Source organism: Hibiscus syriacus, unplaced genomic scaffold, assembly GCF_006381635.1.
Source record: "Hibiscus syriacus cultivar Baekdansim isolate YM2019G1 unplaced genomic scaffold, ASM638163v2 tig00110540_pilon, whole genome shotgun sequence".
Lineage (NCBI taxonomy): Eukaryota > Viridiplantae > Streptophyta > Magnoliopsida > Malvales > Malvaceae > Hibiscus > Hibiscus syriacus.
Genome location: NW_024062772.1, coordinates 448,304 through 519,759, shown reverse-complemented (window position 1 = coordinate 519,759; position 71,456 = coordinate 448,304). Strand labels below are relative to the sequence as shown.

Here is a 71,456-nt window from a genome sequence, read left to right as displayed (position 1 = left end):
AAATAACTATAATTTATTGAAGGATTAACATTGTAATTAATTCTTTGATATCCGATGAACTCTAGTTTTATGATTCGTCTCAATTGTAAAACCGTGATAGGGGCAATATTTTTAAAACTTGAGATTAAACATTTTTTGAAACTCTTTTAATTGATATTTTCATGACTTTGAAAATAAAAGAGAAAGAAAAACATTTTTTTTTCAAACAAGACAGTCTCTCTAGAGTGGATCTTGGTAAATGACATGTGACTCTCAAACACAAAGCTCATGCTTAGAATCAATGATGAAGCAAGAAATGAGGAACATTTGGGGTATCTTTGAAGATTCAACATCAAATATTGGGGTATTTTTTTGATATTGAGGCATCTTTGGGGATTCAACATCCTAATGCGAATTATCAGACCTTTTTCAGGAGATAAAATATAACCAATTCATGTTACATGCATCTTATGCATACATTTTAGAGCGTCATATCTATCATTTTCTTTCCACGTACATAATTTTTACAGCTTTAGAGTCAAGTTCGACTTCAAGACGAAGGATACTCGATTCAAAAGCACCTTTACAGATTGATGTCGGTTGCTTAGCTCAGCAGCAAGAAACTACACTTCAACCAACTCGACAGACAGAAAGATCGACATTCATTTTCAGATTCGACATTTCCAATATAAATTCTGTCTCGCTTGAGACAGTCTCATTTAATGCAGATGATTATCTCACTTGAGATTGCTTTTTTAAAACAGACTTTGTCTCACTTGGGACTGTTTTACTCGAAAGAAGATTTATTTCACTCATGATTGTTTTTCTTAAAACAAGATTTGTCTCGCTTGAGACCGTTTTCACTAGAAGAGTTTTGTCTCTCTTGAGACAATTTCCCTTGAAACAAATTTTGTCTCTCTTGAGACAGTTTCTCTTGAAACAAATTTCGTCTATCTTGAGACAGTTTCCCTTGAAATAAATTTTGTCTCTCTTGAGACAGTTTCCCTTGAAACAAAATATTTGAATATGTTTTCTTTGAAACAAATTCCGTCTCCCTTGAGACAGTTTCTTTTGGAACTAAGTTTTGTCTCTCTTGAGACAGTTTCTCTTGAAACAATTTTCGTCTATCTTGAGACAGTTTCCCTTGAAACAAAACCTTTGAATTTATTTCCCCTAAAACAAATTTTGTCTCACTTGAGACAGTTACTCTTGAAACACAAAATCTTCAAATTTATTTCCCTTAAAACATAATTTTGTTTCCCTTGAGACCGTTTCTCATGAAACAACAGATATCTTTGAGATTGTTTCCCTTGAAACGAATTCTATCTCTTTCAAGACAAATTCTTTTGAAGCATCATCTGTACCGTTACACTCAGCTCAGGCACATACTTGAGATGGTCGAGAAGCATTTCTCAAATCAAAAATAGAATGTGCACATCAGATTTGAACATTTGAAGAATTCAAGATCAGGGATCAAAATTTGAAGATTCAAGAATCAAGATTCCAGACAGACAACTGGAGATCGAGATTTCTCTCCAGAGCCCCAAGATAACATATGTTGCATATGCATTTTAGGCACACCTAAGAGCATTGCATCCATAGCATCACATATATGCATAACTTTTTCAGGTTTTAGCTAGAGTCAATTTCAACTTCGCGGAGAAGGATATTGAACTCAAAGCGACACGATTTGCTCGAGAGTGGATTTCAACTTCACGACGAAGGATATCTAGCTCGAAGCCAAACTTCACAATAAAGGGGTCTCCATGGTTTCAACTTCACGGCGAAGGGAATTGTGTCCACCCGCAACATACAATACTTGGATTTCAACTTCACGACGAAGGATATTCAAGTCAAGGCTCAACTTCACAACGAAGGGGCCATCTGCGATTTCAACTCCACGAAGGAGGATATCGTGGCACTCGAGGCAACACAAGTTCAACTTCACAACGAAGGGACGGCTGGTTGTCAACAAACAACTTCTCAATTTCAGAGCCAATTTCAACTTCACAACGAAGGATATTGGACTCCAGACAACGCAATTTTAACTTCACGACGAAGGGACTGCTACCTGTCAACAATAACTTCTCAATTTCAGAGCCAATTTCAACTTCACAATGAAGGATATTGGACTTCAGACAACGCAAGTTCAACTTCACGACGAAGGGACCGCTGCCTGTCAACAACAACTTCTCAATTTCAGAGCCAATTTCAACTTCACAATGAAGGATATTGGACTTCAGACAACGCAAGTTCAACTTCACGACGAAGGGACCGCTGCTTGTCAACAACAACTTCTCAATTTCAGAGCCAATTTCAACTTCACAACGAAGGATATTGGACTCCAGACAACGCAAGTTCAACTTCACAACGAAGGGACCGCTGCTTGTCAACAACAACTTCTCAATTTCAGAGCCAATTTCAACTTCACAACGAAGGATATTGGACTTCAGACAACGCAAGTTCAAATTCACGACGAAGGGACCGCTGCTTGTCAACAACAACTTCCCAATCTCAGAGCCAATTTCAACTTCACAACGAATGATATTGGACTCCAGACAATGCAAGTTCAACTTCACGACGAAGGGACCGCTGCTTGTCAACAACAACTTCCCAATCTCAGAGCCAATTTCAACTTCACAACGAAGGATATTGGACTCCAGACAACGCAAGTTCAACTTCACGACGAAGGGACCGCTGCTTGTCAACAAAATTTCATTCAGATTCAATTTCAACTTCACAACGAAGGATATTGGACTCGAGACAACACAAGTTCAACTTCACAACGAAGGGACGGCTGGTTGTCAACAAACAATTTCCCGGTTCCAGAGCCAATTTCAACTTCACGACGGAGGATATTGGACTTGGAACAATGCTACTTACTTGGATTTCAACTTCACGACGAAGGATATCCAACTCAAAGAAGGATTATCTGCCATCAAAATTGTCGAGTTCGACTCCATTCAGCTCGATGACACATCAATCGCACTACTTTCCGGTTGCAGTCGAGGTTTTCAAGTCGAGAAGAGGACCTGGGTTAGCCGTGCCTTAGTGACAAGCAACCATTTTCAAACAACATAGCTTAAGTCAAGAAAAAGCTATCTGTCAATGAAGATTTCTGAGTTCAATTCCGATCCAAGGTCTTTAAACCGAGAAGAAGACCGAAGGGTAACGGGAAGCCACGTGCCGATTCAAATTCCGAACTACGGCTTTAATTTCATATCATTTCAAGATGAACTCGACTTCACGATGGAGGAGTCATCCGTAACTCAATTCGACAGGGAGTTATTGAAACATCAGAGTTAATTTTCAACTCCACTGAACGAAAAGTGTGTCTTTTAATCTTTGCCCTATCCCCGTTACACGACTATGGGCAAAGAGGGGCAGCTGTCAACACACATTTTTCGTCCTACTAGGATTCAAACTCCTAAAAATATGATAGAATTTTAGGATTCAAACTCTTAAAAATAGGATAAAATTTTGCTAGGATTCAAACTCCTAAAAATAGGATAGAGTTCTACTATTATTTAAATTCCTAAAGATAGGATCCACAAGCACTATAAATAGCAATTGTAACTCACCATTTAAAGACATGATTTACACACAAAACACAGAGGAAAACACGAAAAATACAAAGGCAAAGTTGTTGTAAACGATTCGAAAAGGAAATAAAAGGTAGCATCTTTTTTTACATTGGTTCGTTCATTTCTCGCATGTGCACGTTATTTTTCTTGAGATTTGGTTCGAATAACCCAAAAAGTGGGTTGCGCCGATGACTAAAAAAGGGTGGAATTTCGAAGTTTCGAACCTAGATCTACCCTCGAGGCGTGTTCATTTTTTTAAAATATTTAATTCTCCCCCCTAAATCATTTTTTTCCTACTTTATTATTCTTGTTATATATGCATATTACTTTCTATTAATTTTATTATATATGTATATATGTTTTTTTATTAGTGTTATATATATATATATATATTTATATATTTCCTATTTTGCATGTATATATACGTATATTACTTTTGATTTTCTTTTTTTTTATTATTATTATTATTTTACTTATATATATATATGCTTTTACTTTTTTATATATTTTACTCATTTATTTATCTATTTTTATATTTATCCTATATTTTATGTTTTTATATTCTTTTACTTGTTTTATTTATTTATTTGCATTATCATTTTATTTTTATTTAGTTGTTTGCTGTGCATATTAGTGTTATTGTTTTTATTTTATATATTCTATTCATTTTATATTTATTTTATTTCTTACTTAATCTCCTTATTTTATTTGTTTTACTTTATTTATCATTTATTCATATCTTCTAACCCATATTTTGACTTTTAAAGGGTATATTTGTAAATCCGTCAAAGGTAAGTAATTTTGGATCATTATTTTATCTTTTAATTTAACTTGTTATTTTTCTTAATTAAGACAACTGGAAATTACGTAGTACCGAAAGGGCGGTTCAAGGGTGCTAATCCTTCCTTGACCGTAACCGACTCCCGAGCCCGACACATTTCTGGTAAGACGCAGATCAGGTAAGAAATAGGGTATCCGATCAACCCATTTATCTTTAAATAAATGATCGGTGGCGACTCCAATCCACATTTTTCAAGTCGAAGCCCAATTCCGAGACCCAACCGAAAGACGGTTGCGACAATGTTATATGACGAAATCGTTGGTCATTAAACCAAAACGAAATTGTTGGCGGTACATATAGAAATCTGAAAACCCTATAATCTTTTTGGAAAATCTTGCTCGAAACCAAGAGTTTTGGAACAATTTACGCATTCTAACTAACCTTAAGCTTGAAGAAAAACAAGAACACGAAACCCAATTCCCTCCTTCCGATAATCAGACGGTTACCCGGCCGGAGAAGAAGAGAAAGTACAGGTAGTCTAGTACAGTGCTTCTCTTACTCTTTTGCCTTGGCTTGCACTCAACATTCTTCCTTTCAGGAAAAAATACAAAGGAAGAATATGTTCAACTCAGGATTCGGATTTTGCGATGGAAGTGAAGCTAAATCCAGCTTTTCGACGATGTATGCAACAATTACGGCGATGCCCTAGCGGTTCTTCCCAGAAAACCGGAACCGAGCTGGGTGGCGGCGGGGAAACGAGGGAAGAACCGGCAAAAAAACCGCCGATCTTGGATTCCTTTAGCTTGATTTGTTTTTGCATCTTTTCCGGATCTGGACCCAACTGATTCGTCGAACCTAAGGCCAAATCGAACTCCTCATCAACCCTCGATCTATTGATCCTTCCGAGATCGGTCTTCTTCTCCGCCTAGGTGGTCAAGGTCTCCCCGCTTTACAAGATCTTGACCTGGCCCATCACTAGATTCTTACCCGGCGATTTCGCCACCATGGATTCGGATCGCCTTCTGTTATTCGACTGAAACCCTAGACGGGGACTCCCCTTTCGGTTTTTCGCCTTAATCATCCTAAGGTTAAGGTATCTAATTGGACGGTCCAAGTCGAGGGTTTCACGGCGAAACCGATGGCGGAGACAGCCTTCGGTGCGGAGAACGGCGGTTGACATTGGATACACTAGGGTGTAAACGAGCCGAGTCGAATTCGACTATTGCTGAGTTCGACTCGACTCGAAAACTCTGAAATGGAGCTCGACTCGACTCGAAAACTCGCGAGCTTAAAATTTTTAAACTCGACTCGAACTCGAAATCCTGAACTGAAGCTCGTGAGCAGCTCGAAAATGCTCGAAATGAAAAAAAAAATATTAAACTTAACTAGATTGAAGTCTCAAACTCGAACATGAACTTTAAATACATGAAAATCTTACTGTATTTTTTAAAAATAATCAACGCAAATGTTAATAATTATTAATAATTTATTTTTTTTAAAAAATAAAATCTTAATATATTATAGTTTCGAGCTGCTCACGAATTTTTTGAGTCGAGTATCAAGTAGTTCGTTTCAACTCGTTAAGAATTCGAGTCGAGCTCGACTCGAGTCCATTCAATCCGAGTATTTATCGAGCCTTGATCGAGTCAATCTCGAGTAATTTACGATCTGTTTCGTCTCATTTACAGCGGATACACGAAGGAAACGAAGAAATCAAGAGGGTAAAGATGAAGGATACGAAAGGGGTATTTATAGGAAGTTTCGATTAGGATTTCCTTGGAAAAATATCGCACGTGAATTTTATTGTTAAAGAATCTCGAGTTTTTTAATTATATTTACGATAAATTTATAAAAAGAAAAAACATGAAATATGATATATTTAAGCATTAAAATTTTTGTATATGATAATTCAAATAATAAAATATTAAATAGGATAATTTAAGAGTTTTTTTAACAGGTTAGAGTGATTAATATAGGGGTACTTATTGAGTTAGTCGATCTTGAGTTGAGAAATATTTCACTCATGCTCGTTAAAAAAATTTAGGATAAGTTACGCATTTAGTAGCTAAATTATTAGTTTTAATCTGTTTTAGTACCTAAACTTTTAATTTCTGTTCAAAACCATACCTAAAATTTAGTTTTAACGTTAACTTTTGAAAAACATTGAAAGTTTATGTACTAAAACTGATCGAAACTGATAGTTTAAGTATTAAAAATATTTTGTTTTTAACAGCAATACACTAAAATGAAATAAAAATTGAATTTTAGGTATAATTTTGAAAAATTGAAAGTTTAGGTATTAAAACATATCAAAACCGATAGTTTAGATACTATATGTGTAGTTTACCCACAATTTTATTGCTCGACTCGTTACTCGTTTAGCTCGTTGAATTTTCACTTGACTCGTGCTCGTTAGAAAAACTTTTTGTTTGACTCGACTCGTTAAACTCGTTGTTCATTAAGCTCGTTAAGCTCATTGAAATTTTTATCTCATCTTTTTAAGTATAGGAAAAATCTATTAGTACTGTATAGAGCTTAATATAAACGTAAATCAATAAATTTAACAAAAAATTATCAAAACGGTGCTTGAAACAATTTTAAAGTCTAAACTTCAAAATAATAATCCAAAAATACATTAAAATAATCTATAAGATTTGATTTTTGAATGTCTTAAAATATTAATTAATAATGTAATATTTTATTTTTGTTTATTAGAAAATTAATAGATTAATAATTTGTCATCTTTTTTATTATTTATCAGCAACTTAATATTTTTTAATGAAATCATTTTTTAAGATAACTACTAAAATACTATAAAAAAATTAAAGAACTGCTCGCGAACTTATCGAGTCAAATTAGGCTTTGCTTGATTCAACTCGTTAAAGTCTCGAGTCAAATCAACCCAAATCAGGTTTTTACTGAATTTTGACAAAGTCAAATTCGAACTGCTCACGAGCAGTTCAACTCATTAAGCACCCCTATTGATTACAAGATAATATTTGCTCATAATTAATATATGACAACGAACACATACCTTACAGACGCATCTATTCAAATTTAATACCTTAAAAGACAATAATACTCTTTTTAACCACTAAAGTGAATCAACATATTCAAGTATCATTATAATAAGTTGTCATGTTATCTTGATTAATGTAATGTATAATTATTTTTAAGACAATATGGACATATCAAGCATGTTTAATAATAGAGTAAACTATATTTTGTACCTAAACTATCAATTTGATTCATTTAAATACCTAAAATTTTAAAAAATTTAAAATCATATCTAAAGTTTAATTTTTATTTCATTTTAGTACCCGAAATTAAAAACTTAATGCTTTAAAACCTAAACTATTTATCGGGTAATTTAAAAGTTTTGAACCTAAAATGAAATAAAAACTAAACTTTTGGTATGGTTTTGAAAAAATTAAAAGTTTAAGTACTAAAACGGATTAAAATTAATAGTTTAGGTACTAAACACATAATTTACCCTTAATAGTATGATTAATAATTTCTTGGATAAATGCAATCTTGTATGTCAATGGATATTAATAGGTATAGATAGTTATATACTGTTCAGCCTTTAGAACTAAACCGACTATCCGAATTTAGAGAGCCCACCACCGCATGTGGTGGTTAACAGTTTACCGATGTTGCTCCCGGCCACATTTACAACTCAGCTCCTAAACAACTACCATTTATGGATGACTTTCATGACGTGCTTTATATGGATGACTTTCATGAGACGTGCTTTATTTTGATAGGTCGGAGTCTTTTCAAGTCTTGGGAAAGTTCTTGGCTACGCTTAGCGGCAGCCACTACCGCGTTCATCAATGTTCCCCGGAAGCCGTTCTTCTCTAACTCGTGGATGCCGGCGATTGTCGTCCCACCGGGAGATGTAACATCGTCTTTCAGCTGACCGGGGTGCTTCCCGGACTGAACAGCCATGGAAGCTGCTCCAAGAACCTGCAAAAGAAAACAAAAAACGGAAAGGGTAATTAGCGGCGTTTGTATCAAAAAAACGTTGCTATAGATCTGACCTTTTGCGGCGTTTGTTCCAAAAAGGCCGCTATAAATAGTGACCTTTTGCGGTGTCTGATCAGAAACGCCGCTATAGATATCGACATTTTGCGGCGTTTGTTCCAAAAACGCTGCTATAGATTTTTACCTATTGCGGCGTTTTTTTTGAACAAACGCCGCTAACTTTAGCGGTGCAAGTATGGCTAGTGCTTCTTGCGACGTTTTTTGTATCGCAACAAGTGCTTTTAGCGACGCTTAAAAATGCCGCTATAGGACTCAAAAAACACCGCTAAAACTCTGTTTTTGTTGTAGTATAGGTGTAACACCCCCAACCCGCACTCGACCCGAATACGAGTTTGAGGTGTCACATTGACTTTTCAAACTTTGATTCTTGACAAAATTCAAAGAAAATTTAAAACTTTCATTAAAATAAAAGCGGTTTATTTACATAATTGACGAAATTACCCAAAATCGATCAGAGCATATTCAACTCAATCAATTAGTACATGCCAACTATATTCAAATTAACCAAACACATTTAAATCATCAATTTTCTGATCTGAAATTTTGTAAGGGAGATGCTGACCTGTCTTGCTCTTCTTCACTTCTCTTCTCGCTTCTGTAACCTACGTGTGAAACAATTACACGCTAAGTGTATGAATTAGTGAGGCAATAAACATATAATGTAAACTATAACTTGTAATCATGCATGAACAATTACTGCTATCACATCATACCCAAACATATATCCATTCATATATATATATCAAATACACACATACATATAATTATCTTCTTTCCTATCATTATCATATTATCACTATTCATATTTATATTCTCTTGTTTATATGATCCATTATGTTCATATCCTATATCTTATAACATATACAATAATCACTAACACACACATATCATATCATATAATTCATATCACAAAATACATATGTGAGTCTATGTACACCTGTGAGAACTGTAGATATGTGAGTCTATAGAGGTTGTGCACTATGCTGTCACCACAGCTCGTATGAGGTCCCACTAAGGGCTATGAAATTTTGTCTCGAATGACCTATCCAGAGGTCATAAAGAACCTCGACAACTGTCCATATGTTCCTTAGAACATAGATATACTGTCCATATGTCTCGAAAGACATAGGTAATTCTGTCCATATGTTCCGTAGAACATAGGTAAACCCTCGAATCTTGGCATGCCAACTATACCTATCGCTCTCGTATCATATACCAAGGGCATTTATCTTTATATCATTTCATATATACACTTTCATATCACATTTCATATAATCTCATAGCTTCTTTCACATATACATGTAGTCACATATAATCGTACATACATACAATTCATGTCATCCATATACGTATAATCATATGATTCACTTTCACGTATCACCTATACTTTCTCTTTCATATATCTCATGACTCTTTATCTCATTCTCATATGATCACATAATCGTGTAGTTCACTTCTCATATCACTTTGCATGGTTTTACATAAACATATATCATATCTTATTCATATATATATATATATATATATATATATATCCGCAAAAACATGTAAGCACATATTTTCTTATCTTATAATTTATGTTACATATGCCTGTAATCTTATAACTCATTGTTAAGTAACTCAAATAACATTGTATTATTATATACTTTATTCCATAACCATATATTCACATAGCATATATATATACACTCATACAATCAAGTATGTATACATTTCATATTAATCACATACTTCATGCACTATACTATCGGAAATAGACTTATCACAAGTCAATTTCCATATAATTCGATGTAATAAGATGCACTCACCTTGGCCTCACTTGCTATCAATTACTCCTATGGCTTTCTTTCTCTTCTTGATCAATTCTAACCTTTCAATCATTACGGAACTTGCTCTCAATCGATATCTACACAATCACACATTGATACATATCAATATCCAATTGATATACTCTAATCTATCATTTCTTATACCAAAAGAAAGGTCTATTTCTGTTTCCCCTTTGAAGTGCATCGATACATTCTACAGTGCATCGATGCATTCTTTAACATGTGCATCGATGCACTACCCATGCATCGATACACCAATCACCTTCGATGTTTTCATTTTAAGGGGGTGCATCGATGCACTCCTTATGCATCGATGCACTACTTGCATTCGATGTTCATTTATTTGAGAGTACATCGATACACATTGAAGATGCATCGATGCACACAACCCAGAAATTACATTTTGAGCCCGAAAATTCTTACTTTGTCCTCAAATTCTACTTATTAACCCCTCCTTATACCTTAAACTTATCTATACATATGTAAACCTTCTTATAACACTATAACACTTCACCATCTCTCATAATTCACCATAATTCTTGAATAAAAGAATTTCATCAAAATTTCCATGTGTTCTAAATTCAATTCTATCACTTCTAACTTCTTAATTAACCATTTGACAAGTCAAATCCATCTTTAAAACTTCAAAAACCTTTCTATAACAAAAGTTCATTTCTACACCCTTATATATTTCCTTTTAATTCTCTATTCTTGATGTTTAAAGCTTATATAAGCTTTCCTTAAGCTTATATAAGCTTTTCTTAAGCTTATATAATACTCAAAGAATCAAAATCAACTTATAAATCCAAGAATTAAACAACTGAAATTAAATTCACCTTTAACTGAGGCTTATGGGGAGAAGAAGAAACTGAAGAAGAAAACTCTAGATACATTTCCTCATTTCTCACGTTTTTATATCCCTTAAAAGAGAGAATAAAAATCTTCTCTTAGAAAAGACCACAATATCGTTGTTACTTTCCAACTTTACTATTAAATCCAACATCAAATTTCTTCAATTAAATCTATGAACTTTTAACTTATTTTGAAATCAAGCACATAGTTTTCAAAAATTGCAATTTAGTCACCGACCCTGATTTGGGATGTTACAATAGGCATCACCCAGATAGATCGACCATGGCCAACCCATTCCTGAACAAAATAAAAATAGCATTTCATTGAAATGAAGTCTAGTATCTAACACTACAATTGCACATGAAGACAACAAGAGTCTCAAGGAGTATACAATGTGGTCTAGTATGGCCATTTGGTTAAATCTTATCTAGACAAATAAGAACAAGGAGAAAAAGGAATTTTTATAGTCAATTCGACGATTCTGTCACTGTCAAGCAAGTAGCAAAGAGTATTTTGCACCGGATGCAAGCTAGAGTAGAGGAAAGGAACGAAGGTAGCTCAAGCATTATCGTTATATAAGATTACATTCACCTTCTAAGCATGATAAGTTTATCACCACCAAATGCACTGATCCATCTAAGAATGGGTTCATGTTCAGTCCGATCGAGAGGGTATGAAATAGAGCTAGACCAATGGGAGAGGAACGATGGTCTCGAGCGAAAGCGAGATGATATGAAACGCTTGGGTCTTTTGGTTTGAGAAAAGAAAAGATTGGTTTAAAAGTAATCACTTGATGAAAGATTCAATCGGTTTCGGGTTTAGGATGATATGATGGAAGATTCATCTTTTGGGACTCTCTACAAATTTCAAATAAAATGTAAGTATAAAATACAACTCTAATAATTCAAAAAAAATTAGTCACTAGTGGAATGATTTTGAAATTCGAGCCAATCTCTTAACTTGAAGAACTTGATTCGACTCAATATTTTTTATAATTACGAGATAAACATAAGGTGATATTTATTCAAAAACTCTCAATCATTTCACAATGAACATTCATACCCATACATTCGCGGTGCTCGAATCCAATACCTCAAGGGATAACAACAATCTCAAGAGTATAAACATAATTTAACTTATAAAATAAGACTCATAAACTCAACTAATTCAAAAATTTTAAACTAGACTCGATCAAATATTCATATCTAATGAAAAGCAAACTCAAATAAGCTAATTAGTACCATATAAACATGGTTAAAAACTGAGCTATTAAATAAAAAAATATTAAATTTTAATAATCAAAATAGGAATAAAAGATAATTAAATGATTTATAACATTATCTTTCAATAGAATAGAACTTGTCTACCTCTTCTTTCTCTTTGGTATCTCTTTTGGTGCCCCGTTAATCTTCCAAATTATTTAGAGTTTAGATAAGAATATAAGAGGGAGTAAAATTCGACTCACTCAAAAACTGTTTTTTTTTTATTTTGAGTTATTCGAGTTAATTTGAATTATAAATTTGGTTTTCAAGTTTAAGTCGAGTTGAAATTTTGAATTTTTGAGTTACTTGAAAAACCAAAAATTTGACACAGTATTTTGATAGTTTTACGATTTAGTCTCTAATTTCATTATTTCTTCAATTTCTCCTTCATTTTAAGTCTATTTTTACAAAATTTGAACTACATGCTCCTAAACCATAATAGAATACACGTGTACTTTTAATTCATCTTTTTGATAATAATTTTTAATTTTTTAATTTATTCCTTTAATTTTTCATAATCTTCTTATTTCTTAAATTCGACATTTATTTTAAGTTTTTTTTATCAAATTTGAGCCATATGCTCCTAAGCCATAGTAGAATACATGTGTACTTTCAATTCCTTTTTTGATAACAATTTTTTTTTATTTTTCAATTTAGTCCTTCAATTTTTCATAATCTCCTTATTCATTTAATTTGTGATTTATTTTAAGTCACTTTTTATTAGAATCCGCTGGGAATTATTTTTTAACTAAAGATACAATATATTTTTATTTAGTCCCTAAACTTTGCATTTTACTCAACTTGGTCTTTCAACTACAATTGTTTGCAAATTCTTTCTTCTCATCAATTCCTTGACTCGTTTATACTCTCTTCAATATTTTACCCTCAAAATACTTTCTTTAAAATATAATATTATGAATATATATCATAATTTTAAATTGTATTTGATATATTAAATAAAATTATAATATGAAAGAATAATATATATATATATATATAATGCTTTAGATAAAGTCAAAAAAATTGGAACAAATCATTGCCAATACTGTAAATAATTATAATAAAATTAGTATAGAAACTCGAATATCTCGACTCAAATTTTTTAAACTCGACCCGATTCGAAAAAATTTCAAGTTAAGTTCGAGTTGTAAAATAAGACTCGTCAACTTGAATAACTCGAAATTTTTTGACTCGACTCGATCGAATGCTCACCCTTAAGGACGGAGTCAAGATTCTAATCCAAGAGATGTAAGGTAAGTAACAATAAAAATTGAGAGGATATAATTAAAATAAACCAAAATTTAAAAATTTAAATACATGCTTATCTTTATATACTTTTTAATAATAAAAATTAGGGGGGGCAATAGCGCCCCAACCTTACACATAATTTCGTCCAAGGTTATGAACTTGAAGAGAAATTATTATATGGTCTCGGTTTTCCGTCGTCTCAACCAATAATAATTGTACATATCATTTATTTTTCAAGGTAAATCTTCACATATTTCCTATATGTAAATAATAACTGAGTAATTATTTTAAAATTTGTGGGTGTCATTCATTGGGGACCACGGATGACGTGCACTGAACCAAGTTCATCAAATAATTTTTCGAACTTGAGACCTATTTAAATGATATAAACTTGTTTGATATCCTGCAAGTGAATATCTATGTAAGTATATAACTAAGAGATCTTATTATCTTCCCTTTCTCTATTTCTTCTTCACTGCAAAAACATCCTCATCAAAATCTTACCGAACACACAGTCCTCCACCTACAACAGAAGGAATTACAACCGATGTATCAATTCATCACCGTTATCATCCCAGTAAACAACTTTAAACCATCGTATTACCCGTTGCACGTCATCACTTTTCATATTAATTCAAGATATCATATAGAATGCAGCAGGTTCAACGTTTAAAACTAAAAGAACGATGACGAAAAGTAGTGTTTGTTCACCGGTTGACGAAAAGTGGGCATCTGAGTATACCTATACGTCCAAAAGACATCTTTCTTCGTCAAATACATAAACGGATTTCATCTTAACGTGATCCTCAACACAACACCTTCAAAGATCAGTCTTCAACGCTTTGTGAGACATGGAGAACCAAGGGGGGCATGGCAGGGAGATCAGTTTCGCGAGCCGGTTGACCCGAAGCGAAGTGCAGCGACGCATGATGATGTTACCGGTTCTCGCCGTGGCGGCCTTCTTCGAGTACGAAGAAGGTCGGCTGTTTTTCATGGACGTTAAGGACAGTTTAGGGCAGGCGTGGATATTTCTCTGCAGATTCCATGCAAACGAAGAGATGGGGAACTACTTCTGTATCAGTTGGCCGCAGTTTTCGATGGAGAAAGGGCTTAAAGAGAATGATGAAGTCATTTTCACGGAAAGGCCTCGACTCGAAGGTGAAAGCCCTGAGAGGAAGTTCAAGGTTGAGATCAAGAGGAAGATCAGGCTGTTCGGGGTGGACATGTGGGGAGAACTCAACGTGTAAATCCCCATGTGCTTTGCTCTTCAATAAAGGGGAATAAGGCTATAGTCAATATGAGCGATATGTCATTTGAACTATATATATCTTTCATGTTTAATAAAGTACGAGGTTTCAAATATATTTTACGCTCAAAGCCATGCGAACGGACAGGTGGGAATCGAAACCTCCGCCACCGATATAGTAAAGGGTTCGACAGCGGGTTCTTTTGACGGAGGGTGGTGGTAAAATTCGACAACTGCCGAACTTTATCTATGACTGCTGGAGGGAAATTTGTCTCCCATGGTGACCAATAAGCCGCTTTAACATGTGGTGGCGACGCCATTGCATGGTGTCGAGATGTTTTTCAAATGACAAATGGTGACCGATTTCTAAATAATCTATTAGTTCGGGGACCAAAACAAAATTATACTATTAAAAATCTTACCACTTGCACCACTTATCTTTGAATATAATTCACATATCCGTGTAAGTCACCGCCCCAGAGTCCGATATCGTCGGCCCGGTCACCGGACGGGATTCAATGGCCATGCAAGGGCAACCCCAAAACCAACTTCCGGTAATCCTTCATTAACCCACGATTATATACCAAATTCTCCATTGAAATTACTCGATTTCTAATTTGATTAAATTTTTATTTATTCTATGATTAATTTTTTTCTTTTACTTTCTTCAATGATTAAAAAAACTCGACTCGAAATGACTTTGAGTTGTAATTTCATAAACTCGACTTGACTAAAAAAATTTCAAGCTCGAGTTGTAAAATACAACTCGAATAACTCAATTTTTTTAGTAATAAGTATATGAATTTTCAAGTTTGAGTCGAATAAATCAAATAAATTTTTTAATCTAATACAAATGGAATATTGCTTGTGGTTATTGGTAGAGACGGAAATAATCAGATTTCAATTGTATGAACAATTGTTGAAGGGGAAGGGGAAGGGGAAAAATCAAGGAGATGATTTTTGCATAAACTTATGGTTGGCTTAAAGCATCCTAACGATGAAAGACTATTGTTGGTCAATAACGAATAAATTGGTCAAATGACCACACTGAAATCTTTTTTGATCTAGAAGGTAACAATGAAAAAAAATTATACAAAAAGGTCACAATGTTTTTTTTTTCTTTTAAAAGTATAGAGACTTCTTTTACCTTTTTACCTTTAATAAATGAAACGTAACGAAACACGACGATAATTTTAATTTAAATCTTTAGTAAGTACCATACATAAAAGAATTTAAAAAGTAAATGATTTTAGTACGTGTTTATTCTAAAATTTGATTTTTTTGTTATTATTTATTTTATTGACGTGTACGTTTTAATATTTTATTTGTGTTCACCTATTATAAAAATGAGTAAATTATTCAAATGATCATTTAATTACGGGTTGATGTGAATATGACCGATATTTTAATTTTGGCAATATGACCATATGACTATTTAAATGGTTTCAATGCATTCCCTTATCATTAAAAGCAAATGTTGCAGATGATGTGAACCTCTGACTTGTCGTTAATCAATAATTGTCGAATCAATTACGTAGTTTGTTTTCAAAAATAAGTGTTTACATTTAAATTACTTAAATAGTTATGCGGTCATATTGTCAAAATTGAAATAGTGTAAAAATAAGAGTAAATTAACCATCGACCATTTAATTATTTAGCCCTTTTACTTTTACCATCGATCTTTCAATTTTGTCAATCACACCATTAAACTGTTTAATTATTCTCAATCAAACCACTTGCCAGTAAAAGTTAATAGAATAGGTGAGGTGACAATGAAAAATTATGGTATAATCACTCATTTGGTCTATATTATCTATATATTCTCTCAATCTAGTCATACTTTTAATAAATTAAAATAAAGTTAGTCCTCCAACAAAATGGTGACATGTGGCACAACACATGACATCATTCGATTGGAGGATTAAATTTATTTTATTTTATTAAAAACTGGAATAAATTGAGAAAATATGTAAATTACATGGACCAACTGCAGTGCCATGTGTTAACTTTTACCGGCAAGTGGCTTGATTGAGAATAATTAAATAATTTAGTGGGCTGATTGATAAATTGAAAGATCAGTGATAAAAGTAAAAGGGCTAAATAGTTAAATGATCAATGGTATAATTTACCCGAAAAATAATTGCAATTGTTTCAAAACTATTAATGACTTAAAGATAATTAGACCATCAAAGTTTGGAGTGACCATTGCCCTCCCACCTGTAACATGGGTCCCTCCCTATATACGATATTGTTAAAAAAAATAATTGAATGACCAAAACATAAATATATTTATAGATCAAATACCGAATAGGTGGTTTACCCTATAGTTTGAATTAAAACCAAACTTTTAGATGATAATCTCAAGTCAATGACATTAGCACAGTTGGAGGGACACCCGTTTATATCGGATCCCAATTCTCTTCCATTCCTTAATTTTTCTTCTCACCGTCGTCCCCATTGGAAAAACAAGAACCCTCATCTTCATTGCATGTCTTGTCCAATTCCAAATCTTGAACAAAACAGAAACAAACAACTTTGGTTTCTTCTTCTTCTTCTGGTCGGTCTGGTTTTACATGGGGAATGTGAAGTCGAACGTGGCGGCAAGATTTGCATTCTTCCCACCAGACCCACCAACGTACGAGTTTATCAAGAATGAAGATGGGCGGCTGGTTCTTCAAGGCGTGCCGGCCGACAAGAACATGGATGTTCACTTGCTCGATACCAAAGGTGGTAATAAGATCGTCGCCACCTTTCGGAAACACCTCGCCGCTCGTTTAACGTTGTTGTATTCACATGGAAATGCTGCTGATTTAGGGCAGATGCATGAACTCTTCAACGAGCTCAGGTCCCACCTTCGGGTTAATATCATGAGGTTCGATAGGGATTTAAATTTCAATTACGACTACATTTTTAGTTAAGTTGTATTTATTGTTATCGCGGACATAATATATATTATCGTAGACGACACATTTATCGTTATATAACGATTTATTCTAATAATTTACAATTATTTAAATTCGTGATTGTGATGATGAGAGAATTATAATTGTTATCGCATATAATGACTTATTTTTTTTTTTAAATTTGGATAAAGAGTTGCTATCGATGATCAATGAACCGAAGAACATGATAAATAATAGAGAAGACTCTCTCGCTTTTTCTCTTAGGATTAAGATCGTTTCATTGTTTATCATCTTTTTTAATTCATTGAAATCATCGATCATGACTCTACGCTTAAATAAGAAGGAATTGACCGTAAAATATCGTCATAATCATAATTCTTCTACCCATATGTTATTTTTTATATTATCATTTTTACTTTTGATTTTGTAGTTATGATTATTCAGGATACGGATTGTCCACAAGCGAAGTAGAGCGACTCTTTCAAGATTGTTCAAATTTGTATTTATATAATTTAATTAAAAAAATAAGCGCCTAAATTATATCTCTTTTTTATTTTTTTTTATCGAAGTAAGTATCTAATGTTTCTTTCGTTACCATTTAAAATACCTAAAATTTCATTTCGTGAGCATTTTAAGGTTATCCTACTTACAGTGATTAGAAAAAATCCGTTAACCAATAGTTGTTTGACACGTGACATTATTACGCTATCATTTTAAGATAATCTCATCAACCATCATTAAAAAATGTCAATTAATAGAGAGCAGGCGGTCAAAGATTTGTATCAGGGATGGAGCTCCTTAGGGCCCAAGAGGCCCAGCTCATGTTAAAATTTGTATATTCGATATAATTTTGATTTAATAGTATTTTGGTTCATGTAAAAATAAATATTTAAATTTAAAAAATATAAAAAATATTAAATATTTAATCAAGTAAGGGTCGAACTAAAGAATGATAAATCTATGTTCTCAAATTTTTGGTCTAATTACAATTTAAGTCATTGTAAGTTTAAATATTAGACAAATTAGAAGTTATTTTTTAAGTTTTGAGTTTTTTTTTAATTTAGGGTGAATACAAGATAATATTTGTACAAAAACTTTAAATTATTTGACAATGAACGCTCATATCCCTACATACGTGCTTGAACTCGGAATTTCAAGGAACAACAACCCTTAATCACTAAAGTCGCTTGATTCATGTTAAATTTCGAGTTTAAATACCTAATAAATCTTTACATTTTTCTTAAATAATCTAATATTTCGACCATTGCCAGTGATGTCTGATCGGACAATGATATATGAGATTTATGGATTAGTAATTTAGAACACTTATTTTTTTTATTTTTTTATATTGTGAATTGCTTGAAAATGTTTGTTAATTCTCGTGCAACTTCAATATAGCCATCTGAAGTAAACACATATCATGACGTAGAAGCAGTGTACAATTATTTGAAGAACGAATATGGAGAGGAAGATTTGATTGTGTATGGCCAATCCGTCGGAAGCGGAACCGACTCTCCATTTAGCTTATCGTTTAAAGAAACTCGGTGGCGGCGTTCTTCACAGCGCCATCCTTTCCGGCCTTCGGGTCTTATATCCGGTCAAGATGACGTTCTGCTTCGATATCTTCAAGGTAAGTTTCACCGTAACACGTCCTTATGTCATTTCGTATTCGATTGGAACTTGAAAGGTCTTTCCGATCGGTATTTGCAGAACATCGACAAAATCCGGCACGTCAACTGTCCGGTTCTGGTTATTCATGTAAGTGATGTTCATGTCTCTGTCCCCCATCTTTGTCGAATGATATCAATGGTTCACCTTCGCAGGGAACGGAAGACGACATTGTCGATTTCTCTCACGGAAAGAGATTGAGGGAACTCGCTAACGAGAAATATGATCCTTTATGGGTGGAAGGTGGTGGCCATTGCAACCTCGAAATGTTTCCGGAGTACATTAGGCATCTACGCAAATTCATAAAAGCGATGGAGGAGCTTTCGATCACGAAGCCGGCTAAAGAGCTTACGTCTACCCCCAAGCATTGCAGAGACTAACCATTGTAAATGCTTGAGATTGAAGACGAAGTGAAGTGCTTCGAAGAAGGAATCATGAATCCGAACACGTATAGTTTCATCCTCTTGCCCCCATTGAGAGGCCGCCGGGGCTTCATCTGTTTCTCTGAGATTTATAAATTCATAGGGATCATAGATATGCAGTCTCCGATTCAGATTCGTATTTTGAACTATCGATATTCATAGGGTTTCATGTATAATATTACAAAGTTGAACTCAAAACATTCAGCAAGAAAGAGACGAGAAATAGAACAGAGCATACCAAAAATGAATCGGCGGCGGACTTTGACTCGTTCCATTGCCATTCCTACGGTCCACCACGTTTTCCGACATTCGGTCTATGGCCGGGAATCTATGTAACTATTGTAATCTCATCTTCTCATGGATGCAAGGCAGAAAATCTGAAAAAGAGAAGATCTTATAGTAATATGTCCACACAGTAGTATGACAGTTTATTCCCCTTCCCAACCCATTTGTCGAGCTCTTTGCTCCCACGATGTTGTAACTTTCCTCTCACGGATTAGCAAGGCCTCGGCTCGCTCTCTTGCTTCCTCGCAGGTTTCGGTGGCCGAGATACATTTTTCAGCCTCCTTTTGGTACTGGGAAGCCACCCTTTTCGCCTCACCAAAGGTGATGTTCACATGACGGGAATGCTCGTCGGCAACAGCCTCCTGCAACTTCAACTCCTCCATCAAAATGTCCACGAATTGCTTCTCCATCTCTTGTTTGAGATCAGGGTCATTGCTTCCACAATCTGTGACATCATAGTTCATATCAGGCATACATGATTCTGGTTCATCAGATGAAACGGCAACGACTCGATATAGGTTAAAAAGTCGAATTCGAAGAAATAAGTCATAAGTAAAACCGACTTGAGTTGATAAAATAAACTCTAACCTGTGACTGAGAGATTGCTCAATCCTACAGAAAAAGAACAAAAGCACAAAAAAGATGAGTAATTCACTCAGACAACTACAGTTTCGAGTAGCAGACACATGCACACTTGACACAAACTTTTACAACCAGTGCCATCGAAACTAGCAGAAACACAAAAGGAGGAAATCAATGGCGAAAATGCATAAGCTGCGGATTCGACATGATAGATCATCATCACAAGGTAATATAGTCCAAACACAAGAGAAGAGGTAATGTCAGGCGTGAAAGAAACCCGAAAATGTAAAGACCAGTTCATCGTCCTAGATGTAAAACCCGGAGAGTGTGTAGTTTATATCTCCCTACATACCGAAAAGTAGCAAAATAACAGGACAAAGGGAACCATAACTCTTTTCTACGACATGTTATTGTATGGTTAGTAAGCCCTACAATCTCGAAATGTCGATCACCATTGATAATGCAAAGTGAGAAATCATCGATCGAGTATCGGTTATTGTGAGTGTTTAAATATAGTAATCATATTTTCTCTCATTAAGTGATCAGCGGCTCTTTTCAACACGTAACCGCCGTGCTATCTCCGGACACCATCACTCTTTTTTCCATGTTTCAGATACCACCATCTATTTGGTTGCCTATGCTCTCTCCTTACCCATTCTAGCCATTTTCATTCTGTAAAGATCAACCTTCTTCGGATAGAAAGAACAATACCGACTGAGTTCCATCTTCTTCGTTTGGGTGCACGAATGTAATACTAATATTAACAGAGTCATCATCAGTGATGGACCGAGGAGACACCCAGCAGTTGCCCATAAAAATTTCAAATTATCGTATGTTATAGATATTTTCTTTGTATTTTCTATTGATAATTTATTTTCGACCTCTAAAGTTTTATAAATTCGCCACTAAAAATAAGCTTCACAAATAAGTACCTAAAGTTTTCATTTAAGTATCTAAAATATTTTTTTTGATCAAAATAAACATCTAAAGTTGAAACGTAATATTAATTAAAGAATACTTAAGCCCAAAAATATTATAAGTTGTCACTCTAACATAAAATCTTACTCCTAATCATCGTTCACTTTAACTCGAAACTCCTTACAATTTTGTCCCACAAGAGATCCCAGATGTGGGATTGAGTTCATTACTCAACATATGATTAAGCAAAGCAAGCACAAATCCGAATTCAAATTAGGGTTTACTCGCAAATCAACACCCAAGCAGCAGCAACAAATCAAAACCCCAAATCGAAGAAACAGGAACTTCACAAAGAATTAACAAACAAACTCAAACCCAAATCTCAGAATTCAAAGTTAGCAACAAAACAGCAGATCAAAACTTCAAATTCCTCAAATGGGCAATCCATAAGTAAATAAAAAAATCTGACAGTAAATCCAGAATCACAAAAAAGGGAAGCGATACCAGGCGCAACGTTGAGGAGGGAAAGAGGAGGAGGACAATCACAGTTGCAAGGAGGACAAGAAGATTTGGAATCAGTGAGCTTGAGAGTAGTTTTGTTGAATCTCCAGTAAAGAGCTGGTCCACAAACTGCAATAGCTGAAACTACAGCAAATTTTACGAGGCATAGCCTCAAGCAAGTCCCTGGTGATGATCGCCTTGACATGGTTTACTATCTTCTCTATCTCTTTACTTCGATTCTCTCACTCTTTCTCTTATAGTGCTGATGGAACACTGAGATCTAAACAGGGGTGCATTGATTGGTGACTATAAAAATGAAAACTACTGCTTCAACTGCTTTTTTAATGTTTTCATTCTCATGTCATTTTTCCATTAACCTTTAGAAATTAGCTTCTTTCACCCAAAAAAATAAAATAAAATAGTGTAAATTACGTGTTTAATATCTAAACTATCAGTTTTAATTTGTTTTAGTATTTAAACTTTTAATTTTTTAAATTCATACCTAAAGCTTAGTTTTTATTTTATTTTAGTACCTATCATTAAAAACTTTAGTTTTGTTTCATTTTAGTACTCCATCCAAAATTTATCATTAAGTTTTGAAAAAATTAAAAGTTTATGTACTAAAACGTACCAAAAAGGATAGTTTAGGCACTAAACACGTTACGTTTTTAATGGTGGGTATTAAAATGAAATAAAAATTAAACTTTAAATATGGTTTAGAAAAAATAACATTTTAAGTATTAAAATATATCAAAACTAATAGTTCAGATAGTAAAAGTAGGTACTAGACCTTTAGCTTCAAAATCGGGTTTCACCAAAAACAATCAAGATTAAATTATAAATTTTATCACTCAAATTTAATTTTACTCCTGTTTTGGTCGGTAAATTTTAAAAAATTTCATTTTAATCACTAAAATTTTAATTTACTCATATTTTAACCTATAGAACATTAAATCATAAATAAAAGGATGATATAATAGTCATATGTGTTGAAGTGGACTATTTTTTATTGACATGTACATATCATCAATTTCATATTTTCCTTTTTATCTTTTGGTTTTATCTTTTTTTTAGAGATTAAGATTTACAACTTCATCTCTTTGTCACATTGACGTCATAATCAACACGTTTTCTTCAACCACTCAATATATCGTTGAGCTTGTCTCATCGTCTCTGTTCACTTCATTAGTTTACATTTTTCTAAATCTCAAAACTTGCAAAATTCAACTTAAAACTTAAAAGTCGTAAAACCCCAAAACCTAAATTTAATTAGATATTATATTTATTGAATTAAATTAAATTAAAAGTATGAATATATTGATAAAGTGATTAGATATAAGAATTAAATGTGTAATTATACTAATTTTTTAACACCCACACATGTTACTCTACTAAACTATAGATGTTGATGACTTGATTGACAACACTTAAATAGTCTGATTGACAAAATTAAAAAAATAATGGTCAAAATAAAATACACTCATAATTAAGTGGACATAGATCTAGTTTACCCAAAATAATACTATATTTTTTATTTTAAAAAAACTTGCGAGCAATGCATAGTATTAAACTGCGACTGCAACTATATCATAACTAGGGGTGTAAACGAGTCAAGTCAAGTTTGAGTATTTCTGCACTCGACTCGAAAACTCGCGAGTTTAAAATTTTTAAGCTCCTCGACTCGAACTTGAAATCTTGAACTGAAGCTCGTGAGCAGCTCGAAATGAAAAAAAAATTCTTAAACTTAACAAGATTGAATCCTCAAACTCGAACCTGAACCATAAATATATAAAGACTTATTGTATTTAAAAAAAATCAACACATAAATATTAATATTATTAATAATTTTTTTTTAAATAAAATCTTAATATATTATATTTTCGAGCTGCTCACGAGCTTTTCGAGTCGAGTATCAAGTAGCTCGTTTCTGCTCATTAAGAATTCGAGTCGAGTTCAAGTTCGAATCGAGTCCATTCAATCCGAGTATTTATCGAACCTTAATCGAGTCGATCTCGAGTAGCTCACAATCTATCTCGTCTCATTTACAACCCTAATCATAACGATTTTCAATATCGTCGTGACACCACATTAACATCCACAATTTAAAAATAATTTTTTTTAGAAAACAAGTTACATGTAACGTTTAAAATATTTGTAACTACTACATTACAATGGCATTCATTATTTAATACTATAGATAATACCTAAATAACATGTAAAGTACACAAATGATTCATTGGTTATAGAGTACTATTTTATTAAGTCCATCAATTATTAAAAGTTACAAAATAATCCTTCAACTATAGAATATTGCTTTGTTGAGTCCCTTGACTATTAAAAGTTACAAATTGATCATCCAACTATTCATTATATTCCAAACTCGTCCTTTTCGTTAAAAAAATTGACGGTATTCCAAGTTAAATGCTAAATTACTGATTATGATATGATAAAAATATGATCCTAGAATCTCGTACGACTATCCTATTTCAGTCATCATGTTAACGTCCGACTTAGATAAATTTCAATTTTTTAGCAAAAAAAGGAGTTTGGAATATAATGAATAACCGAGTGACAATTTTCTAAAATATTTTATAATAAAATAAATTTTATCAATATTATGATTATTTCTAACAAAAAAAAAAGAATTTCAAACATATGAAACTAATATAATGTCACAAAACAGCTCTATGATTGCAACATTTTATTTAAAAATGTCATCTTTCGAATACTTTTAGAAACAAAATCGTAACATCTTTTTCATAGTTTGGACCTTCTAGATTTTAATACTCTGTGACGTATCGCATGCTACACTTATAGATAGATGGACCTACCATCCGCTTCAGATGGTAGAACAAGTGAATGCCATAGCCATCTTTGTCTACAAGTTTTACAGTATACTACAACACTGATTGTTTTTCTTAGCTTGATTGTAAAACATCTGTTCCAACAACCAAAACACAGGTTTGATGTTAGCAGCAACATATTGTTCAACTCAATTCAGATGATGAAGATGACATGGTTTTAATAATAACCAAGATGGGTTGTAAAGACAACAATAATTCCTATAAGAACATGAACGTGGGGGAGGGGTGAAAAAAAAGTAAAAGTAGGGCTGACAAAAAAAAAAAAAAACCGATTCGAATTAAACTATACGATTTGATTCGGTTTGAATTTTTTATCTTACGCTTCAGCTTCAATTCGGTTTAGTCATCTAATTTTATAATTCGATTCGATTTTTTTATATGAAACTTGTTTGTTCCAAATCGAACCGGGTTAAAGAAGAAAATCTAAATCAAATAATTATCTTACACATGTACCTGAGATGCTGCACTCAGATCTGAGCTCTTCTCAACCAAACTGTCCAGCTTCTCACCTCGTGCAAGCACACTGTCAATAGTTTTATGCTGCATTCATTCCCATGATTGAGAGAAGAATTAACAATGAATCAAATCCCAGTTAACATGTACATACATACATACATACATACATACATACATACATACATACATACATACATACATACATACATACATACATACATACATACATACATACATACATACATACATACATACATACATACATACATACATACATACATACATACATACATACATACATACATACATACATACATACATACACACACACACACACATACATACATACATACATACACACACACACATACATACATACATACATACATACATACACACATACATACATACATACATACATACATACATACATACATACATACATACATACATACATACATACATACATACATATATATTAATAACACAAGACTTTTGTATTTGAATTATCATAAATAAAATTTTAGGTAAATATAATTAATAAAATAAAGTTAAAAATACATCAAATGTTACTATACTTAAAAAAAACTATACATACATACATACATACATACATACATACATACATACATACATACATACATACATACATACATACATACATACATACATACATACATACATACATACATACATACATACATACATATTAATAACACAAGACTTTTGTATTTGAATTATCATAAATAAAATTTTAGGTAAATATAATTAATAAAATAAAGTTAAAAATACATCAAATGTTACTATACTTAAAAAAAACTAATGTGGCTCTCGTTTTATTTTTTTCTCTCAATGTAGTTTTCTAATTCAAAAAATAAATTTAATGTGATCTTTTAACTAGTATTTTTCGTCGTTGACCGTTACGGCGGTTCACAATGATGACGTGACAGTTCACAGTGTTAACATGGTGGTCCACGATACTGATATGACACGGTGGTTGATAATGTGGCGGATAACATGATAAATGAGTTCAATTGGTAACTCAAACACATCAACCTAACCTGGATCGCCCGGCGACAAGCATACTAATGAAATCATGACATGTGAAGAGAATACAATGAAAGAATTCAGCAGAATTAAAATAGGCTGCTATTTAAGCCATTAGCAGGCAAAAGTTCCTTTGTAATCCTCAAGTTGCTATTTAGATCCTTGTGTTTATGACTCCAAAGGTACATTTTGACACTCCAACACTCTTCAAAAACGATGCTAAATGGGGCCTAAAACACAATCTCTTTATGCACTTGAACAAACCATATGCAAACCTTAAAGAAAAAAAGATTCAAGTATGGATAATCAACAAAAAGGATCATTGGGGCTGAGCATGGCATAGCATGATAGGTGAAAGCTAAAAGAAAAGTGCATAAAATCACCCCCCCCCCCCGCACACACACACAAGAAAAGAAAAATACTTACAAGGATGATTTTAGTCTCATCCAACTCTCTCTGAATTTTCAACAATTTATCAGCCTCTGCAGGGTCCTGAAAACGGTGAAAGGATCATGCAAGGTGTGAGATTAATTTGAAAAGTTTAATTATACACCCCATATTAAAACACATCATAAAGAATGAGAAGAAAACAGACACCTGAAACTTGGTCAAAGCCTCATCCAAATAGGGCCAAGCTTGAGTGCTATCAGCTTGTGCAGATCTCCATGATTCCCCAAAACTTTGTTGGTATTCATCCACCACCTGCCAAACATTACCCTTTGAAATTTTCCAAAGAAACCCACAGAGTATTCAATCTCACAAACATATTTCAGAACACCAAAAATGCATACCAAATGTGATGAATGCGATCGACAGACTCTTGACATCATCTTAAAGACTTCAACTATCGATGTATTATACACACAGACACATCTACCACCACCCATCGGCCCTGTCCATCTAGTTATTTCTATCAGACGCAAAGAGAAAGGAACAGAATCCAGCCATCTACGGATCATAAAGAACAACCATATCCAACATATATGGTGGCAAGCAACAAGCATAAACATGAGTTACCAGTGGAAAGAAATCAAAAGGTAATAGTATTTTAAGGAAACTTTTAACTATTATCGACACTTTCTATGTATTTCCTGGATCATAAACAGATCATGCTAAAAAGGGGCAAGAACCCAGTGCAGTAAATTTAGGAGTGGAGCTTGTGGTAACTGAATCAGGTGAAATTAGGCCAATATATAGGAGTAGGAGCTTCTGTTGTAAATATAACAACTATCAAAAAGACAATAACTATTGCTCAGATAAATTTTAGCTCATTCTACAGTAATCGAGTCTATGAAGATATATATAAAAGATCATAACCATCAATGAATATGTCCTTCCATTTCCTGCTATAATCACTCTCAGGCCATGACACCTTGTATAATTGAACTAAAAGATACACAATCAATGCAAATACCAATATTGCAGTCAATAAGATTGGATGATATTGAATCTCAAGGTAAATCATGACACAAATATAAGTAGGGACGATCGCATGATATTATATTACCTGGTTGAGAAGCAAAAAAGCACTTCGAACCGGATAGTGACCATCCATAAATCCAATTGCACAAAGTCCATTTCTGTTGTAAGAATGCACCATGTACTCTACATCAAAATCACCAAACATAAATAAATAAATAACCATAATTCGTCATAGCCTCGCCATAATCAACCGGATCATCGTCTGAAACCTAAAATAGAAATGAAATCGACAAAAAATGAAGATCGCAATGCAATAATACAATTATACAAGATAATACACGAAAGATCCAAAGACGGTGTTATCGATCTAATTGGCAGAGATGATAATAGCAGATGCATTAAGAATCAACGAAGAACCTTCGTGCTGGACGGACTGGCGCTGGCCGGGAGGGGTTCGTTCGGCGACGGTTCGAGAGACGAAGACGATGAACTCCCTGATGCTTGGCCTCTGGAAGTAACCGAAATGGCTAACGTCGGAAGCGATGGCTAGTATTATGGGATCGGATCCTTCAGGGTGGCATTTCAATACTAATAACGATGTGATCTTCATCTTTCCTCCTACCAATCACAATCTTCTGTTCCTTCTCTGCAGAAATATCCTTTTTTTTCTTTGTTCGGATCCGTAAGAGACGAAAGTGGAGGATTTTTCTTTCCCTACTAATAACCAACTGCACCATGCAATTTTAAATGTCGAAAAATTTAGAGACAATAGTCAATAAAATATTCAAGGTAAAATATTAAACTTAAAGATACGAAGAAAAATAAATTCTTCTATTAAGAATGACTAGGGATGGCAAAAAAATCCGAATCCGACGGAAAAAACCAAAAATCGAATTAAACGGGGACGGGGGAAAACCGTTTATGCTAAACGGGGACGGGTTTGATAATCCCCGCCCCGATTACCCGACTCGATACCCGACCCGATAAATATTAAAAATAATTATTATATATATATATATATATATAATATTAATAAATTTAAATTTAAATTAAAAAATACATATAATATTTATATATTTAATTTAAATATATATATATATACCCGGTCCGATACCCGACCCGATACCCGTTTAAATAACCGTTTATGTTAAACGGGAATACCCGTTTCCCCGCGGTTTTTCCCGATTACCCAATGAGGATCCCCGTTTAAATCTCTGCGGTTTTTTAAGCGGGGACGGGTATGTGTTTTTTAAACAGGGACGGGGACGGGGACCAGGGGGACCAATACCCGGCCCGAACCCGGCCCGTTGCCATCCCTAAGAATTACAACCAATATTAAAATACAATAAACTTCATAAAAACTCATTGTCTCTGTCGAATGAGACACTTTACGAAGTGATAAAAGAGTGGTGAGTGAACTAAATAATCTGACAGAAGGGATCTGACTATACGTGACCCCAACAAATCAATCAGAAAATAAATGTCGTGATAATTTTTGTGCTTGAACCAGAACGACCAAAAAGGTATAAGAAAGACGTACCAAAAACCATACAGATCGTGCCACAAAAATAGAGAAAACGCGTGTCATAAGAATAGAGGAAAAAATATGTCACAAAGATAGAAATTCTTATTCAAAATTAAAAAGATTCAAGAAAAAAAGAAAAAAAATACATAATATAAAAAATAATAGAACTAATAGTTACCAGCGGTCGACAACTAATATTAAAATTGGTGTCGTCGCCGGCTAAACAAAAATTAAAGAGAAATAAGAAGACTATACAAAATATTGAAAAAATTTAGATCAAAAGAAAGGAAAGACTACCAGGGTTTTGTGAATAAGATAATTTTAATTTAAAATGAATCTTTATAATACTCAATTCATATAAGTTAATCAGTAAATTAGATACATATTGATACTAAAAATTATAGTAAAATGTATAAAAACATTAAGGGTAAATTAAAAATTTGATAATTAAACTTTCATGTGATTTCTATTTTACTCATCGTACTTTCAAAATTTTCAATTTGTTCACTCAACTTTATACATTGAATTTTTTTGGACACTCCGTCGTTAAATAATTAACAACGTTATGACGTGGACACTTATACCAAAACGACATAGTTTTGGGTTCTCTGTTAACATCGAAAAGATGCTGACAAACAACTTTTAGATTTTCACAAGCACCCAAATCAATTTCACCTCGAATTCTCCCAAATCAGTACCAAGCTCACAAATTTATTGCACTATGATTCTAAATTGTCTATAAGATGCTCACAAGTCATGGGTGATTGACTGCAAAATCAATTTGCGACAACGTCGGTGAGAGGGTTCATTTTGCAACTGCAAAACCAATTTTCAATTTTCATGTTTATCTGCTAGGATTTAGGGGTTAGGGTTTTGTATGAGATTTTTTTTGTCTTATCAATTTTTATTTTATTAAATAGAAATCTTATGTGGCATCTTATGTGGTTTAGTTTTAATATTAAAATAAGTCACGTCAACCCGATGTTAGTGATGTAAAGACAGAGTGACTAAAAAAACTCAATCTACAAAGTTGAGTGAGCAAATTGAAAATTTTGAAAGTAGAGTGAGTAAAATAAGAATCACATGAAAGTTCAGTTATCAAATTTGTAATTTACCCAAACATTAAAAATATGACTTGAAAATGAGAAAATATAAAAACAGGGGTATGTTTGATTAGGTTTAGATTTTTTTAATAAAAGATAAATCAAATGGCGCTATAAGGTTATCAAAGTTTTTAATTCGATTTGATTCGATTTTATAATTTTTAACTGTTCATCATTTTTCGAACTCAATATCCAAAGATTATAACTATGGCTTTTCACTTTTTATCTTTTTATCATTCGGGTTGTTAGATTTAGTGGCTGAACACAAGAGCACCAAAATCTGAAAAAAAAAGGTTTTTGTTTAGATAACCAGATGAAGAAACAGGATAAATTATATGTTATCTAATTGAACTTTACATGTAGATAGTTTATTCTATTAAACTTTTAATAATTTGGGTAAAGTATACAAATTGTCCTTCAACTATAGGAGACTGATTTATTAAGTTACTTGACTATTAAATGTTATAAAATGGTACTTCAACTATAGAGTGGTATTTTGTTGAGTCATTCGACTATTAAAAGTTATAAAATGGTACTTCAATTATAGAGTGGTATTTTGTTGAGTCCTTCGACTATTAAAAGTTACAAAAGGGTCACCTGATTATTCATTACGTTCCAAACTCATCATTTTCTGTTAAAAAATTAACGATATTCTGAGTTGGACGTTTACTTGTTGACTGTGATATGATAAAATTTGATCCCCAAATCTCAAGGGATTATCATATTTCAACCATCATGTTAACGTTCATCATAGACAACCGTCAATTTTTTTGATGAAAAATAATGAGTTTGAAACATAATAAACAATAGGATGATCATTTTGTAACTTTTAACAGTCGATGGACTTAACAAATTAACATTCTATAGTCGGAAGATCATTTCGTATCTTTAAATAGTCAAAGAACTTAATATAACAATATTTTATAGTTGGAGGATCATTTGTATACTTTATCCTAATAATTTCAATTATACTACTAAATTTGATTTTGACTTCTGTTATAACACGTGATCATTAAACTATAATAATGACACGATGACTTAGATGAATCTTTTTGTTAACGTGATCATTAAATTATAATAATGACACGATGACGTAGATGAATCTTTTTGTTAATGTGATAATAATGTGACAATATCATTTTAGATTTTTGTTAACGTGATTATTAAATTATAATAATGACACGATGACGTAGATGAATCTTTTTGTTAATGTGATAATAATGTGACAATATCATTTTAGATTTTAAACTATGATTGTATATTGATTTTATTACTATTTTAAAAAAAAATCAATCACTCATCGTCAACCGCCATTCATAGCAAAATCAATATCAAAATACTCACTTTTCACTCTCCATTCTTCTCATCGAATTATTTTTTCACGAAATACAATCGAGATCGATAAAAATTCATCCAGATCGATGTGTAATTCATGCACTCCAGACTCACAGAATTTCATAGGATGCCTTTTCACACGCACCTTTAATTGAAATTCATTGCAAAAGAATTCCAATAAATCTAGGTAAGTTCTACCGTACGGAAACCTTAATATACGGTTAAAGAAAAACAATATCGGTTTTGTTATTATATTTTTAACAAAACCGATAAAAAACTACTTAAAACATTATTATTTCTACTGATTTTGTTATTATTAAACGTTTTACCGAACTTGATAATATATCCAGTAAAACGCTACTTAAAACATTATTTTTTCTACCGAATATATTACCAAACCCGATAATAATAAAACCGGTAGAAATAATAATATTTCTTGTAATATTTTACCGATTTTATTAAAAAATAATAATAACAAAACCAATAACTTCTTTTCTTAGCCGTATATTAAGCTGCGTCACGTGAGACTTTCCCATAAATCTAGAGTTCAAACTTTAACATTTACAATGGCTTTCCCAATACTCAAATTGCAACTTCTCTCGAGGAACAAAATAATCTAATAATCGTGGGTATACAAAAATAATGGTGGCATACTTCCATACAAGCCACCATTCTCCAAGTTTCTTCTCCGGCCACGGCAAGAGCAAAGTATCTCCCATCTACGGCAAGTAAACAAGTTCCTGCTCCGATGCCGACACGGCTGTCGCCAAATCTGAGCAATACATCTCAAATTGGCACTAAATATGTGCCACCATTTATGACTAGTTCAATCTTACATTCTCTATTATATACACAAGTATTTAGGGAGGGTACATGGCGGCAGCGAACGTATATGCGCTTCCTGGGAACCCTTATGGAAGGGAATTTTGGGGTCCGATAATTTAACTTGTCACACAGCAAAAACGAGGGTTTATTCGTATTACTTGCTGATCCACCTTCGTTTTCGGGCTGGTCTCTCTGGTTTAATCTCGGAATCTGCAGGAGTTTTGTTCTTGGACGAAGGCGGTGCCTCGTTCTCCATCTTCTTTATTGCCACAGCATCGTTTTCCTTTGGAATCGGAAGTTTGAACCTCTCGCTTCGCTTCTTCAGCTTCTCGACGGTGTCGAGATGCCGATCCTCTGATGGCCTTGGATCAGCATCCTTGGTCTCTGGCTCGTCGGACAAAGGGTGGTGGTTCTCAGCAGGCTCAACTGGAGTACCTGGCTCTTCTAGAGTTTTGTTAGATTCTGAAGCTTCGACATTATTGCTCTTCTCGATCTCCTTGAACTTTGAGGAAGATGATGACTTGCTGTTGATACTGTAATCCCTCTCCTTATGGCTCGTCCAACGTTCCAATTTGGAGCGCCCCCGTGTCGACTCTTTCAATTCATCGCCCGAAGAAGCATCTTCTCTACGTTTTCTGGAAGAGTTATAATGAACTGGATCCTCATTCTTCTCATGACTTTTCGAGCCCTAACCAAGGCAAAAAGGTAACAGTAATAAAGACACAAAACAATTACACTGATTATAAAATAACAAGTAACAACAATGTTCAATCTAAAATTGAAATTCATGACACAAAGGAGAAATCTAAGAACCAAAGCGCTAATCATATATATTAAGCTCAAATCCAACTTTGCTTCATGTTCAATCTAGATCATGTTATCTGAAATTAAGCTATATTGTCAATGGTAAATTACCATTTTCTTTCAAAAGCGAAACCTTCACCAATCCATTCCCTAAATCCAAACAAAGCCTTGATGCAAATGAATAGAATATTATATTCATAGCCAAAAAGCAGGACCATTGAATTCAATTTGCAGGCTTTAACAAGAAAGATAATGACAGCAAAATACTATGGTAAAGAACAGTTGATGATCAATGAACAGAAAATTTCACGTCCAAGTTGCCAAGCTTTGTAAATTGCAGTAAATTATACACAGTGCTTGATGAAACTGCAACTGAAACCGATTGCATGATCACAGAAATTCGGATGGAAATGTGTGTTCTTGTTGGATCAATACAGAATGGGGGAAAAGCCCAGAATTTGAAAAATAAGGGGGGGTAAATTACTCTCTATCTAAAGGTAAAATGTCATGGGCACGAGAATAATGCAGGTAACAAACAAAGTTCTCCAAACAGTAAACAGATATATGCATGCATGCGTGTATATTCATTTAAGGATTTTTAAAGACCTCGTGATCAAGTAACTGAAACCAGAATCTCTAATTTTGAAGAAACTGAATCACCTTCAATAGAAGCTTATCTTTGTATAAGTAGGCACATGTATTGGCTCATTTCAAGAAAACTGCTGCGTTATCTTTCTCCCTAGTGCTACAAAAACATTATGTCCTAGATTCTACGAAACATACCATTTCATTGTAGTGACCACTTAAATTATCTTGATTTCTCTTGGCAGAACCCAAACTGACTGGATCTCCACCTTCAGATTCTCCATTCTTCCTATTGTTCTCTTTATGTTTCTTCTCATGCCCCCTTTGGTTATCTGGAGCATTGACAGCATGCTCACTCCAGGTGCTTGTTCTTTCCTGCCTGGATTTTCTATCATCATTGCTAAATTGGCGTCCCAGTGCATACGAATCTTCACGCCCTCTGCGACGTGAGAAACTTTCATCATCATTCCGATCCCTTCTTTTCACCTGTTCACTGTGGCGAACTGTCTTTTTGAGTTGATATTCCTTTTCTGAAACTTTAAGTTCATCCATTGTCCTGGAGCGGCCAACCCATGCTTTGTCTTCTGAACCACGTCCACTCCTTGCAGTGCCTCGTCCTTCTTCTCTCTCCCGTTTTGATAAACTTTCGTCATGGGATTGCTTTGCCCTATGCCTTTCATCTCTCTCCCGCTGCTTCTCAACCCCCTCTCTATGAAACCAAACCTCATCTTTGTCCCGAACAGATTGATGATCAAAGTTCTCTCTAGTTCTTTGTTGCTCGGCTCTCTTATGCGGGTCTATAAATTCATCTCTTTCTCGCTTTCTGTGACTGCTGCTGGATTCTCTGTTGCCATGCAAGATCACCTCTTTGTCTGTATTATCCCTCCTCAGATACTCCTCATCTTTCCTCCTTTTGTTGTGGTAATCTTCTGTTGTTTCATATCTACTCTTCAAATTATCATTTCTTTCTGTATGTCTAGTGCTGACATCCTTATCATGATGAACTTTATAAATGCCATTATCCAACTGTTTTCTAGAAGATGGATAATCATTGTCACTCCTCTCACTTTCACGAACCTTAGCCCTGTTCCTAGAACCAATTTCCTCATCACGCTCTCTCTTCCTGAAGTCCCCAGTTCTTTTTCTGTTATAAAAATCATCTTCTCTCTGTTGCCATGCAACACCAAGATTATCACTCTCCCTTCTCCGATCAAAACCCTCCATTTTGATGTGCAATTTATGTGATGAGCCAGCATCGAAGTCTCTAAGAGAATAAGAACCTTCCCTTGGTTTACCTACAATTTGGCTTCTTTCAATCTCACGCCTTGCACCACGATCTTTCCACCCTAAATTCTGACCATGCTCATCAAGATGCTTCTTGACAATTGGAATTCGAGAAGAACGTCCACCTTGAACAACTTCATCATCAGCACTGTCTCGCCACTTCTGGTAATCTCTGCTGCTGCCAGATCTTGCTTCACTGTTTTCACTAATTCTTGCAGCCATAGAATCCTCACAACCTTCAGATTCTTGAAGCTTCTGTTGCTCTACTTGAGAACTTAGTTTTTCGTTAAGCGAGCTCTCATCATTATGGGTGTCATTTATCAGCACATCCTTTTCTATAACATGGCTTCTGTCAGCCAACTCAGGCTTATCATCAACATCACCCTTGAGCTCCACACTTACTTCCCTGATCTCTCTAACCAGGAGAGGAGATTTGTGATCCATGCTTTCAACAGATTCTTCCTCATGAGATTGGGAATCAGTGAATTTATCTCGTTTACCTCGAATAGGTGTCATGCGAGGTGACCTTTCATGTGCACTTCCCTTTCTATGCCTGCATGAAGAAGAAGGTTAGTGGCATTTATTCATGCATTTGCAGTATTACCACCTAACCAACAAACTAATGTTTCAAACTAATGAAAAACATAAAAGTAGTCAAAGAGAATGAAAAAGAAGAAGAAGCAATGCTCAAAGTTACAAGCAGCCTTTCAAATCAACTTCTCTCTCACATCCCAAGTATGAAATGGATTATGAAAGCATGGAATTTGCCTATGTAATTAACTCATCAGCAAACAAAAAAGAGTTGATGGCAACAGCAACTTGAATTCATTTCCCATGGCACACATCATTCTAGAAAGTTACTCATCTGGTTAAAGAAAACAAACTATAATGGGAACTGCCACCGCTAGAAATAAGTAAAAGGCATAAGCACCTCTATTAGTTACTTGAACATACAGAGTACAAGTAACATGTGACAATCTTGATCGCTCAACGACAATAAGGAACTACTACCAACTACATTAGTTTTTCACTATGGCCATCTTGATTCACATTTACTTTCCCCTTCCCTTCAAATAAAAAAAACTACCATGCAATCATTTTGTACGACTCCCAATCAAGTTCATTCCTAGCATCCTCGGGGCACACAAAAGAAGGTTTAGTCAAATTTATCAATTAAAATATCGATAAATGCATCCGTTTCCCTGTAATGAATAATCAGTTTATCCTAACTACATCTTGCTTATATTTTTTCTGCATGAAAGATGTAAATGGAGAAGTAAACAAATTAGAATTTAGAACAACAGAACCATATGTAATCAAATGTAAGGTCATGTTTGAAGATTACAAATACTTCAACATGCTACATACATCATAAAATCACAGAATATAGATGATACTATTAAGCCAAAAGAGATGACAATAAATTAAATAAAATTCAATACCTCTCATCACGAGGGCTGCCAAAGTCCCCATTATGATACATAGGACTCTGACTCCTAGATCCAGGACCATAAGGACGCGATGCTTCTGCAGAGAAGGGCAAAATCCCATCATCTTCATTCACATTAGTCCGAACAGAACTCATTGTCCTTTCAACTACCTCCTTCATTCGACTACTAAAAGCATTTGTAAAACCATCAACATATTTAGTATCTTCATGTGCAATATCAGTTTCAGTTGCAAGATCTTTAAGATCCTTCCCTGGCAGATCATTTTCTGTTCGGTCTTTAACAGCAATACCTGTGGAGGAATCATCGTCTAGAGTATCCTGACAAACAATCTGTTTACACAAATAAGAGTTAAAAACAATTTTACATGAGCAGCAGATAGATAATAATGCTTGGGCTAAGTGCAACTGAAACAAGGCTTCACAGCTAACCTCAATAACTGCATCTGAATCACGGATACGAGGCGGTCGAGTATCAATGGAGGGGAGACGTTCCCCAGAACCTCCCTCAACTTGTATTGCTCTCCCAGTTGGCTGCCACAGTAAATAAAAAAACATAAGTTATCGAACAGATAATACATTTAATAGTTCATTGCACTTGTAGTAAGATAGTTAATATTGGACAGTAATGGAAGAGAAGATACAGGAACATATCATAAGAGCCAAGAGTACAAGATAAGTATTTACAGAGAAAATTGAAGTATAGTTGAAGAATCTACATCTAAAAGATGAGTTTTATAATTATATTGCACGTACTGTAAAGCCAGTAACTGAAGCTTACTAGAGGTGGTCGCATGAGGGCAGTTCCTTTTGTCAAATCATTTTGCCCACCATTTGACTTTGCAAAATTAGCAGCATCGGCAGGAATCTCTTGCCCGGTTGCTGCTGCCAATTCTGGAGGCAAATCTGGATCATAGTCCTAGAAGAAACCAAGACAATTATACCATTAATAGAAATAGCAGAACAGCAGAAAACATTGCATCAATAGTCAATATTATTACTTATTTGTTGAAGGTTTTTTTCAAAATATTAAGAAAAACTATTGAAGGGAAACATTTTTTTAGATATGCATAAACAAGCACCTGATTACCTGCTCTGTTCGTCCACTTTCATAAACACGAATTTTGCTTTGCATGGTTGTCTCCAAGCGACGTTGTTCCTACAAGATTTTAACATTCAACCTTCAAGATCTCAGTTCACAGAAGAATGAAATAAGGAATTAATTAAGTTTACAATTACCAGTTGTTTGCAATAATCTTTCCAGCTCTCCTCATTCAGACCAAAATTGAAGAAGTCTGAAAGATCAACACCGGGATATTTCCATGGCTTTTCCTCAAAACTATCAATGTCCACTTCGAATATAGTCCTGGATACACATAAGGATAAATTAAAAATTATTCACGCAAAAAACAAAGAAAGAAATTAAGAGTTTGCGCATGATATTTGAAAAATAAACACAACAAATTGTGAAAGAAGCCAAAAAGTTATCTTGCAGTAAGCAATTTGTCTCCATATTCAGCTTAAAAAAGCTAAAATTAAATGAATTTAGTATATCTTGCACAAAATTCACACTATCAACTAAGGATAAATAATTACATTATTATAGAAAAATGAGCAATTACTTGTGAGAAGGAAGCGTGAAATCCAATCCACCACCAATACCCCGTCCCATATTGTTACCCCAACCAGGCATTCCAAAACTAGGATGGAAACCTTTTTGCATGGAAGGCCCAGCTTTCAGTCCAGGTGGTCTCCAATCACCTCTACCCCGAGAAACCATAGTACCCATTACTGGACGAACCTGAGCTGGTGCACCTCCGGGACCACCTGCAGTAACTCCAGGCATTGGTGCTGCACCAGGTCTTACATACTGCATGAAGTTGAAAATAGATCATATATCATTAATCAGAAAAAGTGAAAAAGACAGCATAAGTTCATAATAAAAGAAATGGGAAGTTTATCGAACAATGCAGTTTTTTTGGCTCAGCTATAAAAATGTAATATACAACATATGATCAGAACCTTGATATAGAAGCATTAAACTTTCCATTTGATAACACAATCAAGACTAAGGCCAATAATAGCATCATACAACCAATTGCCAATTTTAATGTTAAAGAGTGCTAAATCAAAATATCTTTATAGCAAGCACAAAGACAATATACAAATCAGAAAACAAGGACAGATACACGTGCAACCAAAATGTCAATTACACTATGAATCCTGAGCTGGAAACATATTCACCTCTATGACCAATGAGAAAGGTTAGGTAAACCAAATTAAACTGTTATTTCGAAATTGGAACTGGTTTGCAACAAGCATTAAGGGAAGAGCTCTCATCAAGGGTTCAGGCTGATCTAGGTTACATTTCAATAAATAGAAACATTGCGCCTTTAACTATAATGTTTCTATAGTTACATCTCTTTTACCAATAGGTTGTTTACACCTTTCTTTACAGAAGCATCTAGATTTGATTTTGAGCAAAAATTACTTGACAAAAAGTAACAAATAGTTCTTAACACAATTGTTTATTTTCAACAGCTACTACCGAGAATTATTGGTGTAGGAGACGAATGGAATATCACCAGAATGACAGATATATCTTCACATATTATGCCAACAAATGCATGAACTATAGTTGTAATTTTGTACAACGTCTGCAAAGGTTGTACCATTGAAACCATTAATTAATGTGCCCAGAACATTAAAAAACTAAGTCGAAAACTTTTTTTTAAGTTTCCGGTTCATGTTTAAGATCAGGGATTGCTAAATTGAATCATCCTTTCTTACAAGTTAGTGTTGCATAGTCAACAGTTCGAGCAAATTTGGATCAATAAGTGAGATTTCGAGTAAAGCAATCTTCAGTTTAATATCGATAGGCCTAACACAAGTGCCATCATAGGCTCACCAAAAGACTGAAGGTTTAGTTCAAGGATATAAGCACAAATATTTATGACTGCAACTTATGATCTTCAACATTCTTGCTTCTTCAAACCAAATTCTTGGGTCCCCGACGAAGACGATACTCTTTAGTTCTTGTTTCTTCAATTGGGGCTTTGATTTAGTTTAAATGGTTGCAGGTGTTGGTTTTCTTTTGTGTTATGTTATTTTGCGTTGTTTTTTTTTTCCTTTTGCTGGAGGTGTAATTTAGAAATAGGGTAATTGTCGATGGGGGTTTTCCGGTTGAGGATGTGAGATTTTAGATGTTTTTGGTTTGTTGTAATGGTGTATTTCTTCATATGAGGATATTCCGTGTTTCCATATGTATTCGATATAATTATTAATAAACTATGAGGTACTCTTCTCTTCCTTCCAATGTTCGTTAACATACGTCTTAGTATGTGGACGAATACGAAGGGAGTTTTTAATGAGACCTGAACTTTTATAAAAAAAATGATCTTCAACATTCAAACATAATAGCTAAGCAAAAAAAAACATCAAAATATAATTTCCACTCAAATATTGCCACTTGTCCGTATTTATCGTTCGTTCTGTAGAAAGTTTGCAACCCAATAACTAAAGTGAATTCCTAATCATTCATCAAAAGGTCGGAGCATATGACAAACAAAAACCGCAACTTTTGTCTATTTCCATATTTTTTTTAATTCAACAACAACAGCATCAACATGATAACTCACTGACCTTAAACTGAGAATGCAACGGATGAAACCCATGACTGCTGTTCCCAATTTTCGGCACAACCACGCTCCCTCCTCCGCTGCCAGCAGAGCCTAACTTCCCTACTTCACCCCCTTCTTTCCCTTCACCATCCGCCGCCTGCCCTCCTCCTTCACCCCAATCCTGTTCCTCCATCCCTTGGTTAGCATCTCCATCAGCCACTATCACAAGAGGGTCCCCATCTTCATCATCTTCCCCCATCATTCCTCCTTTTTCCATAGCCATCGGGCCGTGGTTGTTGTCGTCCAACACTATCTGTAGATCATCTTCACTGTCACTATCCCAATCATCCCCTTCTCCTTTTCCTCCTACTCCTCCAGCTTCCACTTGGCCGCCGCCGCCGCCTATAATTCCGTTATCGGTATCGTCATCATACCTCCCAGAATCTCCCTGGGGAACCCATTCGGTTAAACCCGGAATTATCGGGTCATCCGAGCCCGAACACTCAATTGCTTTACTACTCCCCTCTTCAATATCGAAAATAACATCATTCCCATCAGCAGGTTCTCGTTTAGAATCCAAAAACATCGGCTTGGGAGGTGAATCGTCTCGATTAGGGATCGAACCCAGAATTTCTGCAGCAACAGCAACGGGAGGATGGAAATTAAAGGTCGCTAGGGTTTGAGCATCGGGGATTGGACGCGGGGCTCCGAGGAGGTTATCGTCGCCGTATCGGGATTGAAGATTGGAATCAACCGGACGGTGGAGTTGGGGGGCTGTCGAAGGCTGAGACGGTGGCAGACCAGCGGAAGTGAAAGGCTTGAGAACGTCGGAGTAAAGATCTCCGAACTCATCGTCGTCTTCCATGGGAAATCCTTGAAAAGAACAAGAATAGTGGGCGAGACGGGGGAAACAAAGAGAGAGTTGGGGAAAAGGGTTTTGTTTGTGTTTTTAAGGTTTGTTGGTCCTCTAAATTTAAAAAAAATATATGATCTCGAGATTTTTTTTTTAAAAAAATCTTTTAATTTCTATTGAAATTAAAATAAAAAGATTAATTTCTTTTGATTATTGGATTACGACAATTAAAATCAAACGATTAATTTTTGTGATTATTGAGTTGCTAAAAAATTAAAGGATTAATTTCTTTTAGTTTTCGTTGGTTAAACAAAATCAGGTTTTTATGACTCTTTTGGGTTTTAGTGTTATTAATTTCGTCGTTTAATAGAATATATAGAAGGAAATAAATCATCGAATTTAATTGGATTCGGGTCATATTTTTTAAAGTTGATGTTCGGATTGGATCGGATTTGAATTTAAGGTAAAAAATACTCGATCCGACTCGACCTGGCCTAAAAAATATAATTTTACCTTATATATTTAGGAATAATTACAATAATACCCCTCTATATATTATTTTTTTCAATTAAACTTATTTTATTGAATAAAAATAATATTTTTTATTATTTCGAGACGATCGTGTCGGATTCGAATTTTATCTCAAAATTCGGGTTGGATTCGAATTGGATGGATGATATATATTTTTCAAGTCAGGTCAAGTCGGGTTAACCCAAACCCGACCCAAACCTTACTCATGTCATCCCTAGATTTATCAAAACCACTTAAAATCAAGACAGGCTAAGAAATACGGCTCAATGTTTGAGATTCAAGATGAAGTCCTCTCAAAACAATAGAAGAAAAAGAGAGATTGTGCCATAAAAAAACAAACTCGATATGAAAAATGACAAGATTGAAATTTTTGGATCTTCTCTTCTTTTGATCCGTGAAACCAAAAAAAAATAATAGAACTCGAACAAAAATAAGGGTTCGATTTGTGGGCGATGAAGACGATACCATCGAAGACTATTTCAAAAGTATTTTTAATGCTTTGGAGCCTTGTTGTTTACAAGTCGCAAAGTGTAAGACGTTCTTCGGATGTCCTTTGCTGGATAAAATGTGTACATGGTCTTCATTTTTCTGGTCTTGGTGAGCCTAAGTGATGGGGAATTGCCTTTCAACATCCTAGCTGCATTACACACGCTTGGTAAGTGATTTTTTTAAGGTTGGAGTTGTGTCTGTTGGGTGCTTCTTTTTCTTCTATGTAGGGATGGGCACGGGGCGGGGCGGGCGGGTTTTCGGCCACTCCGCTCCGCCCTGACTCGAAAGTATATTACTCAAACCCGACCTTACCCCTCGCCGATAAATTTTAATATTTTTTATGTCCCAATCTCATCCCAATTTTTATATTAAGACCTCGACCCGCCCTAACTTGAATATATTAATATTTTAATTGATTAAAATAAAATATTTTATAATAATTTTTATATTTTTAATAATTAAAGAATATATCTTAATAATACAAAAATAAAAATCCTTAAAATCTTAAATATTATATATATATATATAAAGATAAATTAATAATATATATTGGGTCGAGTTTTTTTTTCACCTTAGACTCGACCCTTAAATTATATACCACATAATCCGCCTCGCCTCATCCCAAACCCCAAAATTTTAAAAAAAAAATCCCTATAGGGTCGGGTCGGGTCGGAAACCATTGAGTTCAGGTATTTTCTTGGCGTAAAATACAAATGTGAGGGTGATATTCTGGCAGTTGTTTGAAACTTTGGAAAGGGCTTGGCATTATTTGGAGTGATGTCCGCAATCACATGGGTTGGAGCATTGGTAATGGAAAGGATGTTGATCTTTGGTTTGCCGATTGGATTCCGAACATTGGCCCCCCTTATTAAACATGTCCATCCGCACGTTGCCCCTGCCCTTGCCAGGAGTTTTGTAGCTGATATGGTGGATTAAGATGGAAATTGACGATGGGCATCATTTCAAAGCCTACTGCCTTGGTCGATTCTTCTTCGAGTTGCCACTATTAAGGGTCCCAGACCTTCGTTTATGGGAGATACTGTGGGGTGGTTGGGTCGTGCGGATCGTAAGTTCATTGTGAAATCAAAGTCCACCAAAACAGTACTGCTGCAAAACAACGGTCCGTTAGTACCAACTAGTAAGTCATTGTCTAAAAGTGGAATCGATTTCAAGAAGAACAAAGAAAAGGGTGTTAGTGCTAGAGTTCGGCCTATTGCTGATGTCGTCGGGTGTTATTTTGAACGCCGACGTACATTGGGTGGCTTTTCACGGCGGATATGACTTGGGGTACTTGCCGGAAAAGATCTTCCTCTAACGAAACAAGGGTTCTTTAGTTTGGTTAAGGTTTAGTAAGTTACCATGATTGTTTCAAAGGCACTATAATACCATGCAGTTCATCTTCTTTAATCAGATAAGATTCAAACTCTGAACAAAATGAATTGAAAATCGAATGATTCAATTCAAGGCACTGGAAAGATTCAAACCCTTAACAAATGACAAGAAAATGACAAGAAAAGAAGAAGAAGAAGAAGAAGAAGAAGAACGACAAGAATTATCCTTCGATTCATTAGGGTTCATTACTTTGATCCACCGCACCAAGCCAAAACAGAACACCGGCAAGTTTCTCGGTCTCACGATCACCAAAGAAACGTGCTTTCAGCCTCATGAACACACGGCAAGTAACCAAACTATCCGAACCGGCTTGGTGAGCAGGACCAATCCTCTCGATCTGCAACTGTTCTGCAACATTTTTTAACGAACCATGGACGCCATTGGCACGCGTAATCATGTGCTTGACATCATATATGTTGGGGAAGAAAGCCCTAACCAAATCAAAGAACCCTTGTTTCGTTCGAGGAAGATTCGTCCCCGTGAGCAACTTCAGCGAGTACCCTATATCATATCCGCTGTGAAAAACCACCCAATGAACTTTGTGGTTAGAAACGACGCCGGACGACATCAACAGCTCGCCGAAATCCCTGAAACTGACACCCTTTTCTTTGTTCTTCTTGAAATCGATTCCACTTTCCGACAGTAACTTAATGGATTGTTCTTGATGAGCATCTTGTTGAGGGTCGAACTCGTTGAAGTTGAACTGCCAGACGCAGTGTTTATCGGTTCCACATGTAGGCAAGTTTCCTTGTGCATCGGAGAATGTTAGACCCAACTGGATCATCTTCAACATATCGACGTTTAGCTTCATTGTTTCGTAATCGAATATGTTGTTGGAAGTGCCGGTGGGTACTACTACCGTGCCTGGGAACTCGGTGTCCATGGCGATGTAAGGGTACTTATCCACGATGGTTCGGATTAATCTGATTTCAGAAGCCAAGTTTTCGTCCCAAACTTCTCTTATCTGAACTGATTCACTCGTCGGGAAATTCGACATGTTTCTTTACCAAAAGAGAAGGAATGAAGGCTTGATTTTCTTGGATAAGAATGGAAGAAACCCCAAATTCCCAGGATCAAGGTGAAACACCAACAAGGAGGATAGTACTTGTTTCTCACGATCAATGGAGAATAAGAACCCATTTATTGGAAGAAAAAAACAATCAAAGCCTTGAAAATTAAAGAAACTAAAGAAATGATGCAAGTAATTGTCCTACAATTATATTAAACATGATTTAAAATAGAAACAAAAAATAATTATTAAATAATTAAATTAAACTATAATTATTAAGAATAATTACATAAATTTAACATATGAGTTATACAACTATAAAACATTATAATTGATAAGAAATTCCATAACATAAAATTTACACTTTATAATAAGAATATAATGTTAATGCATATTAGACATTAATTAAATTTTAAAAATACACAAAAATAAAGTCATAAATAATAGCACACAAAAGTGTTATTAACATAAAAAAAATTTGTTTAGTGATAACTGAGACTCTCAAACTTTTGAGGAAAAATAATTAGCGTTTTCCTTAAACTTTTTTCACCAAATGTAATCGTTAAACTTAGAAAAAATATTGATGTGACAGTTTAATATACTATTGTGACAGTACTCGATGGACGATGATGTGGTATATGAACTTAATTGATTATTTTAAAAAATTTAAGGACTCGTTAATTTTTAAAAAATATATATTTAAATTAAAAATATTATCAAGATATTCAATAAATTTAAATATAAAAATACTACAAAATTAAATTATTAAAAATTAATTTAAGAATTACATTGGACTATATTGACTTTTTTTTACAAAATTTTGAGGGTTTCAAATACAATAAAAAAATTATAGTTAGAATAATTTAAACATGTATAAGATAAGTTAAAAAGCTAGATATAATAATTTCTTTGTTCTTCTTGAAATCAATTTCGAATGAAATTAAAATTAATCATAAAATTAAATCATGATCTAATCATACCAAATCATTAAGAATAAGAAATACAAGATTTGTAAAAGCGTACCTAAATCGAATGTTGGAGATTACCTAGAAGGTTGAGATCTTGAAGATTGCCTTAGGGTTGAGATCTTTCAAGAAGATAGGTTTGTTGTGACGGAATAGGAGTAATACAAGTTAAACTAAATCTTCGGATGTCTACCTCTTTATATAGAATGAATATTGGGTGAATCAATTAAGTATTTATAATTTTCCCTCTCATCGAATAATAAATACAACTAATGATATTTCGATATGTTTCTCAATTGATTCACTCATCCAAAAATCCGACTTTTTTCTTTATCAAAAGATTTTAAAGACCAATTTTTTGAAATTTGTTATTTTAATAACTTCATGATGTTTTATTTTAGAGTTAATTGCATCGTAAGTCTCCAAACTATGAATCACATTTTAAATTGATCTATAAATTTTTAAATATTATAATTTCATCATCAAATTATGACACTCATTCTAAATTGATCCCTAAACATTTTTAATATTCTTTGTTTACTTTCATCCTCAAACTATGGTCATCATTCTAAATTGATCCTTAAACTTTTAATTATTCCAATTTAATCCCAAATTCATCCAAATATGTAATTAGTTTTAACTTAATTTAACCAAAATTTTATTTTTTTCAAACATATAATAATATAGCTTGGCCTAGAGATTTCATCAACATGGGACGTGATTAGTATATACATATAAGTTAAGATGAAGTTGAAATGTTGAAAAAGTCCGGGAATCATTTTAGAATAAATGATATATTTCGGGGATAAAACGAATATGTTAAAAAGTTTAAGGACAAATTTAGAATGATAGTCGTAGTTTAAAGATGAAATTGAAATATTTAAAAGTTTAAAGATCAATTTAAAAAGAGAAGTATAGTTTGAAGACATATGATGCAAGTAACTATTTGTTTTATTATTGTTTTTATATTTTTTTAATCCGACGAGAACGACATACTTCATTTAGAACCTTAAGTACAAGGGACTTTAGATGTCTCTTTCGCTCATTTTTCCCCTATCATATTTTCACATCAATTAATCTTTGAAGTTGTTTAATTACATCATTTTATACCCTACCTTAACTTAAAATCTTAAATTATAAATCATAAGTTAGGGTTTAAGATTTAACTTAAAACCCTAAATTATAAATCATAAATTAAAATTTAAGATTTATGGTTGATAGGTTATAGGGTTATAGTTTAGAATTTAGGGTTTGTAATTTAAGGTCTGAAATTAAGAGTAGGGTATAAGTCTGATGCAATTGACCAATTAAAATGATTAAATTGATACGAAAATATGATATGTGCAAAAGTGATAAATTGAGCCTACTACACAGACAAAAGTTACCCTTCTACCATGAAAAAAATATTCCACATGCATAAAATTTCAAGGGGTGCGACTACAACTCGGCATCTATCGGTCCGTTCATGTCTCCCACGTACGACATTTTACCCTCGTATTGTTAATATTTCGACTGCATCCCAACATCTTTCTGCCCATTCATGTCTCCCCGCATTCGACTCTTCGCCCTGATATTGCACTTTCGATAATATCGCTAATATTATCGAAAGTGCATTACAATTACAAAAGTACAAGATAATACATACGAAATACAATGTTCATCAGACTTCAAAAGTAAAACAAAAATTCTTCAGATAACTCTACGAAGAGCAATTCAGTCAACAAACCAGAACGTGCTAATGTCTTCACAGATCATAAAACCACATTTCAATAGGTAAACCAATCGAAGCCTTGAGTTACAAAAGTAGAGAAGATGGGATCTTACTCTGGAAAATCGAAAACGTAGCAGCTGGGGGCAAAATAAAACGAGAATCGAATTGAAATCTGCAAGGGCTTTAGAGAAAGACCATGTTTATAGCTATATGCTTTTCACTTGCCTCCTCTGTTGCTTTCACCTTTGACGATTGTATCGTTTCGTTTTTAGATAAAACGACAAGAAAAACATCGGAAATACAGGAGGAGGTAAAGGGCTGCAGTCAGTTACTAAAGAACATACCAAGGGCACAGCATATGTGATCATTGATTAATCTTACAGTTTATTCTTCTTAGCTATGTAGGGTTTGCTGTTTTGAAGTTTGATTAAAAATAGCTTACCTCAGTTCCGCAATCGGCAAAGTGCGAGATAAATCTTACGGTTGCTCCTTGGCATCTCTAAATTATGGCTGCTAAATACAAAGGAAAATAGAAAGAAAATTGATCAAAACTTACAGTAACATCCTTGAAAGGATGAGTAAAGCCAAAACCATCATAGGAATAGCTCGAAACCACCATGAAAACATGCTTACAAACAATGGGTGGCCGTCGTGAAACATTTCCCGTATCATCCATGATCCATCCCCCACCTCTCCCTCCTCTAATATGCATTCATCATTACAAAGAAAAAAAAGCAAAACACGTAATAGGTTCAACGAAATGATCAGTATATCCATGATAATAGAAATGACACGCTGATGGTAAAGATAACAGATAGTATAAGTAGATTGCAAGCGGAACGCAAAGTCTAACAAATGGATTTTATTTAATAATTCTTTGATATTTAAGAAGTATTCTGTCAATTCTCAACAACCAAAACCATATAACAAACCAGCATATTTCTCAGTCCACCAACTAAAGAAATTTTTCTTTGAATCGTTACGGAGTACTCTGTCCGTTCTCAACACCAAGACCGTATAACACACCGGCATATTTCTCTGTCGACCCACCAAAGAAATTTTCTTTCAGTTTCATGAATGTACAACAAGTAAGCAAACTATCTGAACCAGCTTGGTGACAAATCCCAATCCTCTCCACTTCTAACAGCTCGGCGAGCTTGTTCAACCCACCGTGAAGGCTATTGCAAAACTTCATCAGATGCTTGATGTCGTATAGATCCGGGAAGTAAATCTTGATCAACCTAAAGAACCCCGTTTGCGTTTCGGGAAGATTCTTGCACGTAAGCAACTTAAGCAAATACCCGAAGTCATAACCGCTATGGAACGTCACCCAATGAACATTATCATTCAAAACAATCCCAGATGACATTAACAGTTCACTAAAGTCATGAACACTAACACCCTTTTCTTTGTTCTTCTGAAAATCGATGCCGCTCTGAGACAAAAGCTCGATGGAATCATTAGCATACACGTCCGAGTTGCGATCGAATTCGCGGAAATTGAATTGCCAAATGCAGTACTTATCAGTTCCACAAGTAGGCAAATTCCCTTTGGCATCCGAGAAAGTAAGTCCCAACTGAATCAGTTTCAAAAGATCAACATTGGCTTTCAATGTATGGTAATTGTAATCAAAACTGCTCTTGAAATTGCCTATTGGGCGTAGAACAATGCCGGGGAACTCGGTGTCCATAGCAATGTAGGGATAATCATCAACAATATCACGAATCAACTCGAATTCACAACCCAAATTCTCATCCCAAACTTCTCTTATGTGAATTGATTCATTTTTAGGCAAAATCGACATCTTTCTTCACCTAAAACAAAGGAACAAAGTTCTAATTTCCTGGAAAACTATATAAAAAAACCCAAATCCCCAGAATCTGCAACAACAAAATAAAAAACCAATAGGTACCCATTTCTCCCAATAAAAAAACAATAACCCATATCTCGAAAAACAATCAAAGCCTTGAAAATTCAAAAAAAAACATGAGATCTTACCCCGGGAAAAGTGGCAACTGAGGGGAAAATATAATGAGATTCGAATCGAAATCTGAAGGGGATCTAGAGAGATCAAATGAATAATGGTAGGAGGAGGGTTTATGGATTCTTGTCTTTATTATTATTTTTTTCTTAAGAAAAAAACGAGAAATTGAAATTTCGGACGCTATGAGTTTCGTTTTCTTTGTTTTATAGAAATGGGGTTAAGGATGGGATGAAGAAGATGAAGAAAGCTTTTACCCGAAAGCTTCCCTGGGCTTCACATTGTGACAACATCATCATTGAAGAGATAAAATCATTAAGTGAGAGAATAGAGAAAGACCAGGCGCTTCATAAGAGGAAGAAGGAAGGCTTTTATATATACGGTATACCTTTTTACTTTGGGTAAATTACATCTGCAAGTCATTCAACTATTAATTAGATTACAAATGAGTTATTAATTTTAAAAAATATATTCATTGTTACAAACATATCACTTTGCCTATTTATAAGTTAAAGGGTAAAGTATAAAAATGGTCCTCCGAATATAGGATAATGCTTTATTGATTCTCTTAACAATTAAAAATTATAAAATAGTCCTTCAACTATAAGGGTTGCTTTTTATTCCCTCAACTTTTAAAAGTTACAAAATGGTCACTATAGTATTCATTATATTCCAAACTCATCATTTTTCTTCTTTTTTTCCGTTAAAATTTTGATGACAACATGAGTTGTACGTTAACCTGTTGACTGAAATATAATATGTTCAGAGCTTTCTTAACTAATTAATAGCACGCACACCCTGCAGACGCACCTACTCGAACCCAAGATTACTAAGGAGAACAACATTATCTTTTTCCATGTTTAATACATTACATTTTAGTTTCAAATGAGTGACCTAATTGTACATATAATTAAATTAAGTGATTTAATTATTATAATCAGGGACAGACACGTGATGTGATTTTATGTTAGAAGTACAAATTTTCAAGGGTGTGATACATGGTGTTTATGGTGCTTGAAAACTAGCTTGTATACAAAGAAGTGAAAAGGCCATGGAATCAGCAAAAGCAGAACAGAAATCATGGGCATTTGAAACTACAGGTTCCACTTGGAGTGATTCTTGCCATTTCACCATTCAATTACCCCATCAAGCTCGCCGTTCCGAAGATCTCACCGGTGTTAATCGCCGGAAACTCGCTTGTACTCAAGCCACCTACACATGTATTTGACAAAAAAACAACAAGTTAATATAACATAAAAGATGAACCATTGCTAGATCTCATTTCTTCTGGAATATTCTCTTTTTGCTTGATATGTTGGCCACCTATGCTTGCATACCTTTCATTTCTTATATTAACTCGACTACCGAGTTCATCGATATGCCACCGTGTTCATATAGTATGCACGATGTAGAAAATGAAGTTTTCTTTGAAGGTACGAGGACAATAATGAACATATGGATTTGATTAGCTGCAACACCGTCTAGTGACTTCAGAAGAAGTCATCGGCGGTATGGTTCCAGTCTCTCCCAACAAGGTTTACCGGTCTCAAATCATCGAAATGTGGCTTCGTGCAGAAAGATCTTAGAACTGCCATAGCCAGTTAATAGAGATTAAGTATCTTTATCGAATTATACTCGATGTTGTCTAGACATGTTCATGGGCATTGCTTCTCGGTGCCAAAAAATAACTATACTAAGATGCAATTGATCTTTTCGGGTTTATGAACACACACATATAAATATGTGTTTTGCCTTACCTTATTCAGGTGAGAAAATATTTTGTGCCTTAGGCCTTGTAGAGTGTATGTATGTAATAACCTAGAGACCGAGCCAAAGAAATGGGAAGATTCAGTAGGGCAGGTTACCTACATTAAGACCCTATGATGATAAATTATATAAATATGTTGAACTTTGAAAACTTTAGGGGACTATCATGTGCATGTTTTTGAAATAGAATTTACATGATGTCGGTGCATGCTATTTCGAATATTGTACGCATGGTTGTTTTGTTTATGTGGAATTAGTATGTTTTCAAGCTTATCAAAACAAGAAATGAATGTAATAATACAATGTTTGACAGTAGTGAGAGTACAGTAAGTTTTGGTGTACCCAGGGTTTCAAAAAAGTTCCGCGATTTCGTCTGTAATATAGTGGTTTTGCCTCCATCCGAGTTATCCGCTACTCCCGTAATAGCGCCCAATAGATCCCGCGATGGCCACAATCACTGTAAACCCGAAATGACTGAAAATGCTACCGCGACTGCGATTTGAAACCCTGGTTGTATCCTTGATTGTGGAAACTGCAGATAAATGATGCCGGAAAGCCAATAGTATGATTCGGAATCATATGCGCTATAGATAAGGTTATATGATGTCGAAATTCCTATCTTGGTTATGGTTTTGCTAGGGTTATTTGTTGCTGAAGTTTGTAGTATAAATTTACAGTGATATACAAAATAGGACAACTGTGCATGGGGTGATCCATAAATTGAGTACTATGCCTAGACTACTTCACCTAGGATTGGTGAAGAGTTGGGATACGAGTATTCGAGCCTATACTACTTCACCTAGAGTCGGTGTAAGAGTTGGGTACTAGTATTCAAGCCTATAGACTACTTAACCTAGTATCGGTATAAGAGTTGGATACGAGTATTTGAGCCTATAGACTACTTTACCTAGAGTCGGTGTAAGAGTTGGATACGAGTATTCGAGCCTATAGACTACTTTACCTAGAGTCGGTGTAAGAGTTGGATACGAGTATTTGAGACTATAGACTACTTTACCTAGAGTCGGTGTAAGAGTTGGATACAAGTATTTGAGCCTATAGACTACTTCACCTAGGGTTGATGTAGGAGTTGGATACTAGTATTCGAGCCTATAGACTACTAAGCCAAGGGTAGGAGTAAGAGAATTGTTGTTGTTCCTTGAGGACACGAGTTCGAGCACCATAAATGTTAGATGTGTAAGCATTCAATGTCAAAAGTTTGATAGTTATCTTTAAACATATATTGTCTTTGTTTGTATGTCTTATGACCCATAAAAAACAAAGAATAATGTATACATCCTATAGATTTAATTATTTTGATTAATGTTTTAAGGTTTAAGGGCTGTTTTTTGTTAGATTTGTCTAGAAATTAAGTTGACAAGTTGGAAATTTCATCTTGGTTGGTGGCCAAACTTTGAACATGTGAATTTCATATTTGGTGGCTAACTTGTACACATTGGAAAATTTTTTGGTAGGTGGCCAAACTTTGAACATATTGTTCTTAAAACTCAACTATAAATAGGCCTAAGTATTTCTATTAGAAATCATCCCAAAACCAAGTTCTCTCTTCCTCTTGTATTATTCATTCTCCCACTTTGGGAATTCTAAAGAATTCCATTTGTTGTAATATTGGCGATATAGTGAAGTTATCATCCGGTGTGGTGCCCGAGGAGTAGATGATATTCTAGTCGAACCTCGTAAATTTGGTGTGTTCTCTCCTTTATTGTTTTTATTCAGTTTTTCCATTGTGTATCAATATCCAATAGTTTGACAGATTTATCCGCTGTGCAACCTTTGGTGGTTTTGATCTTGACATTTTAGGTCAATTTTGAAACTAATTTTGTGTGGGAAATAACCCGATTTCCCCAACAATTGGCATCAAAGCTTCGGTTGATGTTATCCTGGTGGTTCTTTTGCTGAAAATATACAGTTCGTGATATTTAATATTGTTTGTTAGAATTAAAATGCCAAAATATGGATCAGTTGAGACATCAAGCTCTTCATCTGGATCGGTGAGGAGGGTGATGTCAAATGCAAATTTCTCGGTGGAGTTGTTCGATGGATCCGGTCATTTTGGCATGTGGCAAGGCGAGGTGTTAGCCGCTTTATTCCAACAAGGTCTAGACATCACCATTGAGGAAGAAAAACCCGAATATATGAAGGATAAAGAATGGAGAACAATCAATCGTTTGGCGTGCAGCACGATTCAATCTTGTCTTTCCAATGAGCAGAAGTATGGCTACAAGAGCGAGACTTCTGCAAGTAAGATGTGGAAAGCTTTGGAGGAAAAATTCCTGAAGAAAAGCTCTCAGAATCGTCTCCACATGAAGAAAAGATTGTTCATATTTGATTATCAACCAGACACCAGTATGAATGAACACATCACTGCGTTCAATGAGCTAGTGGAAGACTTATTGGGTGTGGATGAAACCTTCAAAGATGAAGATTTGGCTTTGATGTTGTTGTCATCTCTTCCAGATGAATTTGAGCACCTTGAGACAACGTTACTTCATGGTAAGGATAATGTTACCCTTAAAGATGTAACTGATGCTTTGTATAGTTATGAACTCATGAAGAAAACCAAGAAGGAGAGCAAGTACGAAGCATCGGAGGCCATGGTGACAAGAGGTCGCTCAAAAAGTAAAAAGCCAAAGTGGAGAGGGAGATCAAAGTCGAAGTCCAGAATGGGAAAAGATGAATGTGTCTTTTGTCATGAGAAAGGCCATTGGAAGAAAGATTGTCTGAAGCTGAAGAAGAAAGAAAAAGTTGCTCCAGATGCATGTGTTGCAGAGCATGATGCACATGACTCTGACATATCATTGGTTGCTTCATCAACAACATTGCATTCCGATGAGTGGATATTAGATTCGGGTTGCACCTATCATATGTCCCCTAATCGGGAGTGGTTCTTTGATTTAGTGGAACTAAATGCAGGAGTTGTTTATATGGGCAATGACAATGCCTGTAAAACTGTTGGGATAGGTTCAATTCGATTGAAGAATCAAGATGGATCAACCAGAGTTCTGACGGATGTCCGATACGTGCCCAGTTTGAAGAAAAATCTCATCTCGTTGGGAGCCTTGGAATCCAAAGGCTCAGTAGTCACTTTGAGAGATGGAGTTTTAAAAGTCACATATGACGCACTTGTGATGATGAAGGGCATCAGGAAAAATAATTTGTATTACTACCAAGATAGTACAATTATTGGAGCAGTTGCAGCAGCTTCCGGAAGTGATGATTTGGACGCAACCCAGTTGTGGCATTTGCGGTTGGGACATGCTGGAGAGAATCCTTGCAAATTCTGGCAAAGAAATGATTGTTGAAAGGTGCAAAGGCTTGCAAATTGAACTTTTGAGAGCATTGTGTTCTGAGAAAGCAGAAGAGAGTGAAGTTTGGTACCACTATACATAATACAAAAGGTATTATAGATTATATTCACTCAGATGTATGGGGTCCTTCAAAGACATCGTCTTTGGGAGGAAACCATTATTTTGTAACTTTTGTATATGACTTTTCCAGAAGAGTTTGAGTATATCCGATGAAGTCTAAAGATGAAATGCTTTAAATTTTCCTGAAATGGAAAAATATGATCGAGAACCAGACTGGTAGAAAGATCAAACGTCTTAGGGCGGACAATGGAGTGGAATATAAAAGTGACTCATTCTTTGACGTTTGTCATGAGTATGGTATTGTTCGACACTTCACTGTTAGACATACACCACAACAAAATGGGGTGGCAGAGCGTATGAATCGAACACTATTGGAGAAAGTTTGATGTATATTGTCTAATGTTGGGTTATTCAAGGCATTTTGGGCTGAGGCTGTGACATATGCTGGCCATCTCATCAATCGTCTGTCGTCATCAGAGATAGGAGGAAAAACACCATTGGAAGTATAGTCTGGAAAACCTGCTACTGATTATGGTTCCTTATATGTATTTGGATCCACTGCTTATTATCATGTGAAGGAATCCAAGCTTGATCCGAGAGTAAAGAAGGCTCTCTTTATGGGAATCACCCATGGAGTGAAGGGATTCCGCCTTTGGTGTTTAGACACCAAGAAGATAATTTGTAGCAGAGATGTTACCTTTGATGAATCTACCCTAGTAAAGAAGGTAACAAGTGAAGCTGTCCAGACAAGTAGTACTCCGCAGTAGGTGGAGCATACTCCAAAACAGGTGGAGTTTCACCAAACGATGATCCCAGAAGTTGATGCAGCTGATTCTTCAACTCCAATAGAAAAATCAGAAGATGAAGAGGTTCAAACCCAAGAACCATTGGAGACACCAGAACCACTTGCAGTTACAAGGCCAAGGAGAGAAATTCGTAGACATGCTCGATTTGTTGATATGGTGGCCTATGCTCTTCTAGTTGTTGATGATGATATCCCTATCACTTACCAAGAAGCAATACAAAGCTTGGAAAGTTATAAGTGGAAAAGTGCCATGGATGAAGAAATGCAATCTCTCCAATAGAACAACACTTGGAAACTGACACAATTACCGAAAGGTAAACGAGCCATTAGATGCAAGTGGGTATTTGTAAAGAAAGATGGATCTCATAGCAAGAAAAATGTTCGCTACAAGGCACGGTTGGTAGCTAAAGGCTACGCTCAAAAGGAGGGAATTGACTACAATGAAGTATTTTCCCCTGTTGTGAATCATTCCTCTATTAGAATATTGTTGGCCTTGGTAGCATAGTTGAATTTGTCGCTAGCTCAACTTGATGTAAAGACGACTTTCTTGCACGGTGATTTAGAAGAGGAGATCTATATGACTCAGCTAGAAGGATACAAAGATGGTGGTTGTGAATAATGGGTTTGTAAGCTGAACAAATCGCTATATGGATTGAAGCAATCTCTGAGGCAGTGGTACAAGCGATTTGATAGCTTTATGAGGAGGCAAAAGTATATTAGAAGCAAATATGATCATTGCGTGTATTTGCAAAAGCTCAAAGATGGATCTTCCATTTATCTTCTCTTATACGTTGACGATATGTTGATCGCTTTGAAGAGTCAAAAGGAGATAGACAAATTAAAGGCTCAGTTGAATCAAGAGTTTAAGATGAAAGATCTAGGTGAGGCCAAGAAGATTCTTGGTATGGAGATAAACAAAGATAGATAGAGAGGGAAGCTTTGTTTAACACAGAAGCAGTATCTGAGAAAGGTATTACAATGTTTTGGCATGAATGAAAATACCAAACATGTAAGTATCCCATTAGCTTCTCATTTGAAACTTAGTTCTCAATTATCTCCTAAAACTAACGAAGAACGAGTGTATATGGCAAAAGTTTCATATGATAATGCAGTTGGGAGCTTGATGTATGCAATGGTGTGTACGCGTCCTGATATTTCACAAGCAGTTGGAGTTGTGAGCAGATACATGCATGATCCTGGAGAAGGACATTGGCAAGCTGTGAAATGGATTCTACGGTATCTCCAACAAACCATGGATGTTGGTTTAGTTTTTGAACAGGATAAAGCACTTGGTCAGTGTGTGGTTGGATATGTTGATTTCGATTATGCTGGTGATTTGGATAAACGTCGATCAACTACTGGGTATTTGTTTACTCTTGCTAAAGCCCCAGTAAGTTAGAAGTCTACATTGCAATCTACGGTGGCCTTGTCTACTACAGAGGCATAATATATGGCAGTTTCAGAGGCTGTAAATGAAGCAATTTGGCTTAACGGGTTGATGGAAGACTTGGGAGTTGTTAAAAGTCACATTAGTCTCTATTATGAAAGTCAGAGCGCTATTCACTTAGCGAAAAATCAAGTCTACCATTCAAGGACTAAGCATATCGACTTGAGGTATCACTTTGTGCGGGAGATCTTTGAATAATGAAAGATTCTACTTCAGAAAATTACGACATCAGAAAATCCTGCAGATATGATGACCAAGATGGTAACAGTAATCAGGTTCAATCATTGTTTGAACTTGATTAACATCCTGAAAGTATGAACACCTTCGGGTGTGAGGCGCTTGTGAGCGCAATTAGAGGCACTACAAATTTGGGGAGTTGAAGAAGTTGAGTAGGTTTGGTAATTTCAAGTCAAGGTGGAGATTTGTTAGATTTGTCTAGAAATTAAGTTGACAAGTTGGAAATTTCATCTTGGTTGGTGGCCAACTTATTGTAAATTTCATCTTGGTTGGTGGCCAAACTTTGAACATGTGAATTTCATATTTGGTGGCTAACTTGTACACATTGGAAAATTCTTTGGTAGGTGGCCAAACTTTGAACATATTGTTCTTAAAACTCAACTATAAATAGGCCTAAGTATTTCCATTAGAAATCATCCCAAAAACAAGTTCTCTCTTCCTCTTGTATTCTTCATTCTCCCACTTTGGGAATTCTAAAGAATTCCATTTTTTGTAATATTGGCGATATAGTGAAGTTATCATCCGGTGTGGTGCCCGAGGAGTAGACGATATTCTCGTCGAACCTCGTAAATTTGGTGTGTTCTCTCATTTATTATTTTTTATTCGGTTTTTCCATTGTGTTTCAATATCCAATAGTTTGACAGATTTATCCGCTGTGCAACCTTTGGTGGTTTTGATCTTGACATTTTAGGTCAATTTTGAAACTACGTTCGTGTGGGAAATAACCCGATTTCCCCAACACTTTTTGTCACTGTAATAGATATGATTTATCGTTTTCGTTCATATAGTTTTTTGCATTAATTTATCCTCTAAGTTATTTAGGGATATCATCCTAACCCTCGAAGTCCGTTAATCGTTTTAACTAATAGAATCATGAGTCTTCTGTGTATTTGTGGATTAAAGGATTATGTTAAAATATTTACAAACACGACGATTAGAAAAAAATTCCGAAATTTTATTATTTAGTTTAGTGAGATTAAGTAATTAGAAAACCGATAGCCCTTTACCGGTAAAAAATTACCTAAAACATTATTATTTATACATAAAATACTAATGTTTTTTAATATTTCCGATAAAGTGCTCAATAATAATAAAACCGGTAGCGCTTTATCGGTTTTGTTAATAAAATCGATAAAACACCCAATAATAACAAAATCGATAGAAATAATAATGTTTCCGGTAATTTTTTTTATCAATTTTAATATTTAAATAATAATAAATTGATAAGATCTTTTTTTAATCGTATATTAAAATGACCGAACGTAATAATTTCCCTCTTTTAAGACTTAAAAACATTCGTGAGTAAATATCCTATAGATTTTAAATCATTGTAATAATTAAAAACCTGTCTTATCAGAAAGTCACGTGGAGCGTTGATAGGTCCCGATTTTGCGACATATTAAATTTTGATGTCGAGGAATAAGAATCCAAATAAAACCCGGTCTAATTATGGTATTAGTCCCTTTACTATGCTAAAATCATAGATTTTAATTCCATTATTCAATTTCACATAGATTTGTCCCTTAATCCCCTTCTTTAAGAATGTTATTAGTATATTTGAATTGATGATACTGTTACCTGCCTACCGTTAAAATGATAACAATGAAATCATTTTTAGTAGTTTTAAGCGTTGGGATTATATGAATTTATTATTACTTATACATAGATTAGCCCCCTTAAAATGGATAATTTTTTTATTAGTCCATCAATTTTTAGTTTGATGAAATTCAATTTTTTTTCATATTAACTTTGTTTTTTTTGTAGATTTTGTATTTTTATTTTTAAAAATAACTCTATTTTATGGCTTTTAAACATTATTTAGAAAGTTTTAAAATCTATTCATAAATTTTTTTAAAAAAATTAAGTTTTCAAGTAAATAAAAATAATTAATAATTTAGGCTTAAGGGTCATCTTTACCCTTGTAGTAGATCCAATTTATCATTTTTGTCTATATCGTATTTTCACATTAATTTAGCCCTCAAAGTTGTTTAATTGTATTATTATATATATTACCCCTAATTTAAAATCCTAAGATAGAGTTTATGGTTTAGAGGTTATAGAGTTATTATTTAGGTTTAAGATTTATAAATTAGTGTTTAATTTAGGGGTAGAGTATAGAATGATGCAATTGAACAACTTCGAAGGTTAAATTTATATGAGAATACGATTGGGGCAAAAATGATATATTGGGCCTAATACAGGGGCAAAAGTTACCTTTTTACCAATAATTTTTATATATAGTATTTATCTTTTGTTGCTCACTCTTTCTTAAAGATGCCCTTAAAATGGTTTTAAAATTTTAGATATCGATAATATAAATATTACATTTTGTTGCCTCAAATGATAGAAATTCAATTTGGTATACTCTAAAAGTATAAAATTAATTTAATATGATGATAATTTTTGTTTTTTATATTTTCAACCCCTCCGAAAACAATCATGACTTTAACTCTAATTGTGTGATCAAATAACAGTAAAACCATGTTTAAAATTTAACGTTAAATTTTGAAAAAAAAATTAAAAGTTTAGGTATTAAAACGGATTAAAACTGATAGTTTAAGTGCTAAACATGTTAAATTTTTAACGATAATGTACTAAAATAAAATAAAAACTAAATGTTAGGTATGATTTAGAAAAATAAAAGTTTAAGTATTAAAACGTGTCAAAACTAATAATTTAGGTAATGCATGCGTAGTTTACCTTAAATCGAATTCTGAAATAGTAAAATGATCAAAATCAGAATTAGGCCTAAAATACGGTACCGAAAAGGAAAAGTGGGGATGAAAAGGAGGAGTCAAAGGTCAACAATATCAAGGGCAGCTGATGAAACGGAGATATCAACGGTGGATTCTGTTACACATAGACACCACCTGGGAAAGAAAAAGGACGAGTCAATTGAAGTCAGAGAAAGACAATTATACCCCTTTCTCTCTCTTTAAAGCAACCCCTTTCTTTGCCTTTCTCTCTCCAAATCTAATTCCGATGCCGTTTTATTTCATAACTATCATTAAAACGACACCTGCGTTTCTCTTCTCTTGCTCTTTTGAGAGGCATGGCTGAGACTGAAAGCGAAGCGCAGCCGATGGAACGACACGAGGAAAAGCGAAACGACGACTCGGTAGGAGGAGCGGACGAGTTGGATGATGACGAAGAAGAGGAAAAGGAAGGAGTGAGTCGAGTTAACGAGTCGGACGAGGCGGGAGCGGCGCCGTCGTGTGACGCCGAGTTAAAAGACTCGCGGCTGGAAAACCTAACGAATGATGATCGTCGTGAGGGTAAGGTTTTTTTTAAGTGAAGAATTCCGTTCATTTCCCCTTGTTTATTTAATGAAAATTTCGCTGTGCGGTGATCTCTCAGGGTTGCGGGAGAATTCTACTTCGGAACCAAAGGAAGTTGTTGAATCTAAGGTCAGGAATTCACTCTTTAACTACTGTATTCATTTCTAGTCGTTTCCGTTTCTTATTTTATTTTTGAAAAATTACGATTATGATTTTTTTTGGTTCTTACTTTCGATCTGTTTGTTTGAACTCTACACTTCTTTTTTATGTTTGTCTATGACTAGAAGCTTAAGTTAGAGTTTGTCTATGGATGGTGTAGAGATCGATGACTTTGTTGCCATAAACGTTTTTCCTTATATTCTATCTTTGCCTTGAAATATTAAAAATATTATTAAATAAAGTACTTTGCAGCAGTGTTTCTCTGCTTCAGTAAATATTAAATTTATTTTTCATATGTTATTGATTGCAGTGTTGCACTGAATAGCCAACAAGGTCTTGTGGGAAATGAACTAGTTAAGGTCCTTGGAATTTGCAAGATTAAACATCTCACCTCTCTATATGGATATATGCATTCACATGAACCCACCAGCACCTTTGGGTTCATTAAAGTTGAATTATAGGATATATGAATGTGGTTGTTTCTCACAGCAAGTGTGCTCTTTTATTTTAATCGAAGTTTTCGTTTTTAGAAGCCAATTAAGACCTAATATATTAAGGATATTTATCTTTTTTTCTTCTTGGTTGCAAATTTGTGTTATTGTGCATGGAATCAATTATCGAATCTATTTTTGATATATAAGTGAATGCTATGTTAAATGGATGGCTAAAGGATGCGAATATAGTTTATCCAAACACATTCAATCAGCCTTGTCAAAGCTTTTCCAGTTATATCTTCTAATTTTGTTTGACTTTAATCTTTTTGGTGATGATATATATTGTCCTTTTGAGTTAGAACATTGAGTGAGTTATTCTAAACCATCATAATGATGTGGAAGATCCATGTCGTTGGACCTTGACATCTTATGTACAATTAACTCTTTCTGTGATTGAATTGTTCTTTCATTGAGTTCTTTTTTTTCTTCTTTAGGATCAAGTTAAGATAGCCCACCAGGAAATGCCTAATTTTGCTTTCCAGGATGCAGAATCTCCAAAACAAAATCCGGTCCATGAATCTGTTTTGCCAGAACCATCACCAAGTTCTCCGAAACAAAATCTGGTCAATGAATCTGTTTTGCCAGAACTGTCACCAACTTCTCCGAAACAAAATCTTCTCCAATTATCTGTTTTGCCAGAACCGTCACCAACATCTCCGAAACAAAGTCATTCAGATCAGAAGGTTAATAGCTCATCCCTTGCAGAAGCAAACCAACAAAGCCCTTCTAATCTTAAAGTGGTACCCTTTGTTCCCTATGTGAAGACACCAGTGTCTGATGGTTACAATTGGCGGAAATATGGTCAAAAGCAAGTGAAGAGTCCTAAAGGTTCTCGAAGCTATTACAAATGCACATTCTCCAATTGTCAGGTTAAAAAGATAGAATGCTCTGATCACACAGGCCATATAATAGAGATTGTTAATAAAGGCATACATAGTCATGAACCTCCACGGAAGATTAACTTTACAAGGGAAAGTAAGGTTTTATCATCTGCTGTTCCTGTTTCAATTAATCCTGTCACAGCTGCTGTTCCTGTTTCAATGAATCTTATAACAGAACAGCCTGTCAGAGTGCCTAATGATTCTGATCCTTCTACATCTTCTAAAGAATCTTTACCAGAAACAACTGTAAATCCTGAAAGAAAACAACAGTGTTCTAGTGGCTCTGACGGGAATGGTGGCACGCAAATGAAGGAAGAGCTTTTGAGTGAAGCTGAGCCAAATAAAAGGCAAGCTTTTCCATGAATTTCTCTTTGCCTTTCCCTCCTTCATGACATGTCTTGTGTGTATTATTAATGGAAAATCCTCTATGCTTACCTGGTTTTGATAGTTTCTCATTTTCTTATCCAGGAGGAAGAAAGGTGATGCAGTTTGTTCTGGTTCTGTTGTGAAAACTGGGAAAAAACCTAAATTTGTCGTGCATGCAGCAGGTGATGTAGGAATCTATGGCGATGGATACAAATGGCGAAAATACGGACAGAAAATGGTGAAAGGAAATTCTAATCCCAGGTGCTTGTTCTCTTCTCAGTATCATTTTAATGAAGGTTTTATTGTTTTTTTACCTTTAAACCATTGCTAAATGTGGCTGCTCAGGCATATTGTGGCTACTCTGTCGACTTGTACTTATCATTGTTATACTATGTAATGGTGATTACTTTTTTTACATGTCTGTTGTATGGGATCCACAAGGTTTACTATATTATCTCTACCATTCATTTGCACCATGGATCCAGTGGTCTGTCCTTGCTTTTGGTCTCTGTAATACTTAGTGCTTTGCAAAGCCATGTAGGTTCATTTTTTTTGTCAATGTTGTGCTATATTTGTCTAAACATCTCTCCCGAACCGTTATGCTGCTTCCTCTGAGGCTGATGTTCAAGAGTTTGCTTTATATGAGTTTGTTTTCTTTCAAGGATGGCCAATTTGGTAGCTTACAAGCTCAATCTTTAACCAAGCTGTTAGTTCCTTGAATTCGTATACATTCGATTGGGTTTATTCTTATCTTTCAGTTGATAACGTTTTCTAGGAACTACTATAGATGCACTTCTGCCGGGTGTCCTGTCCGTAAGCATATCGAGACAGCTGTAGATAATACAAACGTCGTCGTTATAACATATAAAGGCGTTCACGACCATGACATGCCTGTGCCAAAGAAGCGACATGGCCCTTCAAGTGCTCCTCTTGTTGCTGCTGCTGCTCCTGCTTCTGTGAACAACTTGCAACTTACAGTAGCCGATGAAGTGCAAAAGCAAGCTACATCAACCAAGTGGTCAGTGGGTACAGGAGGTGAACTGACAGGTGAGGCTGTAGAACTTGGTGGTGAGAAGGCGATGGAATCGGCTAGAACGCTTCTGAGTATCGGATTCGAAATCAAACCATGCTGAACTTAAAGGTAACTTTTCTGGCGTCAACATCAGGCATGTCTTTATATAAAATTATTTGAAACGGCCATTGGTCAGGTTTGATTTGTCCTACTACTTTATTGCTATAGTTTCTGGTGAGGCTGTATATTTTCTGTTGTATTCTCTCTCAATCTGTTTGGAACAAGGTTATAATAGTGGAAACAACATAGATTTGGTTGGCAACCCAATTCTCGTTAACTTACTAGGAACCATGTTCCAATCTTCTCTCTTTGTTTTATGCGACATGCACCGGACCGTAAGGGCAAGTTCGGTTCATATAAAAGATCATTATCAGAGGTAATAATCTTTTCCGAAATCTTGGTCTCATATTTAGTTTTCCTCTCATTTCTAGCAGAAGAAAGAATATTACCAACAATAACTTTTTTTAATGCAAAATGGTCATTGTCATAAATCATTGGCCTTTTGTTTTAACTGTTAAGAGGGGCTTCAATTAGGGTAGAAAAGCATCTATCGGTTGCATTACCAAATCTAAGTCAAAGCTTTACAGCTTGGAAATTTTGGTCTTTTTTTCAAACAAAGCATCCATCTAGACATTAAAATGGATGTCCCTTGTTCCCATATGTAATGGGATAAGGGGAGGTAAGATAGTAGGTTGCCCTCAAACACCAGGTTGAGAGCAACTTCCGTAGAAGACCTCCGAATTATGAAATTATGAAATGTCATCATTGTAAAAGAAGGAACATTGGGGTTCTCTCAAAACAAACATGTCTTATAAAAGATAAAAGAGTTCCCCCCCTTGTCCCTTAGGATAGGATTGGGTTAGGGTCAGATTTTTGATCCATCATCATTCTATGTCACTCGATTCAACTCAAATTTAAAGAGATTCTACCCAATCTAATATATAGGGTAAAACTTTACACCAAACACGATATATATATATAATTCTTAATTTTATTAGATAAAATAAGGGTTTACTTTAAAAAAATATACAGATAGATTTGACATTTTCATCATAAATTTGAATCCGACCGACATGAACCTAAATTAAAAAAAAACAATTGTTTATCTAAAGTCAGATCAAAATCCATCGAATTCGGGTCAACTTAAATTTCCAAAACAAACAATTGATTATATAGTCATGTCAGAATCCATAGAATTTGGCTCAAGTGCGACTCTAAAAAAATATTGCCCCTAAATCATTTACTCACAGGTATCAATGACTGCACACATTCATGATTTCACCAGTTATATTTTAATTTACTCTTTAGGAATCTACAATATAGATAAATCCATAAATGCACGAGTATTCATTGAAATTTTTATACACAAAAAAACCATCTTTCATTACTAACCAAAGAGTGAAGAGTAGTGTTATCAGTCAACGTGGTAAAAACTGATGATTGAACCTGGACCGAACATCACTCCGAGGCGAAACTCAATCCGTCGAAAGCTATCGACAATTCCGATACGATCCCATTATCGACTTTTTTCTCTTCGGGCACATCTTTGATCCCGTTCTCTTCTTTTCCTTCTGCTGCAGTTATACACTCCTGGAACCTGAAACAACTCGCGAGATGGTCGTTTGTTATTCCGGCCACTTGCATGAACGAGTAGATTACAGTCTGCCCCACGCTCCGGAAACCCCTTCTTACTAGATCTTTGCTTATGACATCTGCTTTCGGAGTTTTAACCGGAACCTGGCGAGGATACCTGAATCTGTTAACGATAGGCTTGTGGTTCACGAAACTCCAAATATACTCGTTGAACGACCCGAACTCATTTATAACCTGGCATCATCAAAACCTGCAAAAAGTTAGTTTCAATCATAATCAAAGTCACCATGGAGGGTCCAAATAATGTGCCTGGAGGGTTTAGGACCACTTCAGCTACATCTCACCAAACCTACTAAAATAAAATGATCACTTAGAACCTTTTATATTTGTCTAATCACTTGCTAAAACAATAGGGAACAATATAAGTGGTCCCTGATTGGGTATAGCCATCAATTCAATGAATCCTATATCGGGACTATCGGTTTAAGACGAGCCCCGAAGTCGAGTAGACGACTGGAAGTGTGCTATTATCTTGCAAGGTAAACTAAAAATTCATATCTTCCACTATGTAAAACAACTTCAGTAGAGCAAACTTTTGTCATATTCCATGTTATTCGTTATGTGGTTCGAAGGCAAGGTCGAAAAATGGTGAAAAGTATAATGAGATTCTTACCATAGACATTTGGCGTGCATTCTCGACGATAGCCCGCAGCTTTAGTTCTGATAACAACGAACTCGCCAAGCTACCAGGTGCTACTAGCTTCTTCTCATTTAGCTTTGACACGGCAACAGGATCGAACTCCATAAAAACTTCTCTGCATAAAAGATACATCTCAGAAGTCCACATATTCGACGGAAGTAAGATGGAGATTCTGCAGGAACAATACCTAAATATATGTCTTTTGCTTAGGATAGCAGGCCAAGTAAGTTCGGACAATGCACCCGAAAGTACTAGCAGCTCAAACAATTTCCTGCATGTGGAAAACAATATCAGCCAGTCGTCGAGTGAAATTTAATTTTGCCAGAGAGCTAGTTATTTTAATCAGTAACCAGATATAGTCAATATCGAGATAACATACTTGTCGTCGTGTACAGGAACTCCCCACTCTTCATCGTGCAAGGCAGCATAACTCGGATCTGATCCCAAAACCAAAACCAAGTCAGCAGAAAGCATGACGGAATGCCTTCCTCCGGTAAATGTCATAAAACAACCCTTCAAACAATATCGATGACTTGAAGGTGTAACTCAAACAAATTGAGATAGGCTGATATACAGTCTTTCAATTCAAATATAATGCCTGGACCTCTGAATGTGTAACTAATTTGCATTCATGCCATACATGTACTTTCTCATAAAAGTGCAGAGCTTACAAATATCAAGTATGCATTTAACTTATTGGTCGATTCAAATCGTAAAAACCGATAAAATTAATACTTAGAGCAAGCTTATGAGGCTGATAATACAGTTGAAAGCAGCATAGGAAGAAAATGTTCACATGGATTCATAATTGAATCATGTTAAGTCACACACACCTGTATTTGGTGTCACCCAAGCACATCTCTTCTTTTGATGTGAATAACCGGGCGGTGAATCCAAACCACCGTCGGAAGCAACACTTCTAGGCTTCGATGCGTACGTCTTCCTCCTACTTCCTACACTATATGACCGGATTAACCTGCCAGTGGATTCTCTACTATGAAATGAATCCGTGGAAGCATCCGATGAACACGAAGCATTTAGTGACAAATTAGAATGTAATAACTGTTCATGCCGACGAAGCATGGAAGAAACGCTAGCGGAATGCGTCTTTGGAGAAAGTGGACTAATAGTAGATGATGGAAGGGCTTTTTTCTCGACCTCAACCGGAGTCTTTTCAACCTTTCTCAAAGGCTTTGAAACTGGTTTTCTTGCACTCAGTGAACCTGCCTTGTTCCCTGCAGGTACCAGTACGGGCCTTGACTCGGAATCCGCCACACTCATCGACCTCAATCTCGGACCACCGGACATAGACGAAGATATCCCTCAAATTTTTCTACCTGAAAGCAGTCCCGCTTTACCAGCGCCTTGTTTAGTCCGGTCCCTCAACTTTTGCCTATCCAATCCACCAAATCATCAAATTCCTCATAAACAAAAACCCTAAACCAATTAGAAAAACCCTTCTAACACCAACAATTTGATCACATTCAAACAGTGTCTCCAAAAACACCCAAATCTTACTTAAATTTACAACTCTACCACTCTAAGCTTCACTCAAAATCCTAAAAACCCTCATTTTTCATCCAAAAACTCCCTTGAAGAAAAAGAATCCCTTTAAACCCCAATCTCCCTTGTCCTCAAAGTCATCGAAATGAGCTAAAAAAACCCTAAAAATCAATACCCAAACCAAAGTTAATCAAAGATGAGACCACCCTTTAAGAAGAAGAAGCTAAAGGTTCAAGCTTTACAGTTCAGATAGAACAAAAAAGGGGAAAAATGGGATCAAATTGTGTATTCATTTAAATCAATTCAAATTTAGCTTCGAAAAACAGAGATCCATTCTGCATTGTGGAAAACCAGAGAGATGGAAAAAAGAGTTATCATTACCTCAAAAGAAAAAAGCTGACTCGTTTTCTGGCAATTCCATGCTTTCTTTTCTTTCTTTTTTTCTCGAGAAAGTGAGGGAGAAAACTCGACGAGACTTGAAGACAAAGCAAACAAAAGGGGTTCGATCTATGAGAATTGAATTTCACTCCCCTACATTACTGTATCTATCATTTAGAAAGAGAAGCAAAGAACCAATAACGGGAAGAGAGAGAATTGAAGATTAAGCTTTTGTTTATCTATTTACGAAAAGGTCAAATAGTAACTTACGTTTTAGTAAGTTTATTTTTTCCTACTACGTTATATCCCGAAGGTCGTCTCCTCAATTCCTGGATCAACTGGTATCTCATGCTGATTTGTATCCGGGACAAACTCGTTACCAATGTCGGCTGCTAGTGAGACATGACTCTCGTCTCTACCGTCTTAATTATATGCTGTGTAGTCTGTCATGTTTTTTTTAATTAGAAAGAAATGAAAGTTATTATTGTTATTTCAGTCTTTAAAATACTCTACACTCTCTAGTGACATGTACATACATAGACACTGATTGACCCTAGTCCATGGGTTCTAAAAACGACTAAATCTGACGCTCTAATACCACTAAATGTAACACCTTAACCTAGTCTCACTCGAAGATCGAATGATTAAAGTATCACACGGGACCATCGAATTGGTTAACCCAATATTTTTAAAAATAATTTAAGTTTTCAAAATATGGGGAACTCTCAATACGTCAAAATAAAAAATACTGAGTTCATGTCAAATATCGGTACGACTGAAATACTAAGAGTTTGTAAGTAGCACATGCCCTCTAATACAGACATACTCTGTTAATCTCGGTTGATCTGGAAAATCTGGTGACGATAACGCTCCACGGACGATCTCCTAAGAACATGTGCATGAAAATACATTCTGAACGTTGAGCTTACGAGCTCAGTGTCACGCTAATAATTGTATTATACTACATTCATTCACTAAATGAGCATGCTAGTGACATAGGTATGAAGACGTAAGATTCCTTTTATGAAATGTTGAGGATGCATCATGGTGTGGTTGAGAGTTAAGCATCTCGAAGCACATACCCCTTTAGCCTACTTGGGATACCCTCGATTATTTGGGGTAAGATTCGGAATGACATAAAAAACGTGCACCCGATCAACTTACTTTGTTGAGTCTTGGGGCATCTACGCCTAGTCGACAAAAAAAGTATCTTGGAACTTGCTCGGATATATCCAACTAAAACGATTGTATCCTGCTAAGGGAACTTGGGTGTTTTGGTTATTTCCTGAGCATCAAACAAAGTTAGTTTTATGTCGTCCTATTATTGTTTTTGGTTGTATTGTGCTTTAATTACTCTCACTTGTAGTTTTATTTCATGAAAATTTGAAATTATTGGGCCCTTCAAACCTAACCCCTTAACCCCATGGATTTCTTATCCAAAACTACTAGTGGGTACTGATACTAAGCCCTTCAATATTAGTACTATCTTTTGGGTATCGATACTAACCAACAAATATAAACTGAAAAGGAAGGGTAGTATCGTACTTTTGAATCAAGTATCAATACTTCTGAACCGATTTTTGTCTCCAATTTAAAAATTAAAGGAGAATGGTCCCTAACGTTATTGATCTGTTCGATTTTAGTACCTAATATTATCGATCTGTTCAATTTTAATCCTTCAGTTGTTAACTCTTATTCGATTTTAGTCTCTCAATCATGTTAGAGACTCAAACAGAAGGGATTACCAAAAATTAATGACTGAATGATTAAAATCAAACGGATCAGTAACGTAAGAGATCATTTTTCTTTAATTTTTAAATTGGTAACCAAAGTCGATCATATCCTAAACATAGAGGGTTATTCGCATAGTTTGCCCTATAAATAATTAATAGAACAAAATAGTGAAAAGTAAATAAAACTCTTTTTTAACCTAAACCCAGCCTAGTCCTTAACTTTTAATGCTTCTTTTAACCTTTCTTCTGCCGTAAACAGTGAAATAAGGCAATTCAGAAGGTTTTTCAAGAGCTAGATGAAGTCAAAGTTGAGAGAAAGTACCGTCCAAGACTTGCTCATCAGTAAGTAACTGAGATTCTAATCTTGTCTGTAGTGAAGAAATCTCACTAAGCAACATAGATTTTGTCTGCTCCTGTTCATTCTTTATCACCTTGGACTAGTTTCGAAGCTTGTCACGGGCTTCTTCTAGGTGTTTGAACTGTTCCTTCTTCCATTCCAGCTGATCTTCAACTTTCCTCCTGCTTTCCCCTACCTTGGCCAACAAATCATCTCTTTCTCTCAGCTCGTCCAGGTTTTGCCTTTTTCTCTGTGAAACTGACAAGTGAGCTTTTAGACCTGCAATCTGTTTCGCCTCCGATTTCCTAAAACCTATGTTTCGAGCAAGCAACGAGGTGTCATGAAGAGCCCACAACTTGGCATTCAAGATGAAGGGCAACAATACAATTGCAAATGCGTTCAGGTAAAATTGCTCTTCAGTAAAACAAAATCAAAATGACATTGAATGTTGATTTTCGTTTCAATTATATCGTTAGACCGTTAAATCATTAACAACCAGAGCCGTTAACCATAATCATTGTGATGTTAATAATTTAACGATTCAGTGGCATAATTGAAACAAAAATTAAAGTTATAAGTGATACAACGTATAAAAGTTCAGTGGTATGATGTAGTTTACCCAAAAATAAACTATAACCGTCTTGAGTGATTGTGTTATATGAATTATGTTGCTGATACATTACACAGTTTAATAAACGAAAAGTTTTATTCATTAAACAAGAAGCGTTTGTAGTCCAACGGTTAGGATAATTGCCTTCCAAACGCATTGTTCTTAAAGAATTCTACCCTTTTCGGACAAGAAAGTTTCAGTTTTTGATTCACATGAAACATAGCAAACAAGGAAGCTTTTTTAAATACTCAAGGCTGTAACTTTCGCAACAAAAAGCTTACCCTACATCACACTGCTATAAAATCCTACTCCCTGCGCTCATACTTCCGTGCCCATATGTGTTTCCCGTTGACCCGGTACTTCGCTACGCGTCTCCCGTTCCATGCCTGATCGACGTTCGTGACGGACCGTAGAACCATCCTACCAAACAATGCCTGTTCACCGCTGTGGACGTTATCCCGCATGTGCACGTTTTCGACACAAACACCGCGTATCCTAGTGAAGACTTCCCTTATTTCGTCTTCCGAAACCAGGAAGCCCCGCGAGAAAGTCAGGAACAGGGTCCTTTCGTCCTCAGTGACGTTGTTGCAAGGATGCCATCCCCACAGGCCTCCTATAGGAAAGTCATGGTCCATGGCTCTAGGCACTATGGTGACGTTGCCGAATAACGGGTGAGGGAAACCGGGGATGACAAGAGGCTGATTGAGGACCACTTGTGGCGCGATCCCCATCATGTGTTGAAAGATATCGGTGAAAATCCAAGCGCAGACTGTGTTCATGAAACTCTTTATCCCGCTGATGGTACTGAATTTGTTCTGATACAACACATGCAGAGAAATATCTTTCTCCATGATCATTGCAGTAAGAGGCAAGTTGCCACTAGGTGGCATGGGGGGGATCAACCGATTCGAGACAGTCCAAACACGAAACGGCCTCACCGGCTAGTGCTTCCAACACAGGATCCGACACGTTTACGCATTTCGCGATAATGTTGGGGTAACATGTCTCTTCGGAGATCAATCCAAACGGTGGACCAACATAATCCAATTTCATGCTCATTAGACGTTGGACCATGGAGAACGGAGGATGAAGAAATTGAAGAGTTCATCATCGATCTAGGGAGATTGGGGTGTTTTCCGGTGAAACGGAGGTGTTGGAAAAAGGAGGTTGGAATCGCGTTCAGGGGTCGAAGAGGTACAAGCTGAAAAGTTTGGGCTTCATCGATTGACGGATGCGACGGTTAGTATCCGTAGACGCGGCGGTCGACGAGCCCGTCCATTAAATTTCTAACATGGATATCAAAATAATGAAAGTTTATATACTAAAACAGTCTAAAACTGATAATTTAGATAAAA

At 35.1% G+C, this 71,456-nt stretch overlaps 8 protein-coding genes and 1 pseudogene across 11 annotated transcripts; 2 read left to right on the top strand and 7 right to left on the bottom strand.

Annotated features, from left to right (window-relative positions):
- Nucleotides 1–17,401: 17,401 nt before the first annotated feature.
- Nucleotides 17,402–19,813, top strand: LOC120130300 (annotated as a pseudogene).
- A 147-nt stretch (nt 19,814–19,960) lies between these two features.
- LOC120130283 lies at nt 19,961–22,406 on the bottom strand. Of its 2 annotated transcripts, XM_039147538.1 has the most exons (3): nt 22,111–22,406; nt 20,695–20,718; nt 19,961–20,551 (listed from the first exon to the last, which is right to left on the bottom strand). In XM_039147538.1, exons 1-3 carry the CDS (start codon nt 22,310–22,312, stop codon nt 20,250–20,252), a joined length of 528 nt encoding a protein of 175 aa, XP_039003469.1. In that variant the 5' UTR covers nt 22,313–22,406; the 3' UTR covers nt 19,961–20,249. The 2 variants fall into 2 exon arrangements, with proteins under 2 accessions (XP_039003469.1, XP_039003470.1); XM_039147539.1 differs by lacking the exon at nt 20,695–20,718.
- Nucleotides 22,407–24,979: 2,573 nt separating this feature from the next.
- LOC120130268 (VAMP-like protein YKT61) lies at nt 24,980–44,414 on the bottom strand. Its single transcript, XM_039147529.1, has 7 exons — nt 44,402–44,414; nt 28,314–28,531; nt 27,982–28,079; nt 27,072–27,176; nt 26,901–26,966; nt 25,425–25,511; nt 24,980–25,045 (listed from the first exon to the last, which is right to left on the bottom strand). The coding sequence occupies exons 2-7, from the start codon at nt 28,504–28,506 to the stop codon at nt 24,995–24,997; spliced, it is 600 nt and encodes a 199-aa protein (XP_039003460.1). The 5' UTR covers nt 28,507–28,531; nt 44,402–44,414; the 3' UTR covers nt 24,980–24,994.
- On the bottom strand, nt 32,655–41,361 carry LOC120130266 (FIP1[V]-like protein). Its single transcript, XM_039147526.1, has 9 exons — nt 40,447–41,361; nt 38,427–38,674; nt 38,044–38,170; nt 37,895–37,963; nt 37,586–37,723; nt 37,237–37,338; nt 36,800–37,137; nt 34,272–35,910; nt 32,655–33,372 (listed from the first exon to the last, which is right to left on the bottom strand). The coding sequence occupies exons 1-9, from the start codon at nt 41,287–41,289 to the stop codon at nt 32,839–32,841; spliced, it is 4,038 nt and encodes a 1,345-aa protein (XP_039003457.1). The 5' UTR covers nt 41,290–41,361; the 3' UTR covers nt 32,655–32,838.
- LOC120130299 (probable CCR4-associated factor 1 homolog 7) lies at nt 43,865–44,686 on the bottom strand. The gene is made up of 2 exons (XM_039147550.1): nt 44,523–44,686; nt 43,865–44,321 (listed from the first exon to the last, which is right to left on the bottom strand). Exons 1-2 carry the CDS (start codon nt 44,684–44,686, stop codon nt 43,865–43,867), a joined length of 621 nt encoding a protein of 206 aa, XP_039003481.1.
- Nucleotides 44,687–48,212: 3,526 nt separating this feature from the next.
- LOC120130267 (probable CCR4-associated factor 1 homolog 6) lies at nt 48,213–49,684 on the bottom strand. 2 transcript variants are annotated; one of them, XM_039147527.1, is made up of 2 exons: nt 49,373–49,684; nt 48,213–49,254 (listed from the first exon to the last, which is right to left on the bottom strand). In XM_039147527.1, the coding sequence occupies exon 2, from the start codon at nt 49,176–49,178 to the stop codon at nt 48,354–48,356; it is 825 nt and encodes a 274-aa protein (XP_039003458.1). In that variant the 5' UTR covers nt 49,179–49,254; nt 49,373–49,684; the 3' UTR covers nt 48,213–48,353. The 2 variants fall into 2 exon arrangements, with proteins under 2 accessions (XP_039003458.1, XP_039003459.1); XM_039147528.1 differs by having other exon boundaries at nt 48,213–49,188.
- A 10,302-nt stretch (nt 49,685–59,986) lies between these two features.
- LOC120130314 (probable WRKY transcription factor 32) lies at nt 59,987–68,739 on the top strand. 2 transcript variants are annotated; one of them, XM_039147567.1, is made up of 6 exons: nt 59,987–60,272; nt 60,355–60,404; nt 61,363–62,156; nt 62,278–62,436; nt 62,951–63,330; nt 68,728–68,739. In XM_039147567.1, exons 1-5 carry the CDS (start codon nt 60,050–60,052, stop codon nt 63,306–63,308), a joined length of 1,584 nt encoding a protein of 527 aa, XP_039003498.1. In that variant the 5' UTR covers nt 59,987–60,049; the 3' UTR covers nt 63,309–63,330; nt 68,728–68,739. The 2 variants fall into 2 exon arrangements, with proteins under 2 accessions (XP_039003498.1, XP_039003497.1); XM_039147566.1 differs by lacking the exon at nt 68,728–68,739 and having other exon boundaries at nt 62,951–63,519.
- Nucleotides 64,500–67,660, bottom strand: LOC120130315. The gene is made up of 6 exons (XM_039147568.1): nt 67,425–67,660; nt 66,374–66,933; nt 65,920–65,977; nt 65,728–65,811; nt 65,514–65,655; nt 64,500–65,074 (listed from the first exon to the last, which is right to left on the bottom strand). Exons 2-6 carry the CDS (start codon nt 66,846–66,848, stop codon nt 64,706–64,708), a joined length of 1,128 nt encoding a protein of 375 aa, XP_039003499.1. The 5' UTR covers nt 66,849–66,933; nt 67,425–67,660; the 3' UTR covers nt 64,500–64,705.
- A 1,667-nt stretch (nt 68,740–70,406) lies between the features above and the next one.
- On the bottom strand, nt 70,407–70,991 carry LOC120130298. Its single transcript, XM_039147549.1, has one exon. The coding sequence runs from the start codon at nt 70,989–70,991 to the stop codon at nt 70,407–70,409; it is 585 nt and encodes a 194-aa protein (XP_039003480.1).
- Between the last annotated feature and the right edge of the window lie 465 nt (nt 70,992–71,456).

Coding starts and splice junctions, on each gene's coding strand:
- LOC120130299 (XM_039147550.1), bottom strand. CDS start 44,686: ATGTCGAATTTCCCGACGAGTGAATCAGTTCAGATAAGAGAAGTTTGG. Junction 44,322..44,522: donor GTACCCACCGGCACTTCCAA/CAACATATTCGA, acceptor ACTGTCGGAAAG/TGGAATCGATTTCAAGAAGA.
- LOC120130266 (XM_039147526.1), bottom strand. CDS start 41,289: ATGGAAGACGACGATGAGTTCGGAGATCTTTACTCCGACGTTCTCAAG. Junction 37,339..37,585: donor CCCTCATGCGACCACCTCTA/GTAAGCTTCAGT, acceptor TTACTGTGGCAG/CCAACTGGGAGAGCAATACA. Junction 37,138..37,236: donor ATTCAGATGCAGTTATTGAG/GTTAGCTGTGAA, acceptor TTGTGTAAACAG/ATTGTTTGTCAGGATACTCT.
- LOC120130315 (XM_039147568.1), bottom strand. CDS start 66,848: ATGTCCGGTGGTCCGAGATTGAGGTCGATGAGTGTGGCGGATTCCGAG. Junction 65,656..65,727: donor AGCAAAAGACATATATTTAG/GTATTGTTCCTG, acceptor TCTTTTATGCAG/AGAAGTTTTTATGGAGTTCG. Junction 65,075..65,513: donor ATGCACGCCAAATGTCTATG/GTAAGAATCTCA, acceptor TGATGATGCCAG/GTTATAAATGAGTTCGGGTC.
- LOC120130268 (XM_039147529.1), bottom strand. CDS start 28,506: ATGAAGATCACATCGTTATTAGTATTGAAATGCCACCCTGAAGGATCC. Junction 26,967..27,071: donor AGGCTTTGACCAAGTTTCAG/GTGTCTGTTTTC, acceptor CACCGTTTTCAG/GACCCTGCAGAGGCTGATAA. Junction 25,512..26,900: donor ATGAGACTAAAATCATCCTT/GTAAGTATTTTT, acceptor GAATGAATGCAG/CATAAAACTATTGACAGTGT.
- LOC120130283 (XM_039147538.1), bottom strand. CDS start 22,312: ATGTCAAGGCGATCATCACCAGGGACTTGCTTGAGGCTATGCCTCGTA. Junction 20,719..22,110: donor CCTCCTCAACGTTGCGCCTG/GTATCGCTTCCC, acceptor CTTTTTCTGTAG/GATTGAGCAATCTCTCAGTC. Junction 20,552..20,694: donor GAGCAATCTCTCAGTCACAG/GTTAGAGTTTAT, acceptor ATGATGTCACAG/ATTGTGGAAGCAATGACCCT.
- LOC120130267 (XM_039147527.1), bottom strand. CDS start 49,178: ATGTCGATTTTGCCTAAAAATGAATCAATTCACATAAGAGAAGTTTGG.
- LOC120130314 (XM_039147567.1), top strand. CDS start 60,050: ATGGCTGAGACTGAAAGCGAAGCGCAGCCGATGGAACGACACGAGGAA. Junction 60,273..60,354: donor GAATGATGATCGTCGTGAGG/GTAAGGTTTTTT, acceptor GTGATCTCTCAG/GGTTGCGGGAGAATTCTACT. Junction 62,157..62,277: donor GAAGCTGAGCCAAATAAAAG/GCAAGCTTTTCC, acceptor TTTCTTATCCAG/GAGGAAGAAAGGTGATGCAG.
- LOC120130298 (XM_039147549.1), bottom strand. CDS start 70,991: ATGCCACCTAGTGGCAACTTGCCTCTTACTGCAATGATCATGGAGAAA.